Source organism: Stegodyphus dumicola, chromosome 6 (genome assembly GCF_044657685.1).
Source record: "Stegodyphus dumicola isolate Sdum_Otavi_A_Nest chromosome 6, ASM4465768v1".
NCBI lineage: Eukaryota > Metazoa > Arthropoda > Arachnida > Araneae > Eresidae > Stegodyphus > Stegodyphus dumicola.
This window is the reverse complement of record NC_140773.1, coordinates 84,461,213-84,533,301: the sequence shown is the minus strand read 5'-3', so window position 1 is coordinate 84,533,301 and position 72,089 is coordinate 84,461,213. Positions and strand designations below refer to the sequence as shown.

General features: G+C 31.3%; 2 protein-coding genes across 3 annotated transcripts in view; both read right to left on the bottom strand.

Moving 5' to 3' along the window:
* Positions 1-3,903, bottom strand: part of Pfas (phosphoribosylformylglycinamidine synthase) — a 5,384-nt gene extending 1,481 nt beyond the window's left edge. Inside the window, exon 1 of the mRNA XM_035355271.2 lies at positions 1-3,903. This exon is cut by the window's left edge and continues 1,481 nt beyond it. Coding sequence (XP_035211162.2) covers positions 1-3,787 — 3,787 coding nt within the window. The 5' untranslated portion in view covers positions 3,788-3,903.
* An 18,091-nt stretch (positions 3,904-21,994) lies between these two features.
* Positions 21,995-65,334, bottom strand: LOC118185426 (uncharacterized). 2 transcript variants are annotated; one of them, XM_085818623.1, is made up of 7 exons: positions 65,134-65,334; positions 64,345-64,856; positions 43,703-43,783; positions 36,881-36,980; positions 34,551-34,611; positions 34,250-34,272; positions 21,995-29,071 (listed from the first exon to the last, which is right to left on the bottom strand). In XM_085818623.1, exons 2-7 carry the CDS (start codon positions 64,808-64,810, stop codon positions 29,023-29,025), a joined length of 780 nt encoding a protein of 259 aa, XP_085674749.1. In that variant the 5' UTR covers positions 64,811-64,856; positions 65,134-65,334; the 3' UTR covers positions 21,995-29,022. The 2 variants fall into 2 exon arrangements, with proteins under 2 accessions (XP_085674749.1, XP_085674750.1); XM_085818624.1 differs by having other exon boundaries at positions 65,146-65,334.
* Positions 65,335-72,089: the final 6,755 nt, after the last annotated feature.

The window sequence follows — 72,089 nt, the reverse complement described above, 5'->3', positions numbered from 1 at the left end:
CAATTGAACATATGGATGCTATCCCTCCAATACTGCCATTTGGATTAAATGGGTACTCAGTAGTTGGTGACCCTGTGTCATCAACGTATAAAAGTGGCATTAAATTTTGTGACTGAACTTCCTGTAAAATTTGTGAATTTTTAAATTCAAATCGTCCTTCTCCATGAGCAACCCACACACCTAAAATAGAATTTTCCATGTCCTTAAGCATGATAGATGGCGATTCAATAATTTTTACAGTCACAAAACGGGACTCAAATCGTTCTGACAGATTTTGACTAAGAGAAACTCCTTGACATTGATCACCTTGCTCATTTTTATATGGAGCAATCCAGCCAAGAAGACCCATGAGTTGACATCCATTGCAAACACCAAGACTAAATGTGTCATGTCGATTTCTAAATGCTAATAACTGAGTTTCCAATTCATGATGGAAAAGAAAACCTGCAGCCCAACCTCTAGCTGAACCAAGTACATCAGCATAACTAAATCCACCAGGAAAAATAACACCCTGAAATTTAGATAATGATACTCCTTTTGTTAACAAATCAGTCATGGTAACATCCCATACTTCAAAACCTGCCATAAACAGAGAATCTATCATTTCCCTATCTCCATTTATGCCTTCTTCTCGAATAACAGCAACACGTGGACCCGATCGAAATGTAACATGAGGTTTAATTGAAGACATATCAAATGATATGCAATACTCAGGACTGGTACGTTTTGATAATCCTTGTTTTTCTTGCATCACACATTCACGGTTTGTTTGCCTTAACTCCAGCTGGAAACTTGTTTCTTCCCAGATATCCCTCAAAACTACCATTGGCATATCAAGAACAACTTCTTCATTCAGCTGTAGTATTATTTTAGCGCTTATTCCATGTCCAAAGCTATATCCAATATTTTGACAAGACACATCTAAGTTCTCAAAAGTTTTAAGGACATAATTTAAATTTGATTCTTTAACTTCAAGAATCCATCCAACTTCTTCATTAAACATTGAGGGAAACAAACTTTTATTACTTTTCAGATTAATATTTACACCACTATTTCCTGCAAAAGCCATTTCCAAAATACAAACAATAAAACCACCATCACTAATATCATGACCAGCAGTTATTTTGTTTTTACTTAACAGTTCTTGTATCGCATTAAATGAATCTCGTAAAGCTAAAGGATTATCCAAGTCTGGTGTATCAGCACCAAGCTGATTCAAGCACTGAGCTAAAGCAGTTCCTCCAAGACGGGACTTCCCACTGGACACATCCACATATATTAGAGTTCCTTTTCCATCTGGACATTTCAAGTCAGGTGTCACAGTTAGTGTGATATTTGGACATGGAGCATATGCTGATATTACTAATGTCCCTGGTGCTTTTACAGTTTCATCATTAACCCTTGCTGCCATGCTTAAAGAATCCTTGCCACCATCTATAGCAACACCAATTTTGGACATAGTAGAACACATAGCTTTACAAGCATCATATAAAGCAGCACCTTCTCCAGGTAATTTAGCTGCCCACATCCAATTTCCACTACATTTGATATCCTGAAGAGACGTTATTTTAGCAAAAACTATGTTTGTTAAAGCTTCAGCTACAGACATTCTTGCTCCAGCTGATGGATTAAGAAGGCCTTTGATAGGCTGTTCCCCAATAGATGTAGCACTACCAACAGTATCAAGATATGATACAGCAACTACAGCAACATCAGCAAGAGGTGTATGTAATGGTCCAACACACTGCTGCTGAGCAATTAACCCTGTAACACTTCGATCAACTTTATTGGTAAGATATCTTTTACTACCCACAGAAGGAAGACGTAATACATAATGAAGTGCCAACTGCAAATTTAAATCTGAAGGCAATTCTAAAGGCTTTAAAATCATAGTCTGTCGATTCAAATTGAATGTTTTTGGAGGTACAGATCCAAGAACACAGGATAATTTTAAATCAACAGGATGTCGAGAGGCTTCTTGATTCCTTTTTTCTATAAGTACAATATCACCAGTTCCAGTCACTTCTCCTACAAAACTCACAGGACACTTTTCCCTATCTCCAATGCTCTGAAGTACAGATTTGTCTTTTGGATTAATTAGTATAGCATTACTTTCTTGATACTCAGCACCCCAGAGTTCAAGAACACTGATAGTTGGATCTCCTAACTGAAATTCCTCAGCATAAATAACAGCCCCAGCACCTTCAACAATTTCTTTAAGAACGTTACCATTACCACCAGCACCCTGATCATGAATGCTACATATGATATTCCTTTCTCCACGCTCAATGCAAGCTCTTACTACTCGATTCAATTTTTGTTCCATTTCTGGATCACCTCTCTGAACAGCACCAAAATCAAGCTCTTCTTTTTGATCACCCTGAACATGAACTGAAGATGCTGCACCCCCACCCAAACCAATTCTATAAACAGGTCCTCCTATTTTTACAACAAGCATTCCTAGTTCTGGTTCCTTCTTCTTGATTAATTTATCATTAATGCTACCAATTCCACCAGTAAACATAATTGGTTTTATCCATTCTCTCCTTTCACCATTTAGCAACTTCAAGCCAAATGATCTTGCAAAACCTGATATAATTGGTTCACCAAATTTATTTCCATAATCTGAAGCACCATTACTAGCCTCTACAGCAATATCAACAGGCAAAGCAAAATTTGATGGATAATCAAATGTTTTATCTTCCCAAGGTAAATCGTACCCAGGAATGTTCAAGTTTCCGAAGCAATATCCTGCAGTTCCAGCTATTACATGTGAGCCTCGACCAGCAGCCTGGACATCTCGTATACGACCTCCAGTTCCAGTTGCTGCACCACTAAAAGGTGCAACGCCAGTAGGAAAATTGTGTGTTTCAGCAGTAAATATAATATGCTGCACAGCTGACTTAGTTTTGAAGTAACTTGGCTGATCAGAATCCACAGGTGAAAATACATTAACATTAAAACCTCGAATTCCACTACTGTTATCAGAAAATTTTATCACATTATTTTGATGTGAATGTTTTTGAGTCTTCATAATCATTTCAAATAAGTTCTCTTTCATTGGCACTCCATCTATAATTAGATTTCCCTTAAAAAACCAGTGTCTACTGTGTTCACTGTTTGACTGAGCTAGATCAAAACATTCAACTGTAGTAGGATTTTTTTTAAGTTCATTACGGAATAACTGAGTGTAGAAGTTTAAATCCCAATCATCCATTGCTAAACCTAATTTATGACTAATTTCTCCTAAAGCTTGTCTTCCATAACCTAGTATATCCACTTCATCCCATGGTTCTGGAGAGACATTTACTTCAAAACTATGAATTGGAGTATCATAAACACATTCCGTCATTCTGTCATGCATAGATTTGGCAATATTTGCATTGATATCGACGTCATATTCTTGACTGAAGTAAAATAAGTATCTCACAGATCGCTCAATCCTTGAAACGGGTAAGTTAATCGACTTACATATAGATACAGCATTTGTGGAAAATGGAGTGGAAAAATTCAATCTAGGCCCAATTTCCAGCACAAAATGTTTTTTATCAGAACACAGAAATTCAGGAAGCTGTGTTGTTTCTGCCAGTACCCCATCAAACGAAGTCAAAATCCATTCCAGTCTGTATTTCTCTTTGGCATTCAGAGCTCGATCAGTTTCTACATAAAAACAATATTCTGTTTCAATTTTTTCTATCTTCGAATCGAATTTTAAATTTAAATTATTTTGCAGTTCTTTAATCTTACGATTACTTACGGCCGGTATCAAAAAATAACGAAGCACCATTTTAGCTATCGTGATATTTCTCTCACTCTTAACTCCTACTAAATTCTTTTTACACTAACTGTACTTAAAGTACGAATATCTATACTATACAATCACTTCGCTATCATAATTTGAACTTTGAACGAAACACGTGTTTGTTTTACCACTCAGACAGAAGTTCGGTATAGCTACGCCATCTATAGGAATGTAACGTAACAAATCAATCCTTGTTTAAATTTTTGGCTGCATTGTTATTCGTTATAATACTGTTCTTATTTACTTAGAACAACTTAAATTCTTTACACCCTTTCTAGAAATTATTATTTTTAACTCTTCGTATTTCAAATGAATAAAGATAAAAAATTAAACTATAGTTACAAAGAACATACAGTTGTAGTAAAATCGAATAACCCGCTAAAAATATTTCCTTGGCAGGGAAAAAAAAAAAAAAAAAAAATTAAACTGGTAAAAATGCACTACGTTTTTCTGTTCTGTATTTGGTACCGAATAAATAAAACAAAAAGAAACACTCCATGTGTCGTCTATTTCTACAAATTGATATTATATATTGTTAATAAATTTCTATTATTTATTTTAAATACAAACTTGTAAATACAAACTTTCATACGATAAATAATATAAAGTTACTATAATTCACTACACCCTGTTGACGAATCTCAGAGTTAAAAATGAGGTACAATTACAGGAAAAATTCAAAAAGATTTGCTTCTAAAAATGCATAATTTTTAACAGGTATTATAGGCTTTTTTTTTTTTTTTTTTCTTCTTTTTTTTTTTTTTTTTTTTTTCATAGTCCAAAGGGGCAGTTTGCCCTGAAGAACAACTATTAATTTCGTTTTGGCATTTTGCGTCGAAAACTTTAAAAAGCTGTATCACTTTTCAAATCATTGTCACCATTATTATCGTCCTGTCTTAAAGAAATTAAATAATGAAGAATTTGCATAAATGTATGTATGTTTCTCCCATTATGATAAAACAATGGTACCTAGAGCCATCAAAATTTGAATTACGTAATCTTCAATATAATATGGGCATGTGGAAGCAATCATTTGAAATTTGTTTTATTTTCTATTTCATATTTTGTAACACTTCAATGAATTTTTGATTAAATAACTAATGATTTCAAAGCAAGCAATGGCAACACTGTACGAAAAAATTGCATTTTCATCTCCAGCGCGTGAGACTTTTTTTCGGAAATTCTTAAGATATGTTCATTTTAAAATTAATTTGCGATATTGCTGTTGAAATGAATTTTATAGTTTTAGTACGTAGAACATGATATTTAATAAATAAAAGTAACACATAAAACGTTAATAAAACGTCCTTTGGACGTAATTTAAAATCTGAAACATTTCAGTTTTTTTTAAATACCATAGCCAACAACCATGCATAAATCAACTATGACATGCACACAGCTAAGAATTGGCAAATTACGTCTACTATATGCACTTTCCATCCATATGAACTGTAGCTCAAGAAGATACAATTCCAAGATTTAATGCATGCGTTTATTTCTTTAATTTAATATGCAGAAAACAAATGAAATTTTGGGAAACTTATTTATGAGAGAAAGTTGCTAGACAGAAGGTATAGACTTTCAGCAAGCCCTAAAAACTTCATATATTTTTCGAATAATTATGAAATGAAATTTTTAAGAAAAATTTATAAGGGTTAAAATGTGTAATTTATTTATTCTTATACCATAAATTTTATGTCTTATTTCTAAAAATTCAAGAAGAGAGAAATTTGAAAAGATATACAAACATTTTATATTAAAAGCAGAGCTTAAATTGCATGGCTCCAGCACTTGTTAGTTTTGGGGCTAAATCATAATTCTACTCGGGAACTCTAAATAAGAATGCTCCGGCACTTCTTTTATGTTATTGAACACAAATTTCATTAGAAATTTAAGTTCAAAAATTTTATTTTTAGTACTACAAAAAATTTGAAAGTTTTCAGTTTTTATATTACTTCCAAACGATCTTTTCATTAATTTATAGACACAAACACATTTCAAGAGCATTTGAGCTAACATCACATTGTGCTAAAATTATTTAAAAACAGCATACCTTTAGAATTTCTGATAGACAATTTCTCAGGCTAGAGATAAAAATGTTTTATTACAGTGTTGCCTCTGCTGGCTTTGAAATTGTTGAGTTTTTTAAATGAAAACTTTGTTAAAGTTTTATAAAATATGAAGTAGACCAGTGATTCTCAACCGGTGGTACGCAAGAGAAAAGTAGGTGGTATGCAAAGAAACAAAGTATTTTTGTCTATTAAATTCAAAAATCTCCCGAAGAAAAAGAACAATTGATAGAAATTTCCTGTGATCTAACTCTAACTGAAAATTTCAAAATAACACACTTGCTAACTTTTGGCTGAACCGAAAAAGAGAATTTAAAGGCATTTCAAATAAAGTTAAATTTTTATTGCCTTTTTGCACAACCTATTTGCATGAACAACAATTTCCTTCCATATTATATTTGAAAAATAAATACGGAAAAAACTTAAAAGTGGATCCTAATTTCTGGTTAAAGCTAAGCGAAATAGACCAGACATAACGAAATTCATCTCTCTTAAACAGGCCCACATATCATACTTAGTTTTAGAATTAAAGTATTATAACTTAAATTTTTATGATCAAAATGATTATAAATTTTTGTAATCAAAATGAATTTTTTATCTAATATTTTTTATGTGTGCATATTTAATATAATTAGTCAATAGGTTGTTCAAATGGCAAATGTATATATATATATATATTTAAATTTAAACAAATTAAATTAAAATTTTAACAAACGCGTATAAAAGTAAAAAAGAAAATTTAAAGCCAAAATTAAAAAAAGCAAATTTAAAGCCAAAAAAATTTAAATATATATATATATATATATATATATTTAAAAAAATTTGTAAACATATAAAAGATTTAATTTTCGAACTAATCTACAATATCATTTAAATTCATTTAAAAAGAAATTGTATGGATTAATTTTAATTTGCTAAATTACTAAATTTATTTTCATGGATTGGTTTTGCACTTGATTTGCTTATGCTTCTGAATTTAAATGATATTGTAGATTAGTTCGAAAATTAAATCTTTTATATGTTTACACATTTTTTTAAATATATATATATTTTTTAAAAATTTTTTTGGCTTTAAATTTGCTTTTTTACTTTTATAAGTGTTTGTTAAAATTTAAATTTAATTTGTTTAAATTTAAATTTCATTCCTTGCAGCAATGGCGCAAAAATTATTTAATTAAATTTGTATTTAAATTTATTTAAATTAATTTAATTAAATTCAATTTTTGTTATGAAACAATATAAATATATATATATGTATATATGTATATATATAAATATTTGTATTGAGAAACTGAAAAATAATCATTGTAAAATGTTTTGTTTGGATGGTATGCATTAGTCAAAAGTTTGAGAACCGCTGAAACAAATTCCAAATTTAAATTAGGGCTTCCAAGCACACATGTTCGAGTGCAGGACAGGTTATTCAGAATTGGATGACTACAGGTACCGTTGTTTTCTCACAGTGCGAGAAACTTACATACATTAGTGTAGATTCTTTACATATAATATTTGGGGGCAACAATTTGAAAAGTGATTCAACACAAAATGCCATTTTGAAACTAATTCAGTCAAAAGTCTTTAGTCCGGACCTCAAAGCTACAAACTTTCTGAGCATAATACGTTTACGCATGAGCATTTAACGTATAATGGACGGTATAAGCTAAGCTAAAATTATCTAATTATCTAGTTCAGCTAATGTTGCAGATTGCGTTGTTCCTTAATCTTCGAATTGGATCTGGCTTATTATTTTTTGCAGACTGTTAGAGCAATTTTATAAAAGTAAGCTTGAACTTTCGATTATGTCAAAAAGAATTTCCGATTCTGGAACTGCCAAAGGATCTACAAAACAAAAGCTTGTTTTGATGTCAATCAAACAAAAAGTGGAATTGCTGCAAAAAATGGATAATGGCATATCCTTTGTTTCTCTAACCATTCTGAAATCTGTTTATCAATTTCACGCTGCTCTGCGGGGGAAGGGGAAACGTTGCAGCGCGTAATGAACTGGAAGTTGATCTGTCAGCACTATCCTTATCTTCAGGGCAGATGTTTTTATTTTATTCGGCTTATAATTCCTTACTAAATGTAGTATTTCATCTCGATGTATTCCTTCTTTGATATGATTTAAATCAAATTTCTCATCATTATAAATATCACGAATACACATCAAATATTTTTCTGGTTGCAATTTTCTAATTTTGACTATGCGTAATGTAGGCTTTACACATGTGCACGTTGAAAGAAATGTTTAATAAAGTAAACAAATAAATATTAAGCTTTTTTTTTTGTAAATTTTGATACCCTTTAGATCATAATTGCTCTTTATTTCATACATTACTAATTTTTAAAATTATTAATTAATAATTTTAAAAATTATTAATTTTATTAGTCACTTTATTTACTTTTTTAATCTTGTTCCTCTTTCTTGATGCTCTACCACAGCGCTCTGGGGTACTTCCAATTTTAGAAATTAAGCCCTCCTTAAAAGCTTCTTTAGGTAACACATTAGGTATGAATTCTAATGATAAAACGTGATAAATTAAGAATTCGTGTGCATTTGAGTGGTGCTACACCAGGGTGCATGGATCATATATTAAGAATATTATACACAAGTTTTTTTTTTTTTTTTTTCTTTTTAGTGGATTAAGTGCTTTCTTCTACTAACATTCTGAAAGCACCATATAGTTTTCTCTATCTGGACTTATACAATAGTTTACTAGTTGACTTTACAACCTAAACAATATAATTATCTTTAGGACACTAAAGGGAGGGACGGCAAAATATTTTAAATGAAGCAGTGTGCATAAATTGTAAACAGATAATAGCTGCAGCATCCCTCAGACAAAATGTCAGAAAGTAAGAATAGGATAAGGAATTGTTTTTAATATAAATATTATTCACAAATTTAATTAAAAATTAATACTGATAATAAACATAAGTAACATATTTAACAGCCACAGCCCAGAAATGGTAGGGGGGAAAATACATGAATAAACTATAGTGAATACATGAATAAACTATAGCGAATAATGCTGACTGTTTAAAACTGAATCTGATTAATCTTCACTATGAAATAAATTTAATTTTAGAAGCTTCTTTTTAGTGAGGGATGACAGATTTCATTAATTACTTTATTTAGAAAACAATGATTGTTCATACAATTTTGTGTATAAACTTTATGAATGTTTTATTAATACATTTTCAACGATTTATAAGAAAACAGTTGCAGATTTCAAAAAATGTTTTCTTCTTTCTTAAAAAATGTTAACTTATAAACAATAAAAGTTATTACTTTTACCTGAAAAACTTTTGAGCTTATTGTGATATCAAAATAATTTTCTTAGTAAATAATAATAATCTAAGAAGATTTAAAAAGGCTTCTATAAAATTTCTATACAATTAATTACCTACTATATTTTAATTAATTTCAAATGGTGTTTTTTATAGTTTAATTTCTGCTTTAAAGGGTGATGGTTTAATAACTTTTTTATTGTTGAAAAATTAATAATACCCATCTGAATTATCTGGTTATTGTGTCTTCAAAAATAAAAAATGAAGAGAATTAGTCTAACATATGAAAAATTAAATCATTTTGATAAAGCACACATTTATATTAAAAAAATAAAACAGCAACACTTGACCAAATAGCTATGTAGATTACAAATAATTGAAATCTGAAGTTAAAACAAATCTTTTTTTATAAATTTATATTTAATATTTTTATTTACTAATACTTTATTTTATAGCAGCTCTATCAGGCCCAGGAAAGACACGATGGAACACTTAATTACTGTTTTACACAGAAGCTCCATTATTAAAATGTTTACTGATTATGATAATTAGGGAAAATATGCTATAAACTAATATTTCACACATAATAGCATATTACATACCAATACTTTCCAGAGGTACTGAACATTATTTATGCATCTGGCAATATGTAACATACAGAAATATGTCTAAGTAAATTTGGCAGTCAATAGCTTTTGTAAACATGGCAGTCAACAGAATCCTAAAATTCAGCTGCTGTGAAATTATATGCAAATATGGCAGTCAACAGAATCCTAAAATTCCATTTTTCTATGTAAGAAATTATCCACCATTTTTCTATGGAAGAATCTGTCTATCATGGTGCAGCATACAAAACTATTCATAGATATTCTAAGATCCACACGTCATTCCAAGATATTTACATTTTACTTCATTGCACTTGTGATTATTCATGGTGGAAAGATAGCAGATTCAGCACTGAATGCTGAATAGGAATCTCATTAACAAATGATGGAACATAATAAATATCGATACTTTTCATATGACAAACATAACTTATAAGCTATACTTAATTCTCCATAAGGATCTATGACTATCCAATAACTACCTTTCCATCTCAAGAATATTTTCTCATTGGATACTGATCATCGTCTCATTTTCTTTACTCACTAATGTTATATTTGCATTGGTGTACTGCTATGCATTTCTGCATAATCTTCAACATTAAAAATTCTCTTGATTTTTCTTCACTCAGATATTTATGTGACTTTCATCAAAACAGTTAATAAGTCATAAAACATGATTCTGACAAATTAAACCAGTAAAACACATCAATTTTTGTTCTAAATCAGAATGCTTCTATATCTCCAGGTAGATGGCAGTAGCTCAAACAAGAAACACAGGTATTCTATTTATAATCATTTCCGTAATTTCTGATAATTTTTAATCAATGTATAATTTTAATTCAGTTATATTCTTTATTTACATTGCAAATCAGAATGAAGAAGCACAATTTTTTCTTCAAACAGCAAAGTTCTGAATAGAAGCATATTTTCAAAAACATAACACACAGGGCAATTCAATAATACTAATAGTAAACTCTGAATTCTGGTTTTAATAATGCAGATATTCAGGAAAATGAGACAGCAGGAATAAAATTAGATAAAAAATACTGTGAATATGCTAATAAAATACATTATCAACATAGTAACTCCAATCCAAACAAACATACCAATACAATACATTCCCAACATAATAAGTCCAATGCAAATGTTGAAGCTACTAAAGTTTCATTACTTTCAACATCTGTTCTTCAACATGTTATTTTAGTTAATAAATTTCAGTGCAAGTTGTTCACTAGCCAACACACGTATGATTAATGTCTTAAAAGTTTACAAAACACCAACTTTAAAATAATATCAGTTTTGTATTAGCAGCTATATTTTTGAATAATAAAACTGCCTTAACATGTTTTTAACAGTTTTATTACAGTCTTCTTAAGTATTACCACTTCATAATTTCAGTTTGCTATAATTTTACACTTTCTTTCCTAGGACATAATCTTACATAGAAAGTTAATACTTAAACAAACACATATATATATATATAATTCATTTCTTCATCAACATTTTCCTAAAAATTACTAATAGTAAATTTTACATGACAACTTATATGATTTGCTATGCTGAGAGAAAACCCTCCTAGGATCGACTTTTACAAGTGTATTATGCATATTTTTGGTTTTTCAGCTAATCAGCCAACTTACAGCTATTTAAGTCTTTTCATAGGTATAAATTCATATTTCATTTTCCTTTGAAATGTTCATGGTTTGTTTTCACTCTTATTAGTAATGGAGGAAAAAGGGGTATAGCATTCAACTTTATGGTGTCATTATTAATTGGTAATATTTACATTCCTACATTACATGAGGTTAAATTATGCCCTCAGAAATGTGAACTGTAAAGGTTGATTGCATGTCATGCATTGCTATATGATAATTAAAAATATTTTATACACAGGCACCAGACTAAAAAAACACATAGCTATGTTTTAAGCAATTATTCCTTAATTTTGTTAAATAAATACAAAATCACCTATTTTATTTATAAAATAAAAGCATGAGTTTCTATTTTGTGGCTACAATGCATGTTAGAATATTACAAGCTTTTTTCACTATTATTTCCCAATGCCATTTTGAATAGCTGAATTTAAATACATGACTTTATGCTCTGCATTCTGAATTCTAGGCCTAATAATCAAACTGACAGGCATATTATAACTATTTAACATACAATTAATTCAGATGTTAAACTGGAATCTGAAAATGGAGGTGAAACTGCACTTTGAGTTGTTGGCAATGGGAAGAAAAGATAACAGACCTTTCAAATACATCTTCTGGGGTGCTTTCCAATAAAACTAGGATGTACAGAGTAAAACTGGGATCTACAAAACGGACAGAGTGGTGTTGACACCTTCAAGGTGTCCAAGATTCTGGACATTGAAAGGTTCTCAGAAACTCTTGGCTATAATGAACCCATAAGCCCAACTGCGAGACGCTCAGAATTGAAAATATATAAAATATTTCTTTTAAAACTGTATAACTTAAATCTAGAGAATATTATTACCTGTAAACATTTAGAAAAACTAAATTCTATGAATCTAAGAAAATTAAAAATTGTAGAATTCATTTCCAATAACCAAAGTATGAAACTGCATTGATGACTTACAAGACCATTGAAATTATATTTCACATTATGTAGAAGAGGAGAGATTAATTCTTATAAAACATAGAGATTTTCTCTCATATTTATCAATACAACTTTCATACTTATCCAAGGAGGTATCTTTGTAACTGACATTTACTTCATTTCTCTATTTACTTTTTTTGCCAGAGGAGAACGAACGGCCTAGAGTTTTGAACAACTGAATTAACACACTTAAAATATAAGTGGTGTGTGGGGGGGAAATCTAAGAAATTTCAGTTAGTTTTGTCAAGGAATACAATTGTTATGAGGGGGCAAGCTGAAACTGTGCAAATGAAACAGAAGTTTCCATAAAATTTATCTAAAAGTCTTAAGAAGAAATTTCATAAAAGGGAGATATATGACAGTAAATATGGTAGCATAAAAATGTATTAATTCATACATTTAAATCAAATCTGGCACTTAAACCTGATGATTTAATTACATACCATATATTTCCTCTGTTGTCAGTTTTCCCATATTCATTTCAAGGAATTTCTTTTATAAATAATTAGAGCATGAACATTACATTCAAGACTTTTACAAACATTTGTATTAGCCCTATTTTAATATATAATAATTGCAAGATGACTTAAAACTAAATGTTAATAAATTATGTTATGCTCTCCAACATCATTCCAGAAAGCCATTCTGTTGTATTCCACTACCCATTTTAGTTCTGTTGTCTCAGAAATGTAAAAGGAATGAACATTTTCTGGAACTACTTTCTAAATTGATTGTCTCATCAGAGCCTAATTTATTGCTACCATATAAAAGAATGTATTTAAACTTCATTTGGTGGTACCTAGGAAAAGGTATGATTAAAAAGCTCATCTCTACATAACACTAGATTGTTATCCGCAGAGGAGACGGAAAGTACAAATTATTTTTCATGTTATGTATTTTTTTTTTTTTTTTTTTTTTTTAACCAGAATAAAATAAATTATTTCCATTCAATCTGGAAGTCATCAATTCATAATGCTCCTGCAAGTGGACCAAATTCAAGGTCACTTAATTCATATTGTTGAAGGCTTAAAATATATCAGTGTGCAAATTAATCGGGACAAAGTGATTTTTGATAATTTATGTACATGCCTTCATATACAGTAATAAAAATAAAATTAAAAGGAAATGTGTTGTCTTTTAGCAAAAATGACCTTTATAATGCACTTAGGTATAGACTCCCATCATCCTGCCACATTTTTTATTTCTTTATAACACTTTTATCACATTATTAATCATGCACTTGATTGTCACACAACCCATTTTGCAAATATGTTCCTTGAGAATGTGCCATACGCTTTCAGTCGGATTTAAGTCTGGTGAATTTATGGGCCAATCTATGATGATAATTTTATTTTCCAACATAGACTTTCCAAGGGATTTTGAACTGTGACATGGAGCCAAGTCATGTTGAAATGCCCCTGCAGAGGTTTTCAAGAATAGCACAATCCTACTTTTGAAAATTTCCATATACTTCCATGAACTAATCATTCTATGAATAGGAACTAGACATACAGCATCATTTGCAGTGAAAAAAATCCCAAAACAATTGTTTTTAAGAGTATTTTACAGTTTGTTGGATTTGCTGAGGTCTTATTGATTAAATCTAGCTTCATCTAACATTAAATGTCTAATTATGAACAAATAAATGAGTCTCATAGCTTCAAATGACCTTTTCTTCAGTCATATATGATCTACGATTTGTATTTTATGACCCACAATAATAATTTTTGCTTCATTTGATGTGTGAAAAGTTGCTTTTTTTTATTGGCTTTCTCGCTCTCTGCCAAACAGCAACAAGGCTATGCCACATATTTGAGGGATCAATATCAATAGACAATAGATCTCTTAAGGTCTTTGCTAGTTTTTGTTGGATTAATAATGCTATTTCGAAAAATGGTGCAATAATTCTAACTTATTGCCTAAACCAGTTTGAAGTAGCTGAAAGCATATGTACAGAAAATATTACGGCAGAAAAAACTGTTTTGAGGGACCTGGTGGTGCCAGCTGGCTACCAACTTACAATTCTATGAAAAATATCACTTTGTCCCAATTAATTTGCACACTATAGTAAGTAGAAAATCATTGCAGATTCCCCTCATCTGCTATTTTGCATATCATTAGGTTCATCATGTGCCACTTTTGGTTACTGAAGGATAGAATAGGAACTTCCTTTAAGTGCAGAAAAAAATATTTTGATGAATCTAGGTGAAATATCTCCATTTATTGTAACAATTTTGATTGATAATGGATGAAAACAGTGCTCAGTATAAAGATTTTTCAACTCCTTTTAAAACACTGGTATTTCTTCTTTGTATTCATCAACTGCTGCGAATGTTGAGTTCAATTTTTGCACATAAAATAACTAGCCTATAATTCATCATGATACGTTTAAGATGATAATTAAAATAATCCAGATAAATCCTTTACAAAGAGAAAAATATGTTTCCTTCTTTCTGTTCTGTACAACAAAAGCGCTAAGTGCAGGAAAAAAAAAAAAAAATCTGAATATATAAGCAACTTCTTTGTGAAGACATTCAGATATCTACTGAAATCATAATTTTTCAAATATAACTCATCTTTTTATTGAACTTTATCACTGCATAACCAAAACAGTGTTCTAAATATATAAATTCACTGACTGAAGATATTTTAAAACACTTAATTAAAAATAAAAATCAGATGAACAATGTAACATCTAACACAGTGTATCAACATCATTCTGCTAGCAGTTTTTCTTTTAATGCTTAATCTATATTAGAATTAAAAGGAGTCATTATTTTCTTATTAGCATCCACCTGCACACAGTATTTCAACGTTTTCTACATAAGACACTAACAATGAACAGCTCAACTAGGGATGCCACCAGCTGTTGGCAAATTTTAGCATTTTATTAGAAAAATTTCCCTGACAAGTACCAAGAAATTTTATCGCATTTCAAAAAAAATTTTTTGTCATCTATTCTAAGGAAGGGGAAACTTTATGCAGTAGATAGAAATATGAATTAATACTTTCAAAATGAAGAAATGCATTTTGCAGGGCAATTGCCAAAGTTCACATACCTATATATTTATATTAGCATCTAAGATAATTATGCCATATTTCCAAAACTAAAGCTGATATAGACAACCTGATGCCATCAAATCACATTGGAAGGAAAAATTAAAGGAACAACTATAAAAACCCTTGTGTTTTAAAAATTTGAAACTATGAACATGGAACTTGCACATGATTTTTTTTTTTTTTTTTTTTTTTTGTAATGCTTGACATACCTTCAAAATACAAAACTGCATATTTCAGCAAAAACTAAATTTATATAAAGAACATTGGGAATAAAATATAAATTGAGGTGAAAAAGTGTTACAATTTTTTAGAGATATATAGAAAAATTAATAAATGTGTAGACCAAACTGCAAGCTTTACAGCAATTTTCCATGCCCTGGATTAGATTATCCACAGTTAACAAAGTGTATTCACAATGAATGGCACCTTGATGTTCCTGGAAGACTGCTAGGTAACAGCTGCAGTAATAAAAGATGGAATCCTAGTGCATCCGAAACATGTGCTATCGGTTTTAAATCTGAAGAATATGTGGACAATTCCATCTGCTGGATTCCTTCATACTCAAGATAATCAGTCACTAATGCAGCATAATGGGGAGATGCATTACTACTAAGTTATTATCCAGTGCACCCTTAAACCGACATAAAAATCAAGAACATCATCCCCATATATGTCAATATTTATAATTGCAGCAGTAAAACTGTAGAACACCATGGCCATACAAAATCATGCCTCCTGATGTCATGATTCAACATCTTTGTGGCTATGCCTTTCATGGATGTTTCCAGGCTTATTTGTTTTGGTCACACCAGATTGTAATATATCTGGAATCACCCTCCAGACATACATGAGACTTAACAGCAAAGAGAATTCAACTCTATAGAGTAGTACTCCAATCAGGTGATCTCTGTACCATTGGAAGTGGACATATTTTGCAGCCAAAGTAAGTTGGGCACAAATCAGGGGTTTCCTTGCATACAACTTGTCACTTACAGCATATCTGAATAATCGAATTTCTGCAGTTACAAGAAACTGCATTGCAATCTGGGCTGATGCCAGCTGTTTCATTCAGTAATTGTTGTCAAAGGTTGTCTGCTGTTTCACATTTTAGAACTTGACCTGGTTGTCTGCATACATCCTCAGTGTCTTTAAATCATTTTCAAATTTTCAGCACTGTTAAGTCTACAAACCTGTGTCAGTGTTTATTTCTCACAATCCATCAAATGTTTTCTCAATAACATATCCTATCTTCTCACAGAACAAATTTAATCCATTTACTTGTCCAATCCTTGAAATTAGAATCTGAAGCACCCTTTGTGTGCCTTTACATACATGCTGAAAGAATGAGCAAATAAATGTGCATATTTCCATGTATCAAAGATGAATCCCACTGGAAATGTGACAATATTGATCTTCAGGTACCCACTAACTTTCATCAAAGGAACATAAATCACCTTCCTATAATTGTGCCTTTAATTTTTCTTGAGAGTTTATATCGAAGAACAGGCTAACTTTTTAATGTACCTCCACCAAAATATCCCTTCTATATTTACAAGTCTGATGAACAAGAAAAAAGGGATATGTATTAACATGTCCTTTTCTTTTATTCACAGTGCATCAAATAACTATTTCAAGGTCACAAAACCCTCATATCAGCATTTTATTTTTCAATAGCAACAGTAGAAATATCCCACAATATTGCAAAATTTCTCATTTAAGATTAATGAATGAGCTGAATATTTTATGCAGGCATGTTTGTACCAGATACTACTCAGACTTTATTAGATGAAGATACACCGAGTGCTGCAGGAATATCATTTAATATTTTCAAGCTGTTCTTTAAATTATCGGATTATAATTCACTGCTGGCCAGAAAATGCTAACATTATTCAAAAACTATAATTGTTCTTCACCTTCCTTTGCTTTCAATACTTTGAATAATATATCAATACTCTATATTCTTAACACTAATACAGCCTGACAATCATGTTAACATGATAATAACATAAGGCTAGATAGCTGTTATGAAAATGTCACTCATGCAACAGCTTGATCATGGCCAAATTATACTTGACTCATAAAATTCATTGCATTTTAAGACTTTCATAGTGAGCTTACAGCACAGAATGATACTTGTAGGAAAAAGACATTCTTCCTAGTATTAAGTACAAACCCAGGGTTAAATTTCTAAAATTAGAAGCAACGGTGCCCAATAGAAGGCCATCAGAAAAGTAAACAATGTGAAATAAGTTAAATAATGAATAATCAGATTAACCTTTTGTAGACGGATGGCCAATATATTAGAAGTTGTATTCCCTGTTTGAATGGACGGGGTTGTCCACTTTATTGGCCATGTCTTTTTCCCCCATTTTACAGGCTGAAAAATGGGGTGAAATGTCAAATTTGACGTCCCTGGTTTCTCAACCACTTATCTCTTTCAAAGATCTCCCTTTTGTGACATAGATGCACCCCTCTGAGAATCCATTAAACTACACAAGAATCTTTGTTGCAAATAGGAGGTGATTTCTTAACGGGGGGGGGGAAGCATTCGGTTCAAGATTTCCCGCCTTTTGGTAGCTTTTACTGCTACCAAAGCCCCAACCTCAAAAGGTTAAATAAAATAAAGAAAAGAAAACATGCATGTTCATGCTTGTATGTACAGAATAGACATTTTTGTGTATGTACCTTGTCTAATACTATTACTATGAGACAAGACTAAGTGTGAACAGTTTTTTTTTTGGATGCTCATATGCAGTGGTATGTGCAGCAAACTACTGCCACAGCTTACACCTAATTACATTTTAATATATTTTCAAAACATTTAAATAAAGTTTTCAGGCATAACTTTTGTCTGGTCGTGCTCTTTGTGTTTATTACAAGTTTCCTAGAGCTAATCCTGCAAACAGACAAGAATGTAAAGCTGACATCAGAATTCAGTTTTGAAGCATTTCAGTACCAATCAAGTAATGATGAACATTCTTTTCTCTACTCTTGTCACTGCTTTGACCCAAGTGACATCTTTTTGTTTTCATTTATATGTTTTTAACTTCAGACAATGATATGCATATATAAATGCCATATAATTTACCAGTTCTAAACATCTTCTGAATAGTTTATTTAAGTTTATAATAATTTTATTGCCCAAGGTTATTATATTTTAAATATCACCTCCTCTTCACCCAAAATTTGACCACCTTTAATCCTTTCTGGCGCAGTGTGTTTGGTATGAACACAACCAAAATAATTCCTCTTTAGACACTAAAAATAATCGATAAATATCACGAAAACTACACTAATGGTTAGTTGTAAACTCTTTTTATGAATAACAGATGGCAGCACCACACACGCAAATCATTAACGTCGAGATATATTCTGTTTTTTTCAAAATCAGTGTTTTTAAAAACGCCACGTGATAGGCGCATTGGTAGTGCCTGTCACGTGAGAGTGAGTCACAGAATCTGGTTTCGTGCTTAATACAGGGGAGGCTGAGAGCGCAGATTTATTTATATTTGTTTTTATTCTTTTCTATTTTTGGTTTTGAAGACCCCGGTAATTTGTTTTCACTTAGCTATTTAATTTTCAGTGAGAGCAGAACTTTATTTTTTCTCTTGCTTTCATTGTGCATAGTTTGCTTAGTTTTGAATTCTGTCGATTTTTTTTGCATATATATTTAATAATAATTCTTTTCTAGTCAATAATTAATTGTAAATATTATAGTATTTTAATTATTTTTCTTATAAATTTTAAAATTGTGTAAATGGCTCGGAGAGTCCTTAGCATTGCCGAAGCAATGAGAGTTTCCTTTTTGGGGGGGTGTAGAGCAGCAGGCCTCCCCGTGGTGCACCCTGAGTTATGCTAATCTGCTACAGAGATCAGATTCTACTGTTTTTAAATCACAGACAAAGTATTTTACTGTAATATGTGCTTCACAGTAATGCTCACATATCGCAGCTTGTGTGGCTCAGTGTGTTCGCTTTGGACACACCCACAAAATGGAAACACTTTGTGCAATCTTTGTAAAATTATACCTGCATACTCTCCTAAGCTTAAATAGACTGCCTACAAAATTTTTTGGTAAAATTTCAACTTTAAAGAGTAGCGTGCCAGAAAGGGTTAAAAAATAATGGAATAATGCAGCTTCAAAAATGGGAAAACATATCTGTTAATAACTTAAAAATAGAAAAAAGTTCAAATGAGAATGTTTTAACTTTATTTTGAAAAATTAAAGTGACACCTGCATTTTTTTAATATTGATCTTTATTGAAATTCATATGAAATCAAAACTTAAAAAGAAAAAAAAAATTCCTCCACTTTAAAATATCACAATAATTTCTTATTATTCAATTTAAAATATGAAAATTTGAATCTCAAGATAAAATCAAAAATTTCTAGAGTTATGGATATACAACTCACCACTTTTTTCATTGAAAAAGAAAAATAAATAAGACTTCTTAACCCATAAACATGAAAAAATAAAAATTATTTAATTTATTCTATAACTTAAGATCTGCTACTACAGTCAAAAGTCGTTAATCCGGACACCCATAATCCAGACCTCAAAGCTACAAACTTTCTGCGCATGCATCAACGCATAATGAGTTCACGCACGCGCCTTGGCGTTTACGCATGTGCAAACGCGTGTGCGCATAATACTTTTACACATGCGCATTTAATGTATAACGGATGGTACAAGCTAAGCTAAAATTATCTAATTATCTATTTCAGTTAATGTTGCAGATTGTGTTGTTACTTAATCTTCGAATTGGAACCGTTTTATTATTTTTTGCAGACTGATAGAGCAATTTTATAAAGGTAAGCTTGAACTTTCGATTATGTCAAATAGAATTTCCGATGCTGGAGCTGCCAAAGCAAAAGTATGTTTCGATGTTCATCAAACAAAAAGTGGAATTGCTGCAAAAAAATGGATAAAGGCATATCCTTTGTTTCTCTAACCATTCCGAAATCTGTTTATCAATTTCACACTGCTCTGCGGGGGAGGAGGGGGAGGGGACATAGCGGCGCGCAATGAACTGGAAGTTGATCTGTCAGCACTATCCTTATCTTCAGGGCGGATGTTTTTATTTTATTCGGCTTATAATTCCTTACTAAATGTAGTATTTCATCTCGATGTATTCAGTCTTTGATATGATTTAAATCAAATTCCTCGTCATTATAAATATCATGAGTACACATCAAAACGTTTTCTGGTTGTAATTTTTTAATTTCAACTATGCGTAATGTATGCTTTATGCATGCATGCATTGAAAGAAATGTTTAATAAAGTAAACAAATAAACATTAAGGTTTTTTTTTTTTTTTTTTTTTTTTGTAAATTTTGATACCCTTTAGATCATAATTGCTCTTTATTTCAAAAATTACAGTTTCATATTTTTAATTTTATAATTTCTGCATGCTGTCTTAACAGATTTAAACTGATGATCTATAATCCGGAAAAATCGATAATCCGGAATCGCCGAAGTCCCGGCGAGTCCGGATTAAAGACTTTTGACTGTATATACAAGATCTGTGTATACAAGATCTTGAACTTAAAAATTACCAACAACAATAAAACACATCATCCTCCCCCCAAAAAAACCTAAGTATGTAACAGCTACAGATATATATATATATACACATATTCAGTACAGCAGCATTATTCTAAACATACCAAATTTAAAGAATTCTGGGAAAAAATATGGAATGCACATGTGACATTAAAATTCATATGTATCACTGGCACATACATAAAATAACAGAAAGTTAATAACCATAATACAGATGCTCAAATTTACATTTTATCTATAATATATGAATAACAGCACTGACTAGAACTTTGCTATTTATGACAACTGAGCAATTCGTTTATTCAATTTAATCTTATTACAATAATGTTTCATTTAACATTTTAATGGTGGCTCCAATTTAAATAAAAACATTTTCAATATTGTTTAAATGATTATCATACTCATGTACAGGTATCAAAATGTCTCTTTAAAACGGAGTTTTAGATTAACATGAGGTACAGTACTTCGAAACTTCCACATCTAGAGCATAATTTTTATTTACACATTAGCTTTTCTCTGGCAAATGTGTTAGCAAAATTTCTTAGATGCTTATACTTCCAGCAAAATATCAACCTTTTTTCAGCAAAGAACTACAACTTGCACAGTAAAAAAAAAAAAAAAAAAAAAAAAAAAAAAAAAAAAAAACCCAAGCATTGAAATGAGTCCAAAACAATTTTTTAAGAAACAGTAATTAATGATTTTTTTGTTCTGCATCAACAAATGTTTTATCTTCATTGATTTTTTTTAATTCTCAAAATGAAAAATTCTGAATTAGCTTTATAAATACCCTGTTTATTGGATTACTTAATGAATTTTTTAAGACCAAAAAAAGGTGTGATGTTTTGTAGCACTTTCTGTATGCTATTTATGAAAACTAGAATATTTTTATAAAAAATAATTTGAAAACAGGACTGATAAAATAATTTCATGTTGAATATTATTCAGTATGAATTTTAAAAACATACTCGAAATAAATACTAAAATATATTTTAAGCAGATTTTATTATTTGAACTAGATTGACAGTGGCAAGGGTGGCTAAACATGCTTGACTAACACTACAAAATTCTCATATCTGAGAGTTGTCAAATACGAATAAATATTGAATGATACTTTTATTGTTACATGCACATTTTGCTATAAAATCTGATATAAATATTGAAAAATATTAAATGTTTATGTAAATATTAAGAAATACATGTACATGCAGTACCTGCAAATGTGTAGTTTTAGAACTTTATACACGTGGCAGATACAGAATTTCTTCACAAGATCCATGATGTCCTTCTACACATTTGTTTATGACAATGAGGTATCCTGCTGCTATTCATTTGCAACATTCTAAATAATAACATTTTAAGGCACAAGTCAAATGTCTGAATAAAAATGAAAGCTCTACACAATTTTGAAAAACTTTTAATGCTTTCTTAATAAATCCTAGCTGAAAATAATAAGTATGAAAACAGGAAGGAGCTTAATAAATTAGTATTCAAGAGTGTAGGGTTTTAAGTCTATTAACTACCGTATTTCACGGCATGTAAGATGCACTTTTTTTCCTAAATTTGGTCTAAAAAAGTTACCTGCGTCTTATACGTGAAGGACATAGGTTAACTTTCAATACTGAATGCTATTTTTAGCCCGGATAAAGGTCTAGACATTCATAACTTTTCTACAGCTGCCATAATTATTTTGCGCATGCGTGAAATATCTGTCGCCAAAAAGCACCAAAGCTCGAAGCTGGTGTCGAAGTTCGAACAAGTTCGATGGTCAATGCGCACAAAAACAACTATTGCACAGAAAATGCCAGCAGATTATGCAGAAAAAATACTAGCATTTCATAGTTTTGTTACAAATGCATGCAAGAAAACTTCTTTTGAGCTCGGTCAAATAGGAAATATAGATGAAATTTCATTCACATTTGATGTATCATCCAACAAGACTGTGAGTATTAAAGGGTCTAAATCAATAACCATAAAAACCCGATATACAGTAGTTCTAACATGTTGCGCTGACGGCACAAAACTACTGCCGTTTTTCATATTCAAAAGAAAAACTTCCAACGGGTGTAATTGTTCATGTTCATCCAAAAGGCTGGATGGACGAAGCTGGAATGAAACTGTGGTTACAGAATGTATGGGCGAGGTGAACCTGGTGGACTCTTAAGAAAACCCTCTCTTTTGGTTTTGGATCAGTTTAGTGCCCATAGAACTGAAACCATAAAGAATAAAGCGAGAGAATTAAAAACCCAGATAGCTGTCATTCCTGTTGGACTGACTAGCCAATTACAGCCTTTAGATGCATCGGTGAATAAGCCATTTAAGGAAAAAGTGCGAGAACGATGGAACAAGTGGATAGGAGAGCCACATCATGCCCTCACACAGAATGAAGCGGCCCTCTACTTCACGAGTGTGGGAGTGAGTAAAAAGATCTTGGGAGGACGTAAAGGCTGAAGTAATTGTTAAGTCCTTTAAGAAGTGTGGAATCAGTAATGCTCTTGACGGAACAGAAGACGACGCATTATTCGAAGAAGGTGATACTAGCGATGATGGAAACAGTAGTGATGATGACGTTGTCGTTTTCGATGATGATGATAGTGAAAAGGATTTTTATGGTTTTGAAAGTGTCTAATTTCATAATAGGCAACGTTTTCCTTGAATCTGTTTTTTTTTTTTTTTATTATTTTTTTTATTTATTTATTTTTTATTTTGTATTTGTTTCTGATTTATTTTGTATTATGTTTGATTGCTTGCTGTTCATTCATTTATTCATTATTGAAATTTACATATCATGTTCAAAATAGCTTGCCATTTGTTAATTTTCCTTAATAAAAATATGTTTGGTAATTGCATTCAATGATAGTTTATTTGGCTTTTATGAAACGTGAGAACTAAAAGAAACCCCATTTTAAGTTATTGTGGTCTATTGTAATTTTTTTTCCTTGTGTTTGGCCTTCTAAATAAGGGTGCGTCTTATATGCCATCAAATATGGTAAGTTCTTATTTTGCTTTCATTTCAAATGCTGTTAGCTATCACCAGAGTGCAACTTGATTTATGTATTTAAGCACAGAATTTGTGAGAGAGCTTTTGTCAACTACTGCTAGCTGCTTCACTACTATTTCTCCCAGGGTCTGAATTATTCAAATCGGTTTTAACCTTGCTAGCTGTAATTAATCACCAGAGTCTGAGAGGCTTATCCAAAGCTTGTAGGTATGCCTTGCCTTGAAAATTTAATATGGTAAATTTTACTTTAAACTTCCTTTCTGTTATTCCACAAAGTGTGCAAATTAGACTGTATAACGGTTAAGATGACAAACTAATGAAAATATTTACTTTAAACATTCTTCTGTTTGATGTTACTTACAAAACAGAAGAATATTTCCCCTTAATAAAATATTAAAATAGGGCAATAAGTCACCTGACTGTCTTCACAGAACCTTTACAGATAAGTATGCATGGAGATTTGCAAGCTTTAGTTTAATCCCTGCTAATTGCTAGCTGAGAAATGTTAGAAGGTGAACACAACCATACTTTTTTAGGTAGGAGCTCAGTTTTTTAAATTTTATGGAAGAGCTTCAAAGTCACTTTCTACTGTATTCAGTTACGGAGCAGAAAAAGATAAAAGCAGCAGCATCAGTTTTCTACAAACAGGCCCTCTTGGAAAATGTCTTTTAGAAGAACCTGGCATTAAGATGTACAGTTTCTTGGAATTAAGTTGTGGTAATTAAAACATATCTTGGAGAAAGCGATATAATTCAAGTGGAATTGGAACTATCAGGAAAATATCAGATGGTAGAAGAAGAACTGACTCTCTTAGCATTATGAAAAGTTGAAATTGTAAAGTTAGTATATGGAAGGAAGCTAAATGGCAAAGACATTCAGCTGAATATTCCATACTGCAGATGTAGAACTTCACAGAAATGAGAAATCCTGGTACATTAGGACAATTACTCCAGCTAATGATGAAATACAAAAGTTGAAAATCAGCCAGAAATGGATATGGAAGTAAATATAATTATAATGTTCCATGGAGAAGGCAGCACATAGTTGGTTAGCAGAGGTGATACAAACTCCAGCACTGAAATTTCCTGGTTTAGAAGGCCGATGGCAGGTAGCTGCAGCCATGTCTGATTTTGTTGTAAGAGCTGTACTTATGCAGAATGATAAGTCAGTTGCATATTCAAGTTAAATTTAGTCAATCACATTAAAGAAAAATTCCATGGCTATCGAAAAACAGACTTTAGAGACCTTGTTACTATTCAGAATTTCAGAGTGTAATTTAGGAAAGAGATAGTAACAGAGTATAATTTAGGAAAGATTTAGTAAGAGAGTGTAATTTAGGAAAGAGTAACAGTGTATATGGACCATGCTGTGATCCTTCACCTGTATTCATGAAAGAACCTATTCCCAAGATTGTTAAGGTGAGCACTCAAATAGCAAGAGTATTTAGATATAAACATACAGCTGTGAAAAAAGTGTTGTGATTGATGCTATCAAGAATTAAATTAAATAATCAAGGAAATTAGAAAATTTTTGCTTCTTCAGAGATAGTTATAAAGAAAATGAAGACAGACTCTGAATCAAAAATATTTATGCATAAGAGTAGTAAATGATTTTAATAATCTCAAACACCTCAATACTGCAGAAATTATGAACAAGGTTGGTGAACAATTAATTAACACAGACCTTTTTGTCAAACTATTAAAACCACCCATATTATAAAAATTATAAACAGGGCTGATAACTACTGATGACAAAAAGGTCATAAATTTTAAAGACACAAAGGTCATAAATCAAAACATGAAAATACAGATGGCTATCCCAGCAAATCTAAAATTAGGAATTTAGAAAAAGTTACACGATGCATTATTATCAAGCCATCTAAGCATAGAAAATAAATAAATAAATAAATAACAGTGCGGAGGGTGAGGGAAGCAGTTTGTTTTCATCAATTCGAAAAATGCGTCACTCTATTGCAGTTAATTAACAACATTAATGGGAGCATTAGCCTGGACCGGTATATGAGTAGTATAAAAAAAAAAAGGCTCGCTAATGAAATTGCCAGAATTGATTTGACCCTGCCCCAGTGTCATATTAAATAAAAACTAATTTTTACCAATAATAGTTGCCTACTTTTCAAAATAGTTAGACATATTTTTCTTACAAAAAGTATCTGCAAAAACTACTATAAACACATTTTTAAACAAGTTTGTCTTAAAATATGGAGCAATACTTAAATATCTGATAATAGTTCACAATTCATGAGTCAGATTTTGAAGCAATATGTGTGGGCCTGGATACAAAGCATTTTAAAATCATCTATTATTAAACGCAATGAAATATTGCAAAACAATAAAGAGAAATATAACTTAAATTATCTGCAGTTTCATAAAAAATTACCATTCGTGTTGGTATAACTCTCATATACACATTAAGGAAAACACAATGGGGGAGGGGAACTATAGAATTATTTTAGGGCAGGGAGCTGGGTTTATTTGAACATTGCAAAGCATTTAAAAGCTACCTGCCTAAGAGGAAAGATGCCTTTGTGGAGAATTATCTTGTAGGAAACTGGCTCCTGTTCACGCTGAAGATGGAAACACCAAGAAAACTAACCATGCAAAAAGCCTATGTTTAGTCTGAAGCTGGGTCGAACAACTAGTATTCAGTAAACTTAACCATATGCCCACTCATGAGGTTGGGCTGGAAGCTGATTAAACTGCTCTTACTAGGAAACAGGAAAAATAAATTTTAAATGAATGATAGTTTGAACATAGTGAATTAAATACCTAGTAATTCAGATATAGCCCACACGAAAGAGAAATTATGCCACGATAATAAAAAGCATAAGGGACTACTTTAAACTCGGGGATAATGTGTTGAAAGTTAAGCATTCTTTACTTTCGAAACCAAAGGCCTGAGCTGGAAAGTTTTGTCCCAAGTTTAAAAGTCCTCTTATAACTGAGAAGTTATGAGCTGCAGCAATTTACCTCAAAGGTTCATGTAAAATAATATGCAGTCATCAAGAACTATGCATATATGCAAAAGTGTATGTACTAAATTTTTCTTTATAGGAAAGCTGGCCAAATCTTTGGCTTGTATAACTATTGATTTACCAGTACTACCTTTTACAATTCTTTTTCAACTGAAATTGTGATATGTTCTGATTATCTGCAGCTCCATGCAAAGTTAGCAACTCACTGGCTGTTTTTTTAATTAGCAAGAAATGTTTATTTAGTTACCTTTTTGTCTCAAAGATACTGCTCTGCTTAAAAATAATAATAAAAGAAGCATTTTATAAGCAACAAGAAACTTTCTAGGGGGGGGGGGGAGATCTGTATGGCCAATATTCACAATTTTAAGGCAGATAGATACTCACCAAAATGACTTAAATATAACCATTCAAATACATGTACAAGTTGGTTTTTGTTACGTGTAGTATACTAGAAATGATAGCCTTTCTACTGAATGTTAAAACCGAGGGTACTATTAAATAGAACGTAAAAAAAAATTGCTCATTCTCCCAGTAAGAAATTAAGATTTCAGATTTTAAATATATTTACTTGTCATGAACATTAAATGAGTTTCCCAAAGCATATTTAGGAAAATCCTAATATTTTTTTTTTTAAATTTACTCCCCTTCAAAAAAAAAAAAAAAAAAAAAAAAAAAAAAAAAAAGAGGCCTACATATTTTCCCAAACTACACATTACACATTAAATCCTTTAACATGCAACTTATGATCTGCCAGTTTAACCACCCTTGTACTATGGTAATGCAAATATAAAAACTTTATAAAAGCATTATTTTTGAAGCCTTATTTTTTTTTTACTAAAACCAACCAAAAATTTACAAACCACCAAATTAGCTGCAGTGACTGACTGCAAATTTTGCAAAATATAATTATCATAATATTATATACTAATTAAATTTGAAGATATATCACATAAAATAAATTATGACTAGAAAATGCAACTAAACAACATTTAATAACAACAAAATATCACAAAATGAAAAGAATCCAGACTTATATATTAAAGCTCATTTGACATAAAATTCAATACAAGGGCAAAAAGCCAATAATAAATTCCTTAATGAGGATAACATCAAAAACATCCACAGCAAGAAAATTTTGATTAATGTAATGGCCCAGAAATATCTTATTTTGTCATTATATTTATAAATACAAACTTTTTCCTTTAAATATAAAAAAATTATTTCAGTTCATTTTATAATATTTTATCTCAAACTGATGGCTGACATTCTTCAAAAATCTATATAATGGTTTATAAAATTTTATAATTATTAGTTCAACATCAAAATGGAATGTCAAAAATCTGTCAAAAGCTTCAAATACATGATTTTTGAGCAAATGCTCAGCTGAAGCTCATTGTAAAACTGGACTATATCCTTTCATTTTTTAACAATATACAAATGCATAACAAATAAATATTTAACATAAATTTAATTTCTTATATAAATTAACTTTCTTTATTAAAAAAATAATGAGAGATTTAATCAATATTACGAAAATTAGCTACTTCTCTTTCTGAGAAAGGATATACCTTTATTACTGAAAGTTTTACCTTACAATGAAAAGCTATTTTTAGAAAAATATAAAATTGCATCCAAACATTTTAATCAAGCTCATTAAATAATATAATTATGTACCACAATAGTTTATGCTTTGAATAAACTGTTGCTTAAAAAAAGTACAGTTTATATTAAATATAAAAAATACAATTTAGTTGGTATATAAGAAATGAGATTGTCCATATAAGTCAACATGCAATTTGCCAATAAACTATGAAATATTTTGAAAATGATGCACAACAGTTAAATTTTTTTTACCCCAAGACAAACTGGTATACAAACTCAGAAATTTATATCACAGCCATCTATGACTAAACTGCTTATTTACATTAGCTAAATAAATGTTTGAAATAGCATTCTGTGTAGAGAAAAATCCTACAAAGATACAATGAAATAAAGTTGCACTCATTATGTGATTTGGGAACTTTTATGACTTTTCATCATCAGTTCCTAAACTACCTGATTGTAATTGCTCTCTATTTATTGTTTAAGGAAAAATCATGTCACACATACACTTTTTCTATTTTCATCTGCAATGAAAGAAGATATTTTCATTATTAATCACAATAAAAAACTGTTTTGGGAACATGCAGTCAGCTTTTCATGGTGTTAGGAGGTGACTTGAGAAGAGCAAGTCTAAAAGTTATTGCAAGTTTTTACCAAGTATTGACAAATAGATACATTATAAAGATGTATCATGAAGAAGATAAGCCAATCAAAGGAAAATATTAGCAATTCCTTGGCTAAATGATATGACTAATGAGTCAAGTGATTGTATTTTATAAACACATTATAAAAATCTTTTAATAACTGGCTTAGAGATAAATGATAAGAAAAATATTTTAAATCTTTCCTATTTACAAGATATTATTAATTTAATTTGAAAGTTTAGTGCTACTTTTAAACTCTCTCTATTAGTTATTCAACAGTGTCTCAAACATAAAATGAGTAATTATTCAGAAGCATATACTGTAAAACTAACTTCTCCTCCTTTTACAGAAACACCTTATACAGGCATAGATTATAAAGAAAACTCAAGAAACTAAACTCTGGTTTTAAAAGCAACTAATATAGACTACACCACATCAGCAGTGTTGTAGCAAATACATTTGGATGCAATTACTAAATGTAAGTACAGAAACAGTTTCACAATTATAATTTTTATAAATCTGTGTATAGGTACACTTAAAATATTCTAGAGTTTGGCTTAGTTGTGCTACTACATAAAGTTTGATTATTACACACCGAGTTTTAGGGCATAATAGGTACTGTATTAAGAAATTTAATCAAGATCAGTTAATACTGAGTTATTGAAACTACTTGCCTTTTCAAAGTAACAACAACTGAAATCTTTCTTATCTTAGCTCTTGAAGGAAACTGTAAACATAAAGTTATGGGGAAACATAAATTTAGTAATATTGCTGAAGATTAGCTGCACTTTGGCCACCATTTCACGAGGCAGAAATGATCCAAATAATGGAACAACCATCCTTAGAGATAATTTTGAACCATTGTTTGATTGTATTAGTTAAATAAGTTCTAAGCATACATAATGTGTGATACTTGTAGGTTGTTAAATTGTGATAAAATAATTGTACCATGATTTAAAAAGCATAAAAAGAAAAGCACACATAGCAGATTTTATCTCATATTTGAGAGGCTTTTAATATTGTAAAGATATGTATTTATACTGAAAATTTCAAACATCATTTGGTGACAGAATTCTTGATAAAAGTACGCATAACATTGATAAATATTCATGGATGCAAGGTTACAATCTATATACAGTGCGATACAGCCCTTTTCTAGGCCTTCGTCAAATGGTGGGCTGATTAGACAGTGAAACAAAATCACCTAATGATTAAAATCAAACTAAGCTGCAGTGAGAATATGAACTCTGAAGAAATGTGCCCCGAAATTGAAAATTTATGGAAAATAAAGAAGTTACAGTTTTCCAGATTGCTTTGCAAATAGGCCTTATATCTAGATTAATAGAAAATTTCTGCATGTTAAGTTAGGAATGTTGAAGATCAGCAGCAGATGGATACACAGAATGTTGATGTCAGAAATTATGAAATGTCAAATCGAATGTTCCAAAGAACTGCTTTCTATGCTATGATGAAAGTTGTGTTTACTTACTACTAGTAACAGGAAATTAACTGTGATTTCATCACTATGGCCCAGAAATAAAATAAGACAAGTTCAGAAAATTCAATGGATCTCTCCAAATTCAAAAGTTTAGAATCCAGAAATTTGTTGTCAAGATTTTTAGCACCATTTTAGGGGATGAAGAGCATTCACTGCTTACTTATTTTATGCCATATAATAAACAGATGCTTTATTATGTTAACTTTGACTCAACTCTTTCATAAGTTCAATGTGATGGCTATACAAAAAAGTGTTGCCTTAGCACAAGTGTTCAAATACACAAGACTTCGACTTTTAAGAGGACTTTTCAGAAATTTATATTCCATCTTCTCCTCTGTCCGACATTTTGGCCAGACCTGGCCCCAAGGAATTTCTTTCTTGTTTCAAAACTGAACCCCCTACACAAAAAAGAGAAGCCTTAGGTTTAAAAATTTCACAGACTTCAGCCTTTAGCCTTTCACAGGGACAACCTTCAGGTTCAGAAGGAAAACTTTAGTTCTACCTTTTTCTTCTCTTTCAGAATAACTTTACTTAAAGGCATTTCTTTTTTTCCTGCTCTTATATATGAAGCAGTAACTTAAATAGATTCATTGAACTTTAGATGCCATGAAAGTTCAACAAATTTTGCTGGCAATGCCTTGCAATATTTCATAATTTTTTTTTTATTGTTTCCAGTAGAGAAAAGGCAGTGTATCTAAACACAAGAGTAATATGTAAAATGACCAGATATCACAGATTTCAGTGCAATGCTCCACTTCAGAATGCGTCCTAGAAAATGCACAAGATTTTTGTATTAGTCAACATGTATTTTGTTTGTCCCATACAGTTACGGAGGGTTTTCGTGAGATCAGAAACATATTCAATAATGAATTAGGAAAACATTATTACGTTAAGGGCATTAAGCATGCATTTTGAAGAATTAGAAAGGTTCCAGACAATGAAATTAAAAGACAAATTTGTAAAAGAACTTCACAGTTTCTTTTCAAGCTCAAATTTGTACTTGAAAAAATGGATATAAATCATTTACAGAATTATAAATGAAATCACCCTTTGGAAAATATAGCAGAATGTGAAAACATGCAAGAAAGCTACATTTTTACAAGAAAATACGGTAGTTTTCTGTTTCGCTGGCGCAAATCTTGCCAAGCAGACTGTATTGGCGGCAACATACAGTATACACATAAAAAATGTTAGTTCTAAGAATTTTTTATTTTGAAGGCATAAACATTTTAATATCGTTTAAAATTTTGTAAAAAGCCAATAAAGACAATAAATTTGTAAAAAGAATTTACTATGTTTTCATGGTTCAACATACTGATTTGCCGGTTCATATCACGTGAACCCAAGTGATGTCGTCTCACATAAACTACGGTACAAAAATCTAATTCTCTCAGTAATTATCTACATTAATTTCAAGTTAAATTAGTAATTTCAGTAATTTCAAGTTATTCCAATTTAAATTGGAATAGAAGTTTAAATGCAAGAATTATTTCAATTCGTACGAATAGCTTACTCAGAAGTTATGTAAAACCGCAGAGTTTTACTTCGCTACATTCTCATTACAATTGATGAATTTAACTTTTGATCTTTTCTATATTAACCTTTTCTATATTTTTGCCTTCGGGTGAGGGGTATGACTGCATCTTAATCTAGTTAATTACTGCAAATGGCCTTAGAGCATGAAATTGAACTATCTGGTAAAAATTATATGTAATTGTATGCCAGTATTGAAAGAAACAATCAATCTGATAAGAAATGGCTGCGACTTGTTTTGAAAATGAGACATAAAAGGTTACCAGTGAGGATATTTCGTTTGGCATCGGTTGTACCATTACTGCCGACTTCATCGCCTGCGCTGGCAAAATGGAAAAGTACCAAAAATAGTTTGACAGAAAAGGGTTATCTGACTATCATTCAATGAAATATTTTATTCAGAAAGAGGTGTAACAGCCGTAAATTAAATAATTATAAAAGTAGGCCTCTGAAACTGGACAAGATTTCCCCAGTTTTAAAAATAATAATATTCTTTTAAATCATTAAATTTGAACTCTACTTGCTGAGAATAAATGCAATAACAAAACATGCACATTGATAAAAAATACACAAAAACCTATCTTTATGACTTAAGATAAAAGTGGCCAAAATTTCTGGCAACATAAATAAATATCAGTACTGAGTATCACAGATATCCAATTTCAAAGGCAACCTTAAGCATCACCAAAATTATCTAAAAGCAAGGGTTTTTTGGTTCGGTTTCACTGTAATATGTGGATAATTGGAAAAAATTTAACTAAGCAAATAGTGATAATTACTTGAAATAATACTTCATAAATATTCAAATTTTTTAATTGTTGTTTCCAAAACAGCCTTGTTTCACACTGGCTACTGAAAGACTTGATCCTTTTAGTACTGGAACTGAATGGAACCGAAATTCCAAAGTACATTTTGGATATAATTTTTAAAATAACAGAGGTAAGTTATATTATGTGCCACAGGAGTCCATGCAAATAGGAAATTCGTTACAGAATTCAAGAAATATCTGCAGAAGGAATACCTAAGAGTAAGAATTGTATTTATTATGAATTAGAATTTAGTAGAAGGAAAATTAAAAAAAAAATAAGTAGACAAGATATAAAAAATAAAACTGAAATTTTTCTGGTTCGGCACTGAAGCTGTAGAGTTCAGACTTCTCAAAACACAAGATCCAATTCCCAAAACAATAGTAGAATTTAAAAAAAAAGAAAAAGTCAAAAAGAATCTCCAAGAATGACTTGCAAACGTTCCCACCATTTTGATCATTTCTGTCCTACAGAAGAAAGACAAAACTTCAATTAATCTTCAACTGATGAATTAACTTTTCTATGAAGAAATAAACTTACATTTTACCCATGATTTAAAGTTTTCTTCAAATATTAAGATAAGAGTTCAGCAAATCTTTTTTCAAAAGACAGAAAAACACAATTAATATTACTTCACTTTGAAAGAGTAACTGAATACAGTTACACATATTTATATTATACATCACACATTAGAATGTATTACCTAAAATACCTTGCATTACAACCAATATGCATAGCTGATTCAAATAATGGAATCTTTTAAGGAACAATGCACAAAAAAAAAAAAAAAAAAAAAAACTAGCTGCATTACACATAGGAAAAAATAGAAAAAAAATGTCCCAAGCAGGTAATATCATGCTACACACAGTGTATGAGAACCAAAAAAATTTAATTTATGATCAAGTGCTATTCCACTACATATTTTTACCCAAATTAAATCTGTAAAATTTAATAAAAAACATTTATCATAAGACATTTTAAAGAAATTAAATATAGTAGAAGATCCTCAAAATCAAAGTAAGAAAAATATATATATATATATATATTATTTGGCTCCAGCAGCATTACTCAACTAAAAACAATCACATAACTAATGCTTCTAATTATTTAGAATTAAAAAATTCAATAAGAAAATTAAATGCATAGTTATTTCATAAAAAAGGATACATGGAAAGACTAAGTTTCTGAAGCTGAAACAAAGAAGAAGAAACATTAAAGAAATTTATTCAAAATGTAATCAAAGCAGAACAAATGAAATCTATTGAAAATTTCATCAACTATTTTGCAGCTCTTTAATTATAAATTAACAAATTGAAAGAAAATTATTCTGTATTCAACTGTTATTTTATTATTAGTAACGATAAACAACACATACACGAAAGCAAGTTTTCAAATTAAAATTATCACCTATTAAAAAAACGTTCCTTTCAGTACTCAAACCTATATACCAATACAAAATAGGACATACATTTTCCATTAACTTGGAAAGATTTCCTTTGGCCATTTTGAGCCCTTCATCTGTGTGCTGTCTAGACGAGAAGTAAAAAATCACTTTAAATTTTCAGCATAAAAAAATCATATTCAATTTTTAATATAAGTATTCAAGCAGCATTAATACAGCGACTCAGTAGGAGCTATTTCTAATTCTCCCTTTATTATGTGACATGTTATTTCCTACCATAGTTTAACATACCATAACTAACCATAGCTGACCTGACCCACCGGTAGATCATACTTGTCTGTTTTGTGGGGCAGCCTGGCCCACCAGTGGGTCATGCTTGACTGTTCCACGGGCCGGCACGAGTCCCGATGGGTCACGCTTGTATATAAAAAATACGTAGTACAAAATTTTACCTTATTTTAATTATTCAACAGTATACATTAACATTTTAACATTATAATCAAACATTCAATACAAAACAAATAACTTTAATAGTAGTATTACTGCACAGAATTGAACAGTATAATTTGGTGCTGCACCACCCCCATGAAACAGACACTAATTCAAGCGCCACCGCACGAAAAGAAGAATTAATATCCACACCACCATCAATGTGTTAAATTTATGCATTCATCCAGTTGAAAAGCAAGCTTCCTTCACATTCAATCAAAGTGCTATTTCTTTTGACTTCTCGAGTAACATGGGGCCATTCAATGGATTACTAGATGCATGACACTGAATGGAAAATTTTAGCAAATGGCTTCAACCTAGGCATCTTTCATTCTTGAAGTTGTAACTTCTTTGATGTAGATTACCCACAAATGCCTGATTTTTCTTCAACATTTTTTTAATCATCTATCATTTTTAATGTTGTCACAGGAACATCCATTTTTAGCTAACTCAATTCTTATCAAATTCTTTGAAGATTTGAATTTTATCTTTTAAGGAGAGTGCCTTTCATTTTTGTGACATTTTATATCTGCTCCACCTACTTTACTTAACACAGCATCCTGTACAAAAGAAGAAACCATATCTATTTTTCCTTTCAAGATATCTCCTCTACTCATAAACTGATTTTCAACTCCTGTATTAGACTGCAACATCTCATGGTTTTGTTTACTTGTCCTATTCCCATTTCTGGGAAAAATACTTTTACTGCAAGATAGCGAAATATAAAATCAGTGCCATAGTCAAATAAAAATAACATATAAAAGAAATATTTTGTTATTAAAATAAATAGCAAAATAATGAATCCGTACCAAGATGAAACTACGCATAAATGTAAAGACGTATAAACAAGAAATGTTATACAGTGATGCTCCGCTATATAACATAAAGTCAAAAATATGTTTTTATCATCATTATTTTCTTGTCAGTGATGGTTCATTTTTTTAAATTTAAATCTAAAAAAAACTTTTTTTGCATAAATTTCACAAAATAATGAATTTTTTAATCCCTTTTTGTAGTGATAATATTTCAGTGCGAGTACAGTCCAATAAAAAAACCCACATAAATTCAAAAATATAACAAACATTTTAAAAATGCCCTTCAAACAAGGCCAATTACCTTGAAAACAGACTGCTGTGTACGAATGAAAAACCAAAAGAAACATTTAAAATAAAAATCTGAATTGTTAAATAAGGATTATATGATACATAAAACATACTATATGATACATTACTATTATTCTACCCATGTACACAGCGATCCTTTTTTGCTTTAAAAAATATCATAGAATTACAAAAATTTTACGTATTGTGCACATTAAAGATTATGTATATTGCATCATATAATATCTTACTGTTATTAAAAGTTTTACTGTTAATATTACTGCAAGTTACTGTTATTATTGGTATTAAACTTGTCAATTGTGGCAACCGATCTTCGATTTTGTGAACTGATATGGCGGTCACTTTATTATTATAGATTAACATTAACATATCAACAACTATTTTATTATATCATTTGTACTTGTCATCGACTATTTTATTATGTTATACAATTATCCTTGCAATAGCTGGTAATAAGACTGTGTGAATGTACATATACAACTAAAGTGCTACATTTAAAATTGCTAATTTCTAAGAATTGCTTTTATGTACAGATATTTTTGTATTTGGTTAATAATTATTTAATAATTTTCCTTTATTAATAAATTTAACTATTTTCTAAACATTGGTTAATAATATACTGTAACAAATATGTCTCAATTCAAAGAACTATGAAATTTTTGTACAATAAACCTGTCTTTTACATAGTATACATTATCAGTGCAATAAAAATTAAGATGCAATTTTTTTAATCAAGTAATGCACACTGTTATAAAACCCATATCAAACTAAAAATATATTACCAACCCATAAATTTCTTGCTGAGCGTTTAAATCAAAATGAAGTCTTGCAAGTCTTTCTTGCTGCTCTCGTACATTTTCCATCTTTTCAAATGTGCAGTTTTGCCCTAATATGTAAGTGTGGAAAAAAGAGAGAAAGTGTGTAATTTATTAAAAATCTTTAAGTTAAGAAAAGAGAAAAAGAAAACTAAAAATCACTTATGGAGATCATTTTAACAAAAACAAAACACTTTCACTGAAAAAAGGAACCAATATCTACAGTTTTTAAAAACATTAAATTCAGATAAAATAATACAATAAGTTATGATTAACTGCATGCTGGAAAATGATAACGTTATACCTTCTACATATTCATATATTTAGAAAACTTGTTTTAATGGACGGCCGGATTTCGGACTTTGTACCGTATTTAATAAATAAAGGTAACATATAAAACGTTTAAAAAAAGGCCCCTTTGAGCGTAATGTAAAATCTGAAAGCATTCAGATTTATTTATTTTTTTAACATTCTATTTTATATACTAGACTACATTCATTTCATAGTGATCAAAAAATACTAATGTTGCACTAGAACAATTAAATTATTTTAATAATATGAATACTGCAAACAATGAAAATACTAATAATAATGCTCTCTTCAGTATTCAGAGTTTCCTAAATTATGATTCACAGTAATAATAAAATAACAACAAAATTAATCTTTCATTCGTTTTGATTTATATAAACCTATTATTAACAATGAGCTTAACATTTGATAAAACTATAATTATTTACATGTTATATATATATAGGCAAAATTATATACAGGATGTTTCATAGATCATGGGACAAACTTGGATGGTGGAGCGTACTAAAACATGCATTTTTTTGTATAGGAATGTAGGGTCTAAAGTGACGGGTTAAGGCAGGAACGCAAAAAAACGACACGAGAGGAAAATGTGTTTATGTACAAAATCAATGCAAAGTGCTTCTTTGCAGCATTACAGTATTCACAACAAATGTTCAAAAAGGGAACACTAACAGTAATAGGAACTACAGCTGTGATTGGCTGACAATGCAGTGGTAGAGGGCAGTAGTAAGACGAACAAACCACGATCCGATGCATCAGAAGATAATTCGCAGCTCTGATGTCGAGCGCGATGAATTAGTTTACGCACGGGGAAAAAGCAGACATGCATCTCATATATGGTGCTGCTATTGGGAATGGCAGAGCAGTGCTATGATTGTACTAGGAACGGTTTCCGAACAGGCGTATGCCGAATCACACAATGTTCAAGAGGTTGCATCGGTCTCTGTGTGAAAACGGGTAATTTGAAACCACCTTTGACACTAGGAGTGGAAGAAGAAGTGCACGACAACCTTGCATTGAAGACTCCATCTTGAACATTGTCATACTTGCCAACCTCTAAAGATAAAAAATCAGAAGATTTCTCCAACAAATTCAGAAGATTTCTTCAAAATTCTGAAGAACATGAAGAATTAATATCATGCTTTGATATTAAAAAAATAATTTATACAAATAGAAAAAAGAAAATTGTACTTACATTAGTAAATCTCAATTAAGTAGTAACTAAAAAATTTATTAGGAAACATAAAACAAAAACTTAATGCTACACAAAAAAATTATTGCAATGAATTTAGAGTGCACTTTTTGGCTTTAGCCAAAAATTCTTTGGAAAATTTCCTGTCATAACAATTAGTTTGTCATAACATTTAGCAATTAAAATGATTTCTAGAGTTTTTGGTGAAATTGAAGAACGAAAAATAGTTTTGTTTTTCTTCACAACCCTGAAGACTCTCTCGCACTCAGCATTACTGTGTCGAATTACGAGAATAGCACATAAAACTCTTGCTAGTCTATCATATTTAGGTGTTCCATCAGCTCTTTTTATTCTTTTTAAGGTACCAACGAGGACATCAAGTCTATCTTCTCCAGAACTGGCAAAGTCTTCAAACTGTGTAAACAAACATTCTGCCAAAATGACATCGGCATCCGAATTCGTAGCCGAATTTGAAAAAAAAAAAAAAAAAAAAAAAAAAATCCACTTTCTTTGACGTTGTCGAAGCCGAAGCATTAACTTCATGCTTTTTAGACTTAACATGCTTCACAATGTCGCTTCTTCCACCGTGACTTATTATGAAGTCACACACACACACGTTGCAAAATGCACAGTTATTTCCTTTGAAGGATTCTTTAATTGTTGGAAATTCGGCTTTGTAGGCAGGCCAAAAATATTGAGAATACGGTTTTTTTGAACTCATTTTGTAACAACGACATATTAAGAAAATTCGTAGCACGTGAAAAAAAAAATAATAATAATAAAAAAAAAAAAAAAAAAAAAGAATGCGACAATCCAAGTTGAGTAATTCTCTTGCTGCTGAAGCGGACGCGAAAAAAATAATCTGCCGCCCACAAAGAAAAGAGTGGGAGAAACAAGTTCAGCGCATTGGATTGGCTGGTTAATCGGCGAGTTGGAAGAAACCGCAGGTTACTGGATTCGAAGTAGTCGGCAGTTGGCGGTAAAACACGATGCAATTGGCAAAAATCGCTGAATTGGTGAAAAATTCTAAAATTTCAACAAAAATCACTAAAAACACTTGAAAAAGGGAAAAAAAATCGTAAAAAATGGATTATGATCGTAAAATCGTAAAGACAAACGCATTTTCGTAAAAATTATGAAAAATTCGTAAAAGTTGGCAGGTATGACATTGTGCATGAATCACCTTAGACAAGTACAAGAGCTATTGCACGTCATCTGCAGCTGAGTCATTCCACCATTTGGAGAGTATTGCATGAAAATAGTTTGCACCCATACCATTTGCAGAGAGTCCAAGCCTTGCAAGAGACAGATTACCCTCTTAGAGTTCATTTCTGTCATTGGTTCTTGCAGTAGTGTGCGGCACAGGCGGATTTCCCACCAGACGTGCTATTCATTGACGAGGCAACTTTCTCACAGGCCGGCATCTTCAATAGCCACAATATGCACATGTGGGCAACTCATAATCCACACGGCACACATCCACATGCATTCCAAACCCGCTTCTCTGTGAATGTGTGGGTGGGTATTGTTAGCGACTACCTCATACCTCTAGGCCCATACCTCTTACCTGCATGTACAAACGGCTAATGTTATGACACTTTTCTGCAAGAGGTGCTACCGGAATTGCTACAGGATGTTCCGGCTGTCGTTCATGATCGCATGTGGTTCCAGCATGATGGTGCACCATCCCATAACCATGAGCGAGTCCGCAATTAGTTAGATGGGACATTACCGGGCCGATGTTTGACGGGTTAACCGTCACTTTAGACCCTACATTCCTATAAAAAAATGCATGTTTTAGTATGCTCCACCATCCCTCCAAGTTTGTCCCATGATCTATGAAACACTCTGTATAACATTTACCAATGCCATTGACAAGCATTATAAAAGTAGCTCAACTGCTGTAACATCATTAATAATTTTAAAAATATATGTTCTATCAAAGTATAAATATGTTCTATCAAAGGTAACTTCAGAGATAAAATTCTGCTACAGTCCACTGGAAGCTTGGTTCCATCAAATTTTTAATTTTTAGAAAAACTTATGATTGGTATTGTCCTAACTGATTGATCTACCAGATTTTGTTAGTTTGTTAATCAGTTTTATACTAAATGGTGCCACCTAAAGACTATTTTGTTTGTAAAAGCATTATTTATGCTTACTGCTCCTTTCACATGAATTTTTCTATTGAATTTGAGGAGTTTTTAAAATGCTGTCTTCGAATCTTTGTTATCAATTTGCTCACAAATAGAAAATTTTTTTTTATGTTTACATTATAAAGGGCTGAAGTAAGAAACAAATGAAATAACTGTTATCTTAAGTAAAAGCGGTGTTGAATTTATCTCTCTGAAATTCATTCTCTTTCTTGTTTTTAATATCTGCTTTTTTTTAATACTCTAAAACTGTTCGTAAATAAGGTTTGAAACCACTAAATATAGCAGTACAAAATCAGGTGCATTTTGTCTTACCTTTTATCTGTTTCATTCACTACATGGGAAAAGTTCTTGATATAATCTATATCCATATCATTTAGGGGCTCAATTTTAGTCATTTTAATATTGAGTAACTCATTGAAATATTTAAACCATCAATTAATCTAATTAAAAAAATAATAATAAAAAAAAAACCTTTTATTTGCACACTGAAAGTGTTCTTATATGAAGAATAAAAACACAGCAAAAGTACATATTTTGATAAACATAAAAAATTATTAATATTAAATAAATCTAATCATACAGATCTGAATAAAATAGAAGAAGGGAAAAAAATGTGTAAAAAGAATAAGGTACTATTCCGTTTTGAGGACCATAAAAAAATTGCAGTGAAATTGTATGCACAAAAGCGCCAAATCTAGCAAATGCACCCATTTAACAGCCCGCCAAATCTAGTGTATGCACTCATTTCTGAAATCAGCGCATGCGCTAGATTTGTGTAAGTTTATATAGTTCTATATTTCTTAAGCCGCCATTGACATACTAGTTTAATTTTTAAATCCTTTTTTGATATCCTATGGATTTAACAGTTTGGGAACTGCCCATGACAAAAAGTCTGCAATAGAATTTTGGGTAAAGTGCAGAATCACCCACTACTTGACGTGTTTTTAAGAACTGCACATACTCGGTATCCATGTACACATCGACCTATTTTCACTTTAAAAAAAAATCCTAGAATTGCACAAAAATGGCACTGCGCACATCCTTGACTTTATCTATGTACACATCAACCTATTTTCCCTCAAAAAAAAAAAAAATATCCCAGAATTGCACAAAAATGGCACTGTTCACACCCTTGACTTTATCTATGTAATTAATTATTTGTAAAGAATAATTAATTCTGAATTCTGAAATTTACACATCGACCTATTTTCACTTAAAAAGTAAAAGAAAATTGACAAAAATCCAATTGTTACGCTTGTAAAAAGAGGCAAACAAATAAGTGGACGATTCTGCACTTTACCAAGAATTTTTTCAATGAAAAGGCATCATTCATTATAGAAAATTATGTTTGAACAACCAATGAGATGAAATCATGCTTTAGTGATAACTTGGTAGCGAAATAGTGATGCAGGCATCCATTCAGTTATGTTTAGCAATTTTATATAAATTATAATAATCTGAAATAGTTATTTACTCTTATGCTTCAATTCAGTCATGGTTAGCCTTTTATATATAAATTATAATAATAAAAAAGTATTATAAGAAATTAACCTTTCATCTAAATTAAAATATCAATCTTAGATAATTATTTACTATTATACTTCCTTTATACAACATATATTTCAGCAGAAAATTTCTTCTAAGATTAATACTAGCTACTTATATATTCACCTTTTCCATCAGAACAAAAAAAAAAAAAAAAAAAAAAAAATTATATAATTAGGAAAATAGCCATTGCCAAAACTCAGTTCTTTCACATATCATCCTGTCAACCATGAAAAATGGTTACAATTGAACCATGAATGCTGCCAGAGATTCCCCTGAAGTTTCACCAATTATTCCTGCAGAATTCTGAGCCACACACAACAAGTTTACTCGTAACTCTAACATCAAAATCTTTGTCACTCTCCCTGCAGAATCCTCCAAGTAGCCACTGCTGTAGAACTTTACAGCTCACTTCACTTCTGTACATCGTAAAAAGGCTTTCAACAATTTCTAATATTTGTTTCGTATGAAATCATTTTCTTTCCAAATTTAATGTTAAGCTCTATTTTGAATGCTATATGTACAAACTTCTCACAGGTGACAGTCTCAATATATTAGTGCTTTGTTGGTCAGATAGAACTGCTCTTTTTCCCATTCAACATATGTTATTTCTCTCAACCAGTTGAAAATGAACCGGACTATAGAATAAATTGTAGAACCATGTTAATGTATATATCAACAATATACATAAACCTGATTCTACAGTTCTCAAAATAATTTTCTTTCAAAATAAAATTTTAAAAAAATGAAAAAAAGAAAAATATGAAAATAACAGTGAATTTGTAGACTTGTTAAAAAAAAAAAAGCAGCTTATGCATTATTTTATTTATCTTTCAGTACCAAAATATTAAGTCACAAAAAAGGAAAGTAATGCCACTTTAAAATACAGCTGGAGAAAATAAAAATGTTTAATTTTAACATTATTTATTAAATATGATTTTAATATATCATTATTTTATGACATTTATCTATGTTATTCTATTTGTAAAACAATTTTTAAAAAATTCACAAACTTCCAAATAAAAAAATTTTGTACGCAAACTGACCTTGAATTTACCAATGTCAAAAAATTTAGCATTGCATGATAAAAAAACTCTTATTTCAAAAAGGGGAAACTTTTTTATGTAATATTTCATGAACTCTTCATTTGTAAAAAATAATTAATTCTGAAATGTTTATGTTTCAACTGAGGCAGGGCCTCATGCCTAAAACTCAACTTTATATTAAGTAGCAGCAAAGAATTAAAATGTTGTCAATTCATTTCCAAAAAATATTCCTTCAAAATATTAAGACATGCCAGTCATAAAAAATAGAAATGTCAGATGAGTAAAATTAGGGTCTTATGCCAATTTTGACCAAAATTAAGGACTTTTAAGGACCAAAAATAATTTCTTTAGGTTCTACATTCTTTGGAAAATTTTCAGGAGCATACGGACATCATATAAAAGGCATTAACCAGTAAAAATTTTCACACAATGGCAATAAATAAGCACTTTAACAGAAGTTAGATGCTTAAAGTTTTAGACATGCATAATTATGACATAAATAGACTTAAATTTTCAAATAAAAGAAATAAATTTAGTCTTACCAAAAGCCTCTAGTTTTCCTGAATGAAAATCTTCAAGAAGTTGTAGCAAACCTTGTTCCATCTGGCGAAAATCCGTTGTATCTAATAAAAGATATTTGTGAATAATAATATAGATATGAAAAACTTCAGAATGTTAAATGAAACATGACTCTTAGCAAGAAACACAAAATTTAAGTAATAACAAAATATAAAGTATTTCGTAATTCCAGATTATAAAATATTTCACAACATCGGGACATTACATTTTGAAAATATATAATAAAAGAATCAAAAAAGAATTTTATATCTCCATAAACTTTTATGCAAAATATAAAAATAATATTTGCAGATCCTTAGAAAAATTTTTGCATAAGCACATTCTTTATGATAATAATTCCTCAGAAAATATTGCATGTATAGCATATAAAATTTTTTTAATGATCAAGCAAAATGGAAAACTTTAAAATAATGACTGATACCACATACAGTACAAAGTCCGTAATCTGGACTCGTCGGGCGATTCCGGATTAGAGGTTTTTCCAGATTATAGGTATTATATATTATACAATTAAAAATATGAAATCGTAATTTATGAAATAAAGAAAAATTATGATCTAAAGGGTATCAAAATTTACAAAAAAAAAAAAAAAAGTTTAATATTTATTTGTTTACTTTATTAAAACATTTCTTTCAATGTAAGCTGCTTAAGATGCTTCCACAAAAAATTCAAAAAGTTCCTTTTTCTTGTGTCATATACAGTGGACTTTCCAATGCCATATTTCTCGCATAATTTTGAGACGGATAGACCTTTATCCATTTTTTGCAGCAATTCCACTTTTTGTTTAATGGACATCGAAACATGCTTTCGCTTTGTAGATCCTTTGGCTGCTCCAGAATTGGAAACTCTTTTGACATAATCGAAAGTTCAAGCTTAATTTTTATAAAATTGTTCTAACAGTCTGCAAAAAATAATAAGCCAGATTAAATTAGAAGATTAAGGAACAGCGCAATCTGCAACATTAACTGAAATGCCTTAGATTATTTTAGCCTAGCTTATACCGTCCATTATACATTAAACGCGCATGCATAAACGCATTATGTGTTTATGCATGCACATAAAGTTTGTAGCTTTGAGGTCCGGATTACACTCTGTACTACATTCAAAATTAAGAATATAAATAAATCATTTTGTTAAAAATATAAATTCAATCACATGTAGCTTATTATCTATGTAACCTCTGTTCAAATGTACTGAATATATATCATAATAAGAATAATTCAAGAAAAAAATATAAAATTGAATCACAGTTAAATTTTTCCAAAATGACCAGCCATATTTCCAGATAATTTTTGTCTTCTGCCGAGATAGCTGCTTTACAGAATATAGCGATCAGTAATTTTTAATATCAATGTTTATTTATTTTTTTAGAATTACTGTCAGATGTGGTTATCTACAGGAGGTAGTTTCCATGACAAGTTTCAATATATTTTTATTTGAATGTATGATAACTTATAAAAATATTAATATTAAAATACCCTAATAAATAATTTATATAAAAACATATCTGTGTAATTTTCTTGGAAAATATATGGGAATATTTTTAATGATGATTAATTTGTTCACCACATCAGGCAACCGCCTAGGGTAGTGATTTTCATACAGCAGTGGCTTTGTTGTTCTTAACAACAATGATGTCCTAGCAGAGCAACAGGGGTGGAACAACAAAATAGTGCACAGTGTCATTTTTTGCAAGAGCCATGGAATAAGCTATGAACATCCATATATGAAATCTTAGAATGAAGCCACATTTTACAAGATAAAGAAAAGTTCTTGACTCATTATAGTGTGAGTGGACTAAATAAGGTCTGCTATGTTTAATGCTCAAGATTTGAAAAAACATTAAATTTGAACATATATTCAAAATCATTAGAATTCAGAGAAACGAATACACAATTATGGATATTCTAATAAAGATTGAATAGATTTAAAAAAGCAGTTAATTTTTTTTTCATTAATAAACAATTTCTTTACCAAAGCAATGATCAGCAACTCAATATAATGAGAATATGCTAATGAGTTTGAAAATTTAAATTGGTGCAATTAGTTGGAAAATGTGAAAACTTACAACATTGTTTAACACAAATGAGAACTGAGAACACAAAAAGCACCTATCAATATGATACAAACATCAGAGATGAGCATAAACTCATTCAACTTACAGGATATCACTCCTGTTTCAAAAGAAGTTATTTCTTACATTCACACAATTCGCAAGGTACTTGTACTAAAATATGGGTCAACCTGAGATTTTTTTTGAAAGTTCTGGTATTGGTAGCTTTGAAATTTGAGAGGAAATTTTATGAAACTACTGTACTACATTTTATAAAACGCACATAGATTTATAAAAGATTACAAATGTTAAAAATATATATTTTAGTTAGCTTAATAAAGATAAATTATACCATGAAATATTAACATGTTTAATGCAACAACTGTACTAATCAGCTAGAGCACAAAAAATGCTGGACTTGAACCTGTACCACAAGATCATTTTAGAGCAAATTATTAAAATATCTTTAAACTTTCTTTTGACGTACGTTTCTACCATTGCAAAATTTTTTTCTCTATTTATTCAGAAATTATTTGAATACAACACAATTTGATTAGCAAAACAATTTTAACTGATAAATTATTAAACAGTATATAATGGAAACATAAAACAAGTGATAAAAATAAAAATCCACACACTAGAATTTTCATGCAGAGAAATATAAAAAGGTTTCATTCTTAATTCAGGGTAACATTAAATATTTGAAAATTAATAAAATGACTATAAAATAATGGAAGAAACAATGTTTTGATATGTACAAATCAGAAGACTAAATTGTAGCTTAATGCACATTTAATTTGAGAAATATGGCCTTTGTTTAAGTCAATACAGGAAGAGTATATACTTTTTTCCCATATATACTCATTGTTAATTTTCTCAATTTAAGACACTGATTTAAGATGGCATTATCAGAAATGGAATTACAGTAGATCTATACTAAAACAGAGTAATGAATATTATTATTTTATGTTGAAGCGTATTAAATCAATTTTAAGAAGTTTCAGGTGTGTAGAAGTATTTGAAATATGGGTCAACAGCAGTATTTGAAAATTATTTTTTTTTAATGTGATGATTATATTTAATTACTGACAAACTTTGAATGAAGATATTTACTGAATTACTACAATATCTGAGCACAAGACTAATTCCATTCACTAAATGTTTTACATTATCATCATAAATTGCAATAACAAACAGTAGAATTTTTAAGGCCAATATTTAGCTGTCTTAAAGAAAATTAAATTCAAAAATGTCTGTGGTTGGAAAAACAAGGAAATAATTGTTTTAATCATATTAATATTTATTGATCTATAATTGAGTTCATTACAACACTTTCACATAGCACATTGTTTATTCCACACGAACATTAACTGACAATTACTTCACTTCAGTTTGACCAGCAACTAGTGTGTTGCCACATATATGTAACATCTCCCCTCTTTTGGGAAACTCATAGGAATCAATGCATTACATAATTATCATATTTGGATGGTCGATATACATTACGACCACTTCTTGTTTTATATACACAATCACGATTAATATTATTGCTATTATTTTGATGGTGAGGATCACTGTGTATTTTTGGATGTTCACTACTTATATTTTCCTCATTCTCATTACATAGATCATAATAGTCTAATGTCACTAAATTCTGATTTTTAGTTTTTCTTAAATGAAATTTATTCCGTCTAATTACCCTATTATCTTTTGTTCTAATCCAATATGATCTAGGAGTTGAATGCTTTTTTAAAACTATAGCAGGCTCCATTTATTTTCCCATCTCAACATTACCTTTTCCACAGGAATAAATTCAGGTCTTTCCCTTGCATTCTTATAATAGATTTTAGCCTGTTTCTGCTTACTCCTCACCTTTTCTCTATATTGATCTTTTACAGTTGGTTTCAATTCTGTTTGTGTAATTGGTAATCGTGTTCTTAAATTCCTACTTAATAGCATTTGACTTGGTGATAAATTTATACCTGAAATTGGAGTATTTCTATATTCCAGTAAAGCCTCATTTAATTTCTCTAATCCTGCTTTTCTAAATAAACTCTTAGCTATACCTACCAACCTTTCTGCAAATCCATTGGATTTAGGATATCGAGGACTGCTAGTGATTATTTCAAATTCCCAATCCCTTTCGAAACTCTTCATTTTCCAACTATTAAATGGTACGTTATCACAAATTAAAGTTTTGGGTATTCCATGTGTTGCAAATATCGATTTCAATTTACTAGTAACTTCCACTGCACTTTTATTTTTTAGAGGAATTATGTCTACCCATTTAGTTAAGTAACAGCCTATTACTAGATAACTTTTCCCTGCATACTCACAGATATCAGCACCAACCTTTTCATAAGGTAAACTGGGAATTTCATGAGAAACAAGAGGTTCTTTTACTGTTTGAGGCCTGAACAAATCACAAATTAGGCATTTAGAAATCATATTCTCAATGTCACTGTTGATTCCTGGCCAAAATAGTACTTGTCAAGCCTTAGCTATTGATTTTTCAATCCCACAGTGAGCTATTAGCAGCAAATAAAATAGTAAAATACTAGCTTTATTAGCAGCAAATAAAATACTAAGAAATTCTTTCTCAATCTGAGCATAGTTTTTTTCTGCATTATTTAAACCCCGAGACGAAAAAGCAATTGGTTGCCCATTCTACAATAAGCAGCAGCCTAACCCAACTTTAGAACTATCTGCCTGTATAGTTATAGGTTTACTGATATCAAATATTCCTAACATAGGTGCATTTGAAATTAATTTTTTTAATTCCCTGAATGCTTTAGAATGTAGCTGTAACCACTGCTATTCTACTTTGTTTTTCAAAAGTTCTCTTAATATGGCTGTTTTCTCTGAAAAATGTGGTACAAATTTTCTCAAATAATTACACATTCCCAAAACACGCTGTAATTCATGCTTATTCTGAGGTTCCTGTAACTCAGTAATGGCTTTAATTCGATCAGGATCAGGACGCATGCCTGACGCATTAAATAAATTACCTAAATATTTAACCTCACTAACCCTATATTGAAGTTTTTGCTTGTTGAATTTAATATTGAGTTTTTTAGCTCTGTTGATGACCTCTGTTAAAATTTTATCATGTTCTTGTATAGTGCTAGCAGCAATGAGGATGTCATCAAAATAGACCAATACACCGAAGTTTTCAAGATTGCGTTTCTGAAAAATTTCAGGTGTACAGGAAATACCCATTGGAAGCCTAAGAATTTATAGCATCCAAACGGTGTGCTAAAAGTAAAAAAATCACTACTATTTCCATCTAACGCTATTTGAAAAAACCCATCCTTTAAGTCCAAAACAGAGTAAATTGATTTATTACATAGCTTTGGTAAAATCTCCTCAATTCTTGGAATCAAAACATGTTCTTTTTTTATAGCTTTGTTAAGATCTTGAGGATCAAGGCATATTCTTAAAGATCCATTATCTTTTTCAATTATTACTAGATTGCTAACCCAGTTCAAAGGTTGATCAACTTTTGCAATAATGCCCTGTCTCTCTAATTCGCTTAATTTTAATTCAAGTTTAGGTTTTAAACTAAGTGGTACTCTACATGGTGGTCTTACTACAGGAGCTATCTGATCATCAACAATGATTTTACACAATCCACTAAATTTCCCCACACCTTCAAACACTTCTGAATTATTAATAATAAATTGATCTTTACATGGAGGTAAAACAATTGTATACTGATCCAACTTACCTTTAATTGATATTCCAACCTTATTTATAAACTGAATTAAATTAAGTTTAACACATGCATCAATTCCTAATAATGGACGTATATGCTTGCTAGAAAAAATTAAAATCTTTAGAGTACGATCCACACCATCTGAGGAACATTGTAACATTAATGACCCATCAGGTTTAACCTTGGACCCGCTAAATGCTTCTAATACAACATTACACAGGGTTGCCACTCAAACAGGAGAATGAAATTCCCTGACTTTTCCAGGTGCGTTTCAAGAAAATTCCACTCTATCCACGTAATGTACGTTGGCTACGCTAAGAGGTAAATTATGGTATTACTTGTATTGTGTAGCAAATTCACTTAATTATTCAATAAATCCCAGAGGACATTCATTCTTAATTATTCTTGGTATACTTCGTTTGATAATTTTGTTTACTTTTCCACTTAAGAAACTTAATAAAATTTAAGATATATACATTGGATAACAAATGTATGTTTTATTTAATTATTACTCATGATCACCATCAGTTCAACATGAGGCTAATCCAGTCCTTATAAATCACAACGCAATGCTAAATAGTTAGGTTAGATTTTAGGTAAATTTAATTTATGTGAGGTATGTTCTTAAAAAGCACCTAACACTTGAAAACACAAATATAATTATAATAGTTTTTGTTTTCTCCATTGAAGATTGAAATTAGAATCTTCCCAATCTGGAATAAAATAAGGCTTTTTTTGCAGACATTCTGCAGCTAAACGAAAGAAAGAAATCTATTTTAATAAATTGAGGTATTTTATATTTATTTCGAAGCATACATAAGAAAAAAATATGTGCATTAAATTTCGTGATGGTATGTCATCATACTGCTAGAATTAATTTCAAGATTATGCCAGAGAAAATTTCCTGAAATTTAGAAATATTATTTACTAATAATTAATAAATTTAGAGGGAAGAAGCATCATTAAATTATACGAATAACATAAAAATAAAGATAATTACTTAAAAATTGAATTAGAATAATCAACGATATTTTAGCGAATATAGTTATATTACATGGTTAGCCTAGATGACAGATTACTATTTTTTTATTTTACTGCAAAATGGCAAGGTAGTTATTAAAAAGAAAAGTTTAAGAAGATTTTGCGGTAAAATTCTAGTATACCGTAAGGCTTTGGCACGATTTTGAAAATTGTCGCCAAGACCCAAATGACCCGTTTACTGCGCATCATCATGTCGCCAAATCCATACATGGAGATTATTTTAACCAAAAAACATCTATGCAAAGAATCTCTAATTCTTTGGTCTATGTAAAGAAGAAAATTTTCCATACAAATAAAATGCTATTACGCCGCTAGAATGCGGAGGGAAAATTTGCCAAGGGATTTGGCGACGGAACCTGGCGGCCAGAATTTCCCTCTTCGCGATGTGTACCGGAAATTGAGAAACGTGTTAAGAAGAAACGTTCTTTGACAAAAAGAAAGCTACGAAAATCCGTTTTTAAATTATTGCGAAAAATCCAAGAAGAAACGTTTTATCAAAGGACGTTTCTTCTTGGATTTTTCGCAATAATTTTAAAAACGGATTTTCGTAGTTCCCCCCCCCTGAAAATTACTAACCCATGAATTAATTTACTTGCACCAAAAAATATTTTCTTTTAATTTAGAGTTTAACTACTTGCGCTAAGACTAAACTTCACGGTTGCGGTGCCGTGCGCTACAATATAGCAAGTGGTAAAGTGTCTCATTTACGCCGCTCCGCATCTGCGAGTGCAATCCAGAGCTGTAACTCGAGAAATAAACAATCTCGTTGTTAGGCGACGTGTGCACCATGTTATTTTCATTTTTGCGATAAATGCTTATCGACGTGGTGTTCACGTCGCTCGCAGTTTGAGACAAAAACATCTCGACGTGCGTGGAACGTCTTTTTAGCGCAAGTGGTTAAAGAAATTTTAAAGGATATTCATTTAATGAACTCTAGATAACGTGACCTTCGAACTTCGACACCGGTTTCCAGCTTTGGCGGCAGATATATCACGCATGCACAGCTGTTTCCCTCTATGATGGAACGGAGCCACGTCTGTTGCAGAGAGGTTTTCCTTCTTTACAATACATATTCTTTAATTCTAACCTCCATGGTACCGTACACTAAGATTAAACCCATTTTGTTTTATACGAGAACAGGTACTTTCTTTAGTTCATGCACTGCACACGCGATTCTCGAGAATACTGGAAACCAAAAGTTGCGGGAAACTTGCTTTGCCTTTCTAAAAGGCAATCAAATTGGAGCTGCGAAAATTGGCTCTATGCCAGCAGACACTCACGTGATAAGCAATTCGCCAAAAAAGTTATCTCTTCCGACGTCGGCGCAAAAATCGCTTTTTTTGGCGGGATCATTGTATGAACTTCCCTGACTTTTCCAGATTTTGACAAAAATACTTAAATTCCCTGACTTTTTCCTGAATTTTTTTGGTCAATTTTCGAATTCCCTGACTTTTCCCGGTTCTCCCGGTTTTCCAGGTAGCGTGGCAACCCTGATTACACTTCTTTAAAATAAGATTAGAGTTCTTAGCACTCAGTGTTTCGTAAGTTTTTACAGGCAAAACATTCACTTCAGACCCTGTGTCCAACTTAAAAAATATCACAGTTGTCCCTTCAACAATTAAAGTTTTAGTCCAGTCTTTTGTAGATGATGTTGAGCACACACTTTTAGTTCTTTGAACATTTATGGAATTCATGAAGAATTTATTATCAGATTCCCTATATACATCTGTGTTATCATACTGAGAAACATTTTGGATGTGCTTCAGTCTGCACATAGTCGAAAAGTGATTTAGTTTGCCACAATTAAAGCATTTTTTCCCACATGCCGGACACTGTTCATTAACGTGATGTCTGTTGCATTTTTTACATAAAGATATCAGTATTTGAAGTGTCATCACTCCATCCTCTGCGCTTCCTCACTGCTAAGGCTGCATTGGCTCCTCCAGTCCGATGTTGCTTCACTTTTTCTCTAGTTACGCTGTCAACGTTATGTTCTCTTAACGTTTCAGCACGAGCTTTGCTCAAATCAGCTTTCCCTAATTCAATTGCTTTTTCCAAACTCAGATTATTTTCTCACAGCATCCTCTACTGTAAACTGGCATCTGATACTCCAAGGACAATGCGATCACGTATGACAGAATCACTCTGCTCACCAAATTTGCAAGATTTTACAAGTTTTTTCAGGTCAGTTATGAAACAATCAAAAAGTTCCCCTTCTTCTTGTTTTCTCTTATTGAATAAAAATCTCTCCACCACAACATTTGTTCTAGGTGTCGTGAAAGCTTCAAACCTCTCAAGCACTTTTTCATAGTTACCCTGGTCTCCTGTTGAAAGATTGAACGTGTTGAACACTTCAACTGCTTCCTCATCAGCGGCATTTAAAAATAAAGCAACTTTCACATCTGAATCATTTGAAGCATTTCCTGAAGCTTTCATATAAATCTGGAACAGCTGCTTGAATCTGCGGCAGTTTTCAGCCACATTGCCGTCGAAACTTAGGCCTTGCGGTGGGCGACAAAATTCCATCTTGCGTCTGCTGAGAGGAAAAACAACCAAGGGGATTGATTGCCTGGCAATTAGTTGTAATACTATTCCACACGACTACGCCATGTTTTAATCATATTAATATTTATTGATCTATAATTAAGTTCATTACAACACTTTCACATAGCACATTGTTTATTCCATACGAACATTAACTGACAATTACTTCACTTCAGTTTGACCAGCAACTAGTGTGTTGCCATGTATATGTAACAATAATATATTGTGGATGCATTAGACATGTATTTCAAATCCATAATAAAATAAAGCACTTGATAAAAGTATATTTTAGGGTACCCCTTGGCAAAACGTGCCGATTTTTGGCGGTACATGGCTACTGAATTTGTGCAAGTCCGATTTGTTATTTTGGCTTGCGCAGCTGCTATTTTTGCCCTTCTACACAAAGCCAAAATAACAAGACGAAGATTTGTACAAACTCAGCATCCATGTACAAATCAACCTATTTTCACTTAAAAAAAAAATATCCCAGAATAGCACAAAAATGGCATATCGCACTCCCTTGACTTTATCCATGTACACATCGACCTATTTTCACTTGAAAAAAATCAGAGAATTGCACAAACTTAGCATTGCACACTCCATTCACTTTGTCCATGCACACATTGATAGATTTTCACTTATAAAGTCAAAGCAACACCCAATTCTACAAAGGCACAAAAAAGGCAAACAAAAAAATACATAATCTCAATAAACTACATTTTAAACCAAACATAAAATAACATAAAAATGGAAAAACGTGTTATACATTTAAGCACTATAAAAAGCAAATATCCACTTACCCTATTTAGAAGTTCCTTCATCTTTAGTCTGTGGCACACAAAATTCCTTAACAGCATCCCAAAACTTCCTAAAATTATCTGAACACGAATACGTATATCGGCATCGTCGCATCTGAACCTTTCCTCCTACAAACCCATTCAAATCCATCTAAATGGTTTTACGTATGACTAGATGCATATCCTTCCTACATACAGGACACTTATAATGGCTACTAAGTAAACCTTCATTTACACACCAGTCAATTAAAGCTCTTTCTCTGTTCGTTCAAAATCCTACAGAAACTTCAAATTAATCTTATTACATTTGGCCATTCTACCGTCTAAACAATAAAACCAGCGCTTATCACAAGAACGCTTACAAAACATTCAAAATTTCCCAGAATCATGCACCCGATTACGTCACAATAGGGTTTCCATAACATTCAACTACTCAGGCTACCATAAATGAAACAACTTCACAATAATACAAGGGGTACCCTAAAGTCAACTCTAACCAAGTACTTTAAATTTAAAAATTAAATTCTAACCACTTTCTTTATAAGATTTTTTTTAGATGTAACAAAATTTCATACAACAGTCAGTAATTGAAGTTTTAACCATCTTCTAAATATGCCTGCCCAGAAAAGGTCCTATTTTCAAAGTTGATGAATCAAATCTTCCATTAAGAATCATGATGAGGAATTAGTGTTCCAGTGATAAAAGGGAACTGAAAAATTTAAAGATAATACACCACTATACTATTTACTGATTATTTACAACTATACAAATGATGATAACAAGATAGAGAACTTATGAATGATAATGATGATGGAGATTATATGAATAATGATAATGATGATAAAAAATTTATGAATGATAATAACGTTAAAGGTGGAGATTATATGAATGACGATAATGAAGATGGAGAATTTAAGAATGATGGAAATGGGGATTGTATTGTTGCGTTTTTTCTTTTCTGACACCAGTTGTTACATTATTTTCTTCCTTCACGTTCGTACGGGGTTCGTGTAGATTTGGAGTGAATAACGACGACACTTGATGAAGTATCGAAACACACTTTATTGGCCAGTATTCTCAGGACAGCTCCAAAACACGTTTTACAGTCGTCGATGAACTACTATAAACACGCTGACACGATCAGAGACACAGCCTTCAGGTTATAAGGCTACAACGGTGGAGACAGCTTCACATCAAAGCACTAGAGTACAGCACCCGATTCTGCTTGGTCTTTCTCGGAACGTACTCTCAAGACTCTCCACGCTACAGCTTGCAATGCACTCGACAACACACAGAGCACAGCTCCCAACTCTTCGGTTCAGTCGTTCCTGGAGCTCAACGCGCTCTCTCGACGATGCACTAACCACGATACACTATGAGACTCTTTCGGTGCACTCGACGACCCACTCAGCACTTGCTGCCTGCTGTCAACTTGATCAACTACACAGGGATTGACTCACTAGATGAGACACCAATTCGATACTAACTCGCACTCTATACTAGGCACACACACTCTTACTGACTGTGGACCAGCAGGGTTTAAATAGCTTTCCACTTGTGTTCAAGAACATTTTGGGCTAAACCGGTAAGAATTCGTTCCAGAAGGTTCTTCATCCGTCCATGGCATATTGCCAATTTTGACGCCAAACGGGCGATTTCTCACCAAATGTGGCAACCCTAAAACTGCTTTGCAGGGAAGCCATCTTACCGTGCCTGTATATTTCTTAACAGTATCAATGATAATGATGAAGATGGGTAAAAATATATTTACGGGTACCCCTTGGCGAAAATTGGGGGTACATGGATACCGAGTTTGTGCAGTTCTTTGACTTGTTATTTTGGGTTCTATAGTGGCAATTTTTGCACAAAAAAAATTGCCGCTACACAAAGCCAAAATAACAAGACAAAGGATTGCACAAACTCTGTATCCATGTACACATCGACCTATTTTCACTTAAAAAAACATCCCAGAAATCCATAAGTTGCATTGCGCACTCCCTTGACTTTATCCATGGATATGTCGACCTATTTTCACTTAAAAAAATATCAGAGAATTGCACAAACTTAGCATTGCAGTCTCTCTTCACTTTGTCCATATACACATCGATATATTTTCACTTAAAAAGTCAAAGGAGCACCCACTTCTACAGTAGAGGCAAATAAAAAATACATAATCTCAATAAACTACATTTTAAAGCAAACAACAAAAATCTCTTATGCATTTAAGCACTACACAAAGCAAATATCCACTTACCCTTATTTAGAAATTTCTTCGTCTTCAGTCTGTGGCATACAAAATTCCTTAACAAGATCTAAAACTTACTAAAATTATCTGAACTAGAATCCGTATATAGGCTTCGCCACATAAATTTACAAAAATAAGAGTAAAAAATATCCTACGTATTCCGGGGGTCCCAAAAATGGCTACTAAGTAAACCTTCATTTACACACAAGTCAATTAATACTTTTTCCCCCTTTCGTTCCAAATTGTACAGAAACTTCAAATTAATCTTACTAGTTCAGCCATTCTACCACCTTAAATAATAAAACAAGCAATGTACTTCCTAACCAACACACACCACAAAAGCCCTTACAAAACATCCCATGATTCAAAATTTCCTGGAATAATACAACCGATTATGTCATAATAGGTTTTTTATAACATTCAACTACTCAGGTTACCATAAATGAAACAACAACTAGGGCATAAATGAAACAATAACTTGACGATAAATGAAGCAACAACTTAGCGATAATACAAAGGGTACCCTTAAGTCAACTCTAACCTGAAGATGCTAAGGATGACAGCAACTGAATAAAATAAGGTATGATAACGGAACTGGTAAAGACACTTCGGTACAACTCTAATATATGCCCTAATTTCACCAAATGTGGCCATATGTGTTCTGCGCTGGTTTTTGGCACGATTGCGTGTTGTATGGCAACCCTGTTGATGTTGAAAAATCTTTCGCTGGAGCTCGTTGGTTCGCCTCTGCGTCTGAGAAGATGGGAGGGAAAAATAAAATGGTAGTTGTTGAATTGAAGTTCGGCAAAAGGAAATGATTGTGGCTATCCTGTTGAAGGGTAGTGGGTATTTGGAAGTGTGGAAAGAGGGTCTGGGAGATTATTTTTAATGGCAGTGCATGATAGAAGTAGGGATTTGTGATTTTATTTATTTGTGAACCATAGTATAAATTTTATGGATAGTGTGTCTAGCTGTCATGTAAATACGATAGTGATTACGTGGCGACAAGTTGAAGGCGGTATGAAATTTATATTTCTGCTATTCGAAAACGCATTAATTCATGGTAAGTGCATTTTATTTTATCTTTGTTCTTACTTTGTAGAATGTTATGTTCATTGGTTCTTTAGTATGAATTACTGTCGTTATTGTTGTTTTTTTAAATTGTTTGAAATTTATTTTAGTTTATTTTGTTGTTTAGTGTCTAGACTGTACAATTCGTAGATGTTTTTTAAAGTTGAATCTATGCAATCTATCAATCTATGCAACGAACGAATCTATGAACTATGCACACCTCGCTTTAATAAATTAACATAACAGCAATAAAAAACTAAAAGAAAAAAAAATCTACAAATTGCGCAATTTAGGCAACGAACGAATCTATGAACTACGCACACCTCACTTTAATAAATTAACACAACAGCAATAAATTTCAAAGAATACCATGTACACAGCATCCTGTTTAAACTTTAAAAAAAATCTACAAATTGCACAATTTAAGCAACGAACGAATCTACGAACTACGCAGACCTTGCTTGAATAAATTAACATAACAACAATAAATTTCAAAGAATACCATGTACACAGCGTTCTGTTTCAACTTTAAGAAACATCTACGAATTTCACAATCTAGACACTACGCACTAATCAACAAAATAAACTAAATAAATTTCAAATAATTAAAAAAACAACAATGACAGAAATTCATACTAAAAAAAGAACATAACATTCTACAAAATAAGAACAAGAATAAAATAAAATGCACTTACCATGAATTAATGCTTTTTCGAACAGCAGAAATACCAATTTCATACCGCCTTTAACATGCCTCTACGTAATCACTATTGTATTTACATGACAGTCAGACACACTATCCAGAAAATTCATACTATGGTTCACAAATAAATAAAATCACAAATCCCTATATCTATCATGCACAGCCACTAAAAATAATCTCCCAGATCCTCTTTCCCCACTTCCAAATACCCACTGCCCCTGAACAGGATGGCTACAGTGATATTTTCTTTGGTTGATCTTTACAATATGGTAACTGGTAGTTTGGCGACATTTTGGAGGCGATAAAGGTTACTACCTGGGACTTTGGTAATAATGTGAGCAGTACTCAGTTCCGATTATTCATTATTTTGTGTGGGGGAAATGAGAGATCATGGGATATGTCATGTGATATTAATGGACGAATTACGGTTCTTTAATCGGAAAAGGGGGGAATTTGGACAAGTGTCTGTGGATGTATATTATTTTGTATATTTCATTGTGTGTTGTGTGATCTTCATTATGTGTTGTGTGAAGTAGGGTTGAATAATTTTGGGATTGTATGGCGCTGTCTAAAGTGAATTGTAGATGTGATAAAGAGAATTTTTTTTTTAATCAAATTCGGGAAAAAAATCATTCAGTAATTTTATTGAATCCATAATAAAAGTGTATCCACCATGTAAGGAAGATTCGGAAGAAGATTAGGTTAGTTAGACTTTGTTAAGAATGTGAGTAGTATTCAGTTCTGATTACGCATTATTTTGTGTGAGGGAAATGAGAGATCATGGGATATGTTGTGTGATATTAATGGACGAATTACTGTTCTTTAATCGGGAAAAAATCTGGCAATTTTGTATTTGGCTTTATTCTGTGTTGTGTGAAATAGTGTTTGTGAATTTTTGGATCCCATGGCCGTAACTAAAGTGAATTCGAAATGGGTATTTAGTGGTATTGAAAAGGATAGTAATAAATGTTTTTTAAGGTTGTGCGAGAGAGAAATAAAGATGTTTTATTATGTTATTTATTTTACCTGGTATCTTGCTTTGAAAGATAAGTATGATTTTAAAGATTCTGAAACAGAAGTAAGAAAAGTGTATCCGCCACGTAATCAAGATTCTGAAGAAGATTAGGTAAGTTAGTATTTTTAATTATTTGAGGATATTATTTTTATGCATTGTTGTAAATGTAAGGTGGAAAGGAATTTGGTATTATTGGGAAAATTGTTATTAGCAATGATTTAGTTTAAAGTAATTAGGATTGTAAGGTAATTTTTATTAATTTAATGTATGTGCTCATTTATATTTTAAGTAGTGTTTTTGAATTTAATTATATTTTAATGAAATGATAGTTATTTTGTGAATTTTATGTTTGTAGGAATTTGGTATACGTTTAAGTTCAAATAAACGTGCATGGAAATAATTTAAATATTTGATATTAAGTATTTGTAATGCTTGAGGTATGAATTCGTTGGTGACGTGTATAATGTAATAGATGATTTAGATGTAAAAGTTTTTGGATATTCTATTTATTTTATATGTGGAAATGTTGATATTTGTAAAGGGTAAATACTTTTTCGCGATCATGTAATTTCATATATGTTCTTTTTACCGGGTTTAAAGATTGAGAAAATTGTCATGTATTTTCGTGAAATTTTTTTAATTTATGAGAAAAAAGCAGTGTACATGGATATAGTGAAGAGTGTGCGCAATGCCATTTTTGTGCAATTCTGGGATGTTTTTTTAAGTAAAAATAAGTCGACGTGTACATGGTTTAGTGATATTTTAATGAAATGATAGTTATTTTGTGAATTTTATGCTTGTAGGAATTTGGTATACGTTTAAGTTGAAATAAACGTGCATGGAAATAATTTAAATATTTGATACTAAGTATTTGTAATGCTTGCGGTATGAATTCGTTGGTGACGTGTAGAATGTAATAGATGATTTAGAGGTAAAAGTTTTTGGATATTTTATTTATTTTATATGTGGAAATGTTCATATTTGTAAAGGGTAAATACTTTTTCGCGATCAGGTAATTTCATATATGTTCTTTTTACCGGGTTTAAAGATTGAGAAAATTGTCATGTATTTTCGTGAAATTTTTCTGATTTATGAGAAAAAAGCAGTGTACATGGATATAGTGAAGAGTGTGCGCAATGCCATTTTTGTGCAATTCTGGGATGTTTTTTTTAAGTAAAAATAAGTCGGCGTGTACATGGTTTATGTGTATGTGTTATTTTGAAAAATGCGTAAGGAGAATGGTATTGTGCAGTTTTTCCTAATTTTGCAGTGAATATTTTTCATGATTAAGCAGTTTTGTTTGATAAAATTTCTAGCATAAGTGTAATTCTGCTAGTAGATTGTTGGAAGAAGTGTTCAGGAGATAAAAAGAAAAGAAACATGTCTTTACTTCGTGAAGACAAAATGGCGGCGGGGAAAAAAATAGAGGGTTGCTGTAGGAGAGTTGGTCGCCAAATTTTCGCCAAAAAATCGCCAAGTTACCATAATGTAAAGATCAACCTTTTCTTTTGCCGAACTTCAATTCAACAACTTCCACCATTTATTTTTCTCCCCTATCTTCTGAGACACAGGAGCGAACCAACAAACCAACGAGCTCCAGTGAGATTTTTCAACGTCAACAGGGTTGCCATACAACACGCAATCGCGCCAAAAACCAGGGCAGAACACATATAGCCACATTTGGTGAAATTAGGGCGTATATCAGATTTGTACTCTATATTTTTATTTTTCAAGCCAAGAAATTACTTACCTAATTAGAAATAAAATTTATTTTGATTTAAATAGAAATGTATACCTATGAATGCATCAATGATTATGTGGACCCTGCCAGCGGATGGCACCACTATACAGACTAAGCTTAGATGAAAGACTTCTGAGTGAAGCTAAGGGTTTAACACAAAGGGCTTTGAAGAAGAAATCATGAAATCACTGCACAAAATAAGTTTGGATTTAACAAAATATCGTGGCCAAGGAGGTAACATCCTAGTATACAGTATGCCTTAGTGCGGTTTTGAAAACTGTAGCCAACATCAAAATGACTCGTTAACTGCTCATCATAATGTTGGCAAAAGTAGCCAAATCCCACATGTGTATTGTATACTAGAATTAAACCACCAAGGATACATTGGTGCAGCAGTAATGAGAGGGACGTACAAAATTGTGTGGAAAACATGCAATACGAAAAAAACTACATGCTTGATCTGAACATTGTGTAGCCCATAATCTAAATATAATTTTAAAAGATGCTATTGAAAGAAACATAGAAATCTGCCAGTTTTTCGAAACAATCCAAACGTATACAGTCAAAAGTCTTTAATTCGGACTCGTCGGGACTTCGGCGATTCCGGATTATCGATTTTTCTGGATTATAGATCATCAGTTTAAATCTGGTAAGATGGCATGCAGAAATTATAAAATTAAAAATATGAAACCGTAATTTATAAAATAATGAGCAATTATGATCCAAAGGGTATCCAAATTTACCAAAAAAGAAGCCTAATATTTATTTGTTTACTTTATTAAACATTTCTTTTAACGCGCGGATGCGTAAAGCATACCGGTTGATCTTTACATTATGGTAACTAGGCGTTTTTTTGGCGAAAATTTGGCGACCAACTCTCCTACAGCAACCGTCTATTTTTTTTTTTCCCGCCGCCATTTTGTCTTCACGAAGTAAAGACATGTTTCTTTTCTTTTTCTCTACTGAACACTTCTTCCAACAATCTACTAGCCGAATTACACTTATGCTAGAAATTTTATCTAACAAAACTGCTTAATCATGACAAATATTCACTGCAAAATTGGGAAAAAGTGCACAATACCATACTCCTTACGCGTTTTTCAAAATAACGCATACACATAAACCATGTACACGCCGACTTATTTTTACTTAAAAAAACATCCCAGAATTGCACAAAAATGGCATTGCTCACACTCTTCACTATATCCATGTACACTGCTTTTTTCTCATAAATTAGAAAAATTTCACGAAAATACATGACAATTTTCTCAATCTTTAAACCCAGTAAAAAGAACATATATGAAACTATCTGATCGCGAAAAAGTATTTACCCTTTCCAAATATGAACATTTCCACATATAAAATAAATAAAATGTCCAAAAACTTTTACCTCTAAATCATCTATTACATTATACACGTCACCAACGAATTCATACCGCAAGCATTACAAATACTTAGTATCAAATATTTAAATTATTTCCATGCACGTTTAATTCAACTTAAACGTATACCAAATTCCTACAAACATAAAATTCACAAAATAACTATCATTTAATTAAAATATCACTAAACCATGTACACGTCGACTTATTTTTACTTAAAAAAAATCCCAGAATTGCACAAAAATAGCATTGCGCACACTCTTCACTATATCCATGTACACTGCTTTTTTCTCATAAATTAGAAACATTTCACGAAAATACATGACAATTTTCTCAATCTTTAAACCCGGTAAAAAGAACATATATGAAATTACCTGATCGCGAAAAAGTATTTACCCTTTCCAAATATGAACATTTCCACATATAAAATAAATAAAATATCCAAAAACTTTTACCTCTAAATCATCTATTACATTATACACGTCATCAACGAATTCATACCGCAAGCATTACAAATACTTAGTATCAAATATTTAAATTATTTCCATGCACGTTTACTTCAACTGAAACGTATACCAAATTCCTACAAACATAAAATTCACAAAATAACTATCATTTAATTAAAATATAATTAAATTCAAAAACACTACTTAAAATATAAATGAGCACATACATTAAATTAATAAAAATTACCTTACAATCCTAATTACTTTGAACTAAATCATTGCTAATAATTTTCCCAATAATACCAAATTCCTTTACTTCCACCTTACATTTAGAACAATGCATAAAAATAATATCCTCAAATAATTAAAAATACTAACTTACCTCATCTTCTTCAGAATCTTGATTACGTGTCCGATAAACTTTTCTTTAGTTACGGCCATGGGATCCAAAAATTTACGAACACTGTTTCACACAACACAGAATAAACCAAATACAAAATTTCCAGATTTTTTCCCGATTTCCCCCCTTTTCCGATTAAAGAACCGTAATTCGTCCATTAATATCACATGACATATCCCATGATCTCTCATTTCCCTCACACAAAATAATGCGTAATCTGAACTGAGTACTGCTCACATTATTACCAAAGTCCCAGGTAGTAACCTTTATCGCCTCCAAAATGTCGCCAAACTACCGGTTACCATATTGTAAAGATCAACCAGCATACCTTACTCATAGCCGAAATTAGAAAATTGCAACCAGAAAACTATGTGATTTGTATTCGTGATATTTATAATGACGAGAAATTTTATTTAAATCATATCAAAGACGGAGTACATCGAAATTAAATACTACATTTAGTAAGGAATTATAAGCCGACTAAAATAAAAACATCTGCCCTGAAGATAACGATAGTGTTGACAGATCAACTTCCAGTTCATTGCGCGCCGCGACGTGCCCCCCCCAATACGTTCACAGAATAATTTGCTAGCAATAATACATCTTAATTACATTGCATTACGTCTGTATTACGCCAAACTGTTTTGGATATCCTCTCCTATTTGATTTAAAAGGATTAAATCAAAATAAGAAACAACATATAACACAACATTACTGAAAAATTTTTCATTCGATTAAATTGATTCATATAGTTACCTTAATTGTAAAGAAAATTATCAACCTTAACTAGAAATAAAGGTGTTCAAATTAGGAGGAACAATAAAGAGAATGGTCTGCCCAGATACCTCCAAATCTATAATTATAGACTTGCCATATGTTTATTATCTGATTAGTTCCAATACCCCCTCTGATTATGAAAGTAATAGCAATTGTGTTCCTACCAGTTTTCCAACATGTTCATCTTCTAAAATTATTTATAGTTAACATAAAATAATCAAAACAATTATTAAAATATGAATTTTCATTAATTATATGACACAAAAATATCATTCTAAAACATTAAATGTTACACTACTCTCAGAACATCACATTCCTTATAAATACTGTTGTTTTGTTCGTTTTCAGAAATATTTGCAATTTAATGAAGCTCTTATCTGAATCAGAATAACATTTATCAGGCAAAAGATATACATTTTTTTCACAAATGTACTCAAATATAAAGCCTTTAAATATGAGTAGATCATGACATTCTATAAAAATATCAAATTCAAAATATTTTTTAACTACAGACTGCTAGAACACAATGTGATGGTTTAATTCTATGATATCTTAACTATATGCATGTTAAAATTACAGATATACAGCAACACAATTTTATTAGATATTCAATTCACAAGATTATCTTAAGACATATTTTCATAGGAATTACATATATATATATATAAAATTTACCTTTCCCATTTGTTGACTGCACAGGTTTTGGTGGAATTCTAACATCAACTTTCTTTTTTGTATGGTCATAAAATGTACCAGAGCTTGAAAATGTCATCAGGCTATTTTTACTAGTTTGACTTACAGACAATGAGTTTGTTGCACCTACTTGAATTTCTGATTGTGATTTTGCTAAAGTATTTTCGCTCTGACTAGGCCGATTACTTCGCCCACCACCGATGCCCACACTACCTGATGCACCAGCAATTTTTTCTCTGTTAGGGGCATTATAAGAACCAATTGAATGTCTACTCTCATTGGTCACTTTAGGTCGTATTTCAACTATTTTAGGTGTCTCTTCATTAGGTTCTTCCTCTCCTGTTGCTGGAGTATGTAATTGTTCAGCGGTGACAGATTTCGGTACAATAATCTCAGTAGGGCCTATTGGTTCTTCAACAGATCCAGCAGTAGATGGTACAGCTGCCATAATAAACAGTTCTTATTTCTGTACTTCCTAATAACACATTGTTAGCCTATAAAAAAAAATAAAAAAAAACTTTTTTTGAAAACAGACATATGCATATTAAAAAGAGCTTTTTTAAAAAGAAGTTCAAGCATAATAAAAAAGCTTCTATATATATTTTTTTCCTTTTCAAAAAAGAGGTAAAATGATGCTAAAATGAAACAATGTACATAGAATTTTACTTTGTAATAGTGTTATTCAGTTGATTTCATTTAGGAAACTTCTAAATATTTACTAAACTTCATGTTTCAAAAGTGTATTGAAAACAAACAAAATAGTTACTTTACCCAGATATTTACCAATTTGACAAACAACCTATACGACGTAGAGACACTTTCCACGGACGTTCTGCTAACAACGAAACGCAAAGAAATGTTTCGTTTTGCGTTAACTGTGTCTTTAAGCCCTTAAGGTGAGAAATAACACACCACAGATCGTATTTTATTCTCGAGTGTCAAGATGTAGAAACATCTTTTTACTCGACTTCTGATAAGGATCGGGTAGGAGGAGAAAGAGTAGGGTGGAAGGAAGTGTGGGAGGCGGAAGAAAGAGAGTGAGGTTCGCACTAGCGGCGGCGAAAAAACGGGGGGGGGGCACGTCCTGTGTCGTTATAAGATGTAGCCGCGGGTGGTAAACCGCAGAGTCAGTTTAGCGTGAATGAGTCAATTAAGGTTGTAATTCTTAGGCTGCTATCACACGTCGGTTTGTTTCGAAAGAACAACTGTTTGGAACAATTTTTCTGCTTTGTCACCACAGCCAATCACCACAGCTCGCTTTGGGGTTAACACAGGGGAAACTTACCACAGGAGCCTTAGGGAAACTGATTCTCCATTACAAACAAGCTAACAGCGTTTCGGCGCTGATAGCTGATTGGTTGAAAACGAACAACTTGCAACTTTTTTCGAAAGGAAGGAAAAAGTCACACGTCTTTCTTTCAATAGTAAAACAGGCAGAAAAATTGTCCGAAACAGTTGTTCATGTGAAACAAACGCCGTGTAATATGGGTAGGATGTCACATGGTACCGATGTTTTTCTCTGCGACGCGGGGAGTGTCTGAGAGTGCTAATAAGGCTATTACTGTGGGTTTGTACTGAATAAAAGAAGTTGACCGCTAATCGTTTAATATACACTTGAATAAGTTCGATTCGAAGGTCTCTGTGAATATAGATGTTTGGAATATACCAAGGAGCATTGAGAATTTCTTGTAGAATTTGTAATTGTTTAATATTGGTTTTAGCTGCATGTTCCCAGATCGGTGCTGCATAAAGGAGGGCTGGGCAAAGTATGGAGCGATATAGAATTAATTTGTTTGTAGTAGATAAGTTGCTTTTTCTACCAAGAAGAGGTCGCATAGTAGCTGTGGCAATTTTAAATTTTTGTACTATGGACCGGAAGCGTATTTCCAAACCCTACCCCACTTTTCAAATTTTTGACGTCACGAAAATATCGACTAGTTTCACCTGGGCAAGACGACCTACCCCACTTTTGACTATTACGGCGCGCTTTCGAAAGAATTGTGCTGAATAGTGTGTTTAGGTGCTTTAATTGTGAGATTTGAGTACTTTAAATTATTATGAGTGGAAACTTACGCAAAATTTTTAGTGAACGGTTATTGTTTATCGCCGTAGTGTATTTGAGGAAAGAGGAGAATAATTCACTGCTGATGTACATTAACAGTATGAAAAGTATGAAAGGTGATACTCGGCAAAATATGTAATGCATTTATCGCAAAATTCAGCGACGACAGTAAAACAAACGAGATTGTTCGAAAAACTTATCCACATCTGAAGCCACTATACAAAAATTGTATGTGTGCAAATACAGCAATTTTAATAAAAAAAACACTAGCAGAAAACTTCAGATCAAGGAATATGAAAGAATTGCAGTGTTCTATGTGAACTAAATAATAATAAGAAGAATTTCAATAAAGTTCGTCTATAAAGATATGTGAGGAACTTCATAATTATCAAAATACTTCATTGCTTTGGTGAAAAACTGAAATTTACTAAATTACCTAACTTTATAACATTAAATATCTTAGTAACTATAGTATTATGCTCTGTTTTATGAAAGCTTAACTACTTTATTCATTTGTTATACATTAAAATATTTTCTGATTTATTTACTAAATGTGTAATCAATTATCAGGATTACTAAATGTGTAATCAATTATCAGGATTACTAAATGTGTTAAGAATTTCCATACATGCTTGCACAGTGTGACTGCATGTTTGTGTAATGGACTTTGATTTTCATAAACGAAAAAGAAATACAATTCCAAATAAGTACTTTTTTGTTTTCCAGTTCCTGTGTTTAGCTGTAAAAGTAAATTCACTTTAAGTACTCTGTGCACTTTTGATGGTGTAAATACTGAAATGTGTGTATAGTAAAAACTCAACTAAAAAAATATCGGGAAAGCTCTTGAAATTTTGGGTAGTCGAGAATACAAAAAATGAAATACTGTAGCAAAGTAAGTGAATGGAAGAATAGACTACTAGTCTAAAATCATAAAAACAGTTCATCTTATTTGTATCCACTTGACTATCAAAAGCCAATATTTAATATGCATGATTTTGAAAAAAAAAATGTATGCTGCTGATCTGTGGAATATGATAACGGGTGATTTTTGCAATGGTTGTTAAGTGGATTAAGATTGCAAGTTGAGACTTTAAATAATAGTAATCTGAAAATTTGAAGTAGTAATTTTATATCCAACTATCTCTGCCAAAGAAGGTCCATATTTTAAGTAATTAAAATATATATTTAACCACTTGTTATTAATTTCATAAAGTAAATTCTATAATTTAAATTTTATTTACTTTCATCTATTTAATGTTTGCCATTATAAATTTCGTACTACTTTTATAAGATTTCATAGTTGCTAATTATACTTTTTTTCCTTTACTTAATTAAACTTTCCTTACTTTTTATTTAGTTATTTTATAGTACATACATATATATTGTATGTAAGAAAGGGATTTATGTGCAATAGATATACAGTAAAAAATCATTAACACAAAACTGAGGGGACAGAAATACTTTTTTGTAGAATATTGAAAAAAAAAAAAAAAAAAAAAAAAAAACATATATTCATAACAAAATTAAGTTTATTAGAGTACATTTTATTTGCAGAGATATGTATGTATTTAATAAAAATCAATGAAACGAAAAAACATCCTCAAGAACTTAAATTTAATACAAAATTTTCAAGCTTTTTGAAAAACAAAATATTGAGTTTTGGGAAAATAATCTGATATTTTTCTTTGCATTGTCTTTTTTAGCATCAAATTAAAGCACCTCTCTTTCATTCCACACCCCGCTCAATTCTCGCCTGCGATGCAGGTGTTTTCTATATTTTGTTCTTTCCCAGAAAGGATATCTTTTCGTATTAAGCTATTTTTGTTTCGTGTGAAGAGAAACAAAATGCATGAAAATACATAGTAGTTTGTCGGAACCGTTGCATTATTTCGTGTTAACCGATATTTCATTTTAAACGTATTCCACTGTATACAGATGTGTTTGGACTATGTATATAGAAATTATTTTTTAAAAGGAAAATTTATAATCCTACTAAAAATTTTCGTGCATTATCCTGCTAAAAATTTATCAGTAAATATATAAAGAAAGAAATTTAGAACCAATTTTTCACAAAGAATAAAAATTCAAATTGATAAAATCCTGTAAATGTAGAATATCAAATATTCTTTTTAGACTAGTACAATCGTTTTACATTGAAAGATATTTTTAATGATTTGACTTCCCCCCCCCCCATTTTCCTTTGCTACTGCTGTTTGATAAGAGGTTCTAGTAAAGTTTTGTGTTAACATTATTTTGAACTTTCAAAGATTTTCCACTGTAGGATTTTAATTTTTTTTATACTTTTAAGGACATGTTTTCATTTTTTAAGATTCTTTTTAGATTATAAAAATATTTTTAAATCGGAAGATGTTTTTAATGATTTTCCTTCGCTTTGAGGAGGACCAGAATTTTCGGGTGAACTATTAAGATAAAAAATATACTGAAATGCTTCATCAGCTGATTCTGGATACAGAAAAGCAAGGATTTTGTTTTAGAAGGGAAAATGTAATTAAATTTGACATACCTCCTCTTGACGATATTACAGTCAAAAGTCGTTAATTCGGACACCCATAATTCGGAATGATCTATAATACGGACCTCAAAACTAAAAACTTTCTGCGCGTGCGCCGCGTTGACACATGCGCATAAGCGTTTACGCGTGCGCGTAAGACCTTTTACGACTGCGCATATGAGTGTGTGCAAGTGCAGAATACGTTTTCGCGTGCACGTTTTATGTATAATGGACGTATAAGCTAAATAATTATCTATTTCAGTTAATTTTGATGATTGCGTTGTTCCTTAATTTTCGAATTGGATCCGGCTTATTATTTTTTGCAGACTGTAAGAGCAATTTTATAAAAGTAAGCTTAAACTTTCGATTATACCAAATAGAATTTCCGATATATATTTGTTAATATGTAAAGGATCTAAAGCGAAAGTATGTTTTGAAATCCGAAATCTGTTTATCAATTTCACGCTGCTCGGCGGGGGTAACGCCGCGGCGGGCGCGTAATGAATTGGAAGTTGATCTGTCAGCACTATCCTTATCTTCAGGGCAGATGTATTTATTTTATTTGGCTTATAATTCCTTATCAAATGTAGTATTTCATCTCGATGTGCTCCATCTTTGATATGATTTAAAACAAGTTCCTCGTCATTCTAATTCACTTCCGATAGCGAAGAAAGTGACAGAGGTTATTGAAAACGAAAAAATTTCGATTGACAAATTAGTCAGTATTCTCGACACGGCAATTATCGGACTTGAACAGCGGAACTTTGAAACTGAACAAGAAATTATGTCTGTTTAATAGAATTAAAGAGAAAGTATTATCACATGAAACGAAGCAAAACTTAAACAACTTACATTGAAAGAAATGTTTAATAAAGTAAACAAATAAATATTAAGCTTTTTCTTTTTGCAAATTTTGATACCCTTTAGATCATAATTGTTCTTTATTTCATAAATTACGGTTTCATATTTTTAATTTTAGAATATCTGCATGCCATTTTACGAGATTTAAACTGATGATCTATAATTCGGAAAAATCGATAATCCGGAATCGCCGAAGTCCCGACGAGTTCGGATTAACGACTTTTGACTGTATTATGTTGGAGTTGGTTGGATTCCTCGTTTTTCTTGTTTTTTTATACTATTTTTTTTTCCTTTTTATAATTCAGCTGAGAAACAAAACAGGCAAAAAATGGGTTGGCTTCAGGAAACTGATTGGTCTAAACCAAAGCTTCTTAAACTTTTTTCCAGTCGTGACCCTTTTTCATTACAGATTTTTTTCACGACACCAAAATATTTACGAAAATTTTGTGGGACCCCATAAGCATTGCGAAAATCCGACATGTGCATGAGTGAAACTGTCAATTTTTTCACTTGTACTGTAAGATAGTGTTGCAGTTTTAGGTCATTAACTTTAATTTCTAATTTTAAGACATAGAACAATGTGAAAATTTTTATTAAGTACCAAATGAAATGACAACGTCACGTGAAACAAGTAAAATGAACATTTATAGTCTAAAAAAAAAATGCAGCGAAACATTTTTGTTTTTTTCTTTGTCTGTATTGTCTTATCTTTATCTATTTTCAGATACATCGTGTAAAAATATTGGGTAATTGTAAAATTACTATATTAAGCTAAAGAAATACCAAAACTACTAAAAATTTTTGCAACACGCTGCTATAGATGGGGGTTGCGATCCAGAGTTTAAGAAAGTCTGGTCTATAATAACGTTACAATATTTGACTTTGTTAGAACATTTGATAACTGAGGCCACAGCCAGTGTGGTTATGGCAGGTGAAAAAAATTTTGGAATTTACAGAAATTACAAGTAGCAACATTTTTGGAATTTAGGAGTGGAAAGGTTTTTTTTTTTTTTTTTTTTTTTTTTTTTTTTTTTTAGAATTTAGGACCCACAGAGATTGCAAAGCACAGCAAAATGTACCTGCTGAAGCTAGGACTTTAGTGCATGGTTATATTCTAAGGAGTGTATGCCTGAATGCAGAGATGCATTTTGAGTCATCATCACTAGGTCACCAGCCTACACAGCATTGTGTAATACGTCATTCATGTAAATAAGGAATAAAATTGATTGCACTTTAGTTAAATAACTTAACTCCTTCCTTGTAAGTATTATGCGAGAGTACTGTAATTGTTGAATAAGGATACACTTGCTTTCTGTTCATTTGAAATGGGATAGATCTGATAGCAGTTATTCTGGCAGAAGCTTCAAGGAACGGATCATTTTGTATTTAATTAGATAATCAAAATACACAAGCCATGGACATAACATATTAAACCGTAATTCACTTTTCACATTGGACAGCCAATGTTTATCCATTTTAACATAAGTCACACTTTCCCGTACTTTTGAAAATAATTTATTGCATCTTGTTCTGTTGAAAACAAGCCTGAAATAATTTTTTTTTTCAAAATGCAATTGATAACTTGTATTCTTTTTTACAAAATTTAAACCTGGGAGTCATGATCAAATTAGATGGGGGGGGGAGGGTCACCAAATTCAAAAAAAATTATTTGACAATAAAAGATATATGGAAATTTGAAGAGAATTTTGGATGTTTTTTAACATTTGCCAGGAATTTTAAATTAAACATTTCCGTATTTTAATTTTGATTTTTATTGCTTTCCACTTGATTTGTGTGTTATACTTGATGATTTCCAAACAGCTCGAATTCAAAGCAATTGCATACGTGCAGCGAAGATGTAGTTTTTTTCGGCTATCTTAGTAGTGTCTTGCATGCAACTTGTAATTGCAAGACACATCATTTATAAACTATGTTTCTTATTTCTAATCAAATTTGTTGTCAAGTAAGCAGATAACATTTCCTAAATATTGAAAACTTTAGTAGTGTCTCGAAGGATAATAAAAACATTTTTTTTAGTTGCAATTTTGTTCATGATGGTTAAATGGCCCAAAATAGGTACCCAATGGTCACAAGAGAAACGGGATGGATGGACCAACATCAAATAAAGAGAAAAACTATTAATGAAAATGCAAATAAAAATGAATTCACCGGCTCTCTTTCTACTTCTAAAAAAAAATTGAGTAAATATCAAGAAGAGTTTATTTAATACTATATTATTTACATGTTCGAATCCCGCTAACGGGCTGGCTGCATGGGTGTTTTCGTGGTTTT

Bases quoted from the DNA above. Each gene is read 5' to 3' on its own strand.
- LOC118185426 (XM_085818623.1), bottom strand. From the start codon at position 64,810: ATGGCAGCTGTACCATCTACTGCTGGATCTGTTGAAGAACCAATAGGC. The intron at 43,784-64,344 runs GTAAATTTTATA...ATCTTTTATTAG, and splicing joins GCAGTCAACAAATGGGAAAG to ATACAACGGATTTTCGCCAG. The intron at 29,072-34,249 runs GTATCCTTTTTT...AACAATAAATAG, and splicing joins CAGAAACTTAGTCTTTCCAT to AGAGCAATTACAATCAGGTA.